The sequence below is a fragment of the Haemaphysalis longicornis genome, unplaced genomic scaffold, assembly GCF_048455015.1.
Source record: "Haemaphysalis longicornis isolate Haplotype H1 unplaced genomic scaffold, Haemaphysalis longicornis Haplotype H1 scaffold_6, whole genome shotgun sequence".
In the NCBI taxonomy this organism is placed as follows: domain Eukaryota; kingdom Metazoa; phylum Arthropoda; class Arachnida; order Ixodida; family Ixodidae; genus Haemaphysalis; species Haemaphysalis longicornis.
Genome location: NW_027526407.1, coordinates 191,477,916 through 191,550,004, shown reverse-complemented (window position 1 = coordinate 191,550,004; position 72,089 = coordinate 191,477,916).

The window sequence follows — 72,089 nt, the reverse complement described above, 5'->3', positions numbered from 1 at the left end:
TTACTTAATCAACCCTAACGTCTCTAGTTCGTCAATTCGACCGCCATCTCCAAAACTTAAACACCATCGCCCTGCCAGCCTCCTGCCAAATCAACCTGAGCCCGGGGGATTGGGTTCCTGGTCGACACTGGACTTCGGGGAAACGAACCACAACAATCTTTACTGGGATCATTACTTGCGCCGAAATCACAAACACAACGGCATTTTCGCTTTTCGCCGCCACATGAAAAGCCGCCGCAGCTACCGGGAAATGAACCCGCGTCCTCTGGCTTAGCAGCACAACACCATCACCGCTGACGGAAATCAGGGTACAAATTTAAGCTTCTCCGCGATTTGGCCATGAGTCTGCTGAATATAGTAAACAGGGTAGGAGATCCCGTTGTTCGGATGAAGGAACTTTATTGTTCTTATTCGGTGTCAGCATATGCCGGAGGCACCATCTGTGCATGATGGGTAAAGGGGTTTTGTTGATCCAGTACGTATAGCGGCAATTGGTTTAAGAAATACAAGGTGCCTGGTTTCACTTTTTATTCTTTATTAAACTTTGCAAGACATTTTTCGAGAGCCATTTTTCTGTTCATAAGAGTAATTGCTCGTTGGGTAATGTCGGCACTTAACCGCCAGGAAAGGGTTGACTCATCCCGTTCAGTGGAGTACACGTGCCATCACTACAGACGCATCTGTATGTTGGGCAAGTATTATTTTCGTCACACTGAAACATAAATTCCAAGGTTTGTTTATTTTTATAATAACAATAGCTAAAAACAGATTTAAATTGTGGCCAACATTTGGCGTATGTTAATTGTAAAAGAAAACATATACTTGAAAATGTTAATGGAATTACGTAGCCAAATACATTGTGTTCGGTATGTGCTATTTCTATTACTTCAGTACCCTTCTGTTTGATAATATATTCAAAACAGTAAAAACTTTGCTGATTATATTGGATCTGTAGTGTAATGATGAACTCTTTTATGAAGACATACGTAGGGAAGAGAACTGAAGCGCAAAACAACGAATCGAGTAAGCGTTCCTTACGTGAAACTCGGTTGAATCGAACTTACTGTTAGTTTGAACTTACGCTCTGGTTTCGGCACAGCCATGTAAATTTCTGGAGGGGGGGCGGGGGGTAAATCTAATAAATTCCGAACTCGTCAGTATTCAGAACGGGTATTTCGAACTACGATTCCCTGACTTTTTTCGCTCCTTGAAGGAGATGTCGGCAAAGAGTAAATACAACGTTTTGAAATACAAACTAAGCCAAATTTACTAGAGATAACAAACATTAAACGAAGAAACGACAGCGCTCTGTGGGCGCTACGCCGCTGCGACCGCTTACATGGCTTTCGCAGAGGCCGCCACGCTAGCGCCGCCAGTGCTACGCCTCATGCCATTGAAGATTTCTCTGGGGCCGCGGTTGCCGTTCTAGGCCATGCGATTATGTGGCGTTCGCAAGAAACCTGTAATAGCGCCTCATTCGCAATAACGGGTCCAGAAGTGGCCTTTTTTGTTATGCCCGCGCAGTGGGGCACAATATGCATTCATTCTAGCGCCCGCCCGTAATTAAGGCTCAATTTATTTCGAACAATTTTATGGTTACCTCAGAGTTCGAAATACCAAGGTTTTACTGTACTTAGGTTTTTTCCCTGAACTCTGTGGCATATAAATGGTTACGACGCAATCAATGGTTCTTATCCATTATTAGCGATTACTGCATACATTCATAGTCGAACTTCCGGGCTGAGGTTTATTTTTGTTACTTTTTTTCTCTTCTGTGCGGTTTTATCCACCTGTACGTTTACCCACAAGTGCATTTAGGTGCCAGATGCAGCCGACACCAAGTAAACAGTTGGTAAAGTGAAGGCTTGATTATCAATAAACAAGGCGCTTTAATTCTGCACATTATTTTAACGATGTTGTTTTTAGCCGCTTACCGAACCACCGGCCAGTTTCATATTCTTTATTAAGCCCCTCAAAGGCTACTGGTACAAATCTTGTTTCTTTTAAATTATTGTTAGTTTAGCGAACGAACAAATTTATTCTGGTTGAGCAAACTAATGCTATTGTTTGGCACTTAGCATTTATAGAGAATCACACTATAATAAAGGAACATTCAGCGAGCATGAACTGCTAGCGTGTAAATATGTTTTACGCTGATTTAAAAAACTATCTCGCAAAGAGAACAAAAAATTATGGGAAATTATTCTACAAAAAATTGCAACACGTAAGTTCATTTGTCCCATCACTTCTGTCTTTGTGCAATGCACATGTGGTTACGTACGCTTCTTTGTGGACATTTTCCTCAATAGGGAAACTGATGTATGTAAACATAGGAGTAAAAACGGCTGCACACTCAACTTTCTACGTAACTTTCACATATTCCATACGTAGTCTTGTTATAGGTTAAATTTTAGCGATTTCAGTTTTCTGTTGTGGCGATAAAGAGTAATGTTGCACATAAGCCGGAAATGTGTTTGCATAAAAGTATGATAATGTAGAACTGAGCCACATTTGAACGGATCGTTAAAATGTCCCCGACAAGACCATGTCAATTTACAACACGACGAAAATATCATTGGCTATGTCTTCCCAGCTCATCTAGTGGATGGTTCAAGTACCTGCCCTTTTGATCTAAAACATGCATATTTAGGAGGTGGAAGAAGTTGTAGGTACGCAATATTTATGCGGTATACGAATACATATTACGGAAGTGCTGGCCCCCAATGGTACTCTTTGGCCACGCTTTTTAGGCATAACGCCCTGACGCATTTCGAATGTTACTGGCGCTTTAGTTGTTAGCGCTATACCAACGTATACAACGATGCTTCCGTTGGGTATTTATATTTAGCGTTCCCCACAGGTTCCATAAATATACCTCGTAAACTGGGCAGTAAATTTCTCATTCATAAGTTTTGTTCCTCCCCATGATTATAATGTACTCAGATTACAGCTGCGACAATAAATTGCACCAATGCTTTTACTTCCGCGAAGTCGTGCGGCTACAAGCTGCACTTCTTTACATTTAGCGATATTTTATTGGTATCTGGAACCTGCCGTTGATAAATTGCGCTAGGCCTTTTCTTTTGCGTGGCCTGATTTTGAAGGCACTGTGGCTCTTTTGTCATACATATAAATTTTTAAATCCGTTGAAACACGAAGACATGCAAAGGCAAGCTCTCTGCATTTGGCCATAATTGGTGGGATAATTCGTGGCTTTTTCTCCGGCATTGTCACGTACTTGCGTATTTGAAGTCTACGCTAAACAATTACGGCCCATCCTACGCAGAGGCTCATTCCATCACATGTGCCGGAACTCCGTTGATCAGTCAAAATGTGAATGTTTGCGTTGGCCTTTATTTTTATTTTAGGCGGTGTAGAATTTAGGTGAATTTACTGCTCACGTGCTGGGGCTATTGTCTCACGCGGTACGCGGAGATTTCGCATTCAAACAGGCACTGTTCTTTCTGAAGTTTTGGTTTTGTTTTAGGAGCTTGCGATTTCAGAAATATCCGGTGGAAAACTCGCAGAGTTGTTCCACTCCTTGGTTATTCAATTCATTCGTAAAAGCAAGTGCTTTTATTAAAATAACATTGTTTGATGATATAGAGGACAACGGTGGGATCTGTGTCGACAAGGCTGCTAGGAAGAGGAAGTTTAGGAAAAGGCTGTGTCTAGATTACCGTCCGCGGTTTTATAAGCACTCTGCTATATCGACGTCTACCGGTGTTTTAGGACAAAATTGTCGCGTCTGCCAGTACGTCGCTCTAAATCACAGAAAGCCAGGCAACCTAACCTAAACATAACATCAGCTAACCTAATGCACACAAAGAAATTATTTAAAACACCCAAACTAACCTAAGGCACAAAAATTACACTTCAAAAAATAATGAAAAAAAAAACCACCTAGGCAAGAGCCGGTTTCGAACCAGCGGCTCGGGGATCAATAAGCTAAGACGGATCCTCTACACTACAACGACTTTTTTTTTACAGACTCTTTGGGCGGTGCTAGCCTAGTGTTAAATATTCCAAGGTCGTCGGACGGCACTCTAGCCATGCCTGCGACGATCAGCTAGAGTGCCGTCGGACGGCACTCTAGACACTGCGTTAAGAAAATGCGATTACGGACCATGGACAATTGGTATTAGTGGTTATGCGCCAGAGGAAGAAAGAATAGGGGGAGAGGGTATTTGGCCTCCGTAGTGGAAGGTTCGTTATCTCAAACCAATCTTATGACTTTAGATTCGCCGTATGATGGGCGTTTTATTTGCAAAAATATTACAATGAGAGTAATTGGAGTTTTAATTTAGCTATTGCATGTTCTAGGATAGCACATATTCGCTGCTAATCCCTTTATTCCCACTTGCAAAACAGAGAGTTATAATAAGGGAGCTAGATTGCAGCAATGTTTTGGGCAATGTGCAAGTCTGCTTCATTAAACTACGATATTAAAAAAAAGCGTAGAATGTGCGCAAGCGCGCTTCTGCAAAGCTTTTGTTTCGTGATATGTAACAGTTCAAAAAGTGAAGTTTAAGAATTTTCAAATTTCCCCAAGCATAAAAAACAACACCTTCTAGTCCATTATTTCTCAAGTTATCGGGTGTATACCCAATGACCTTCCACAAGCTCAGCGTCAGTGACCGCACCAACAAAATGCAAGGTATCCATGGCATTTCTGAACTTATCGTGACAAAAATTTCCCAATTTGCAAGTGCGGAACTGGCGGAATTCACGAATTGGCATTTTTTCTTGTGCTGCCTACGTCAGCTCTCCGCAATTATATGTGGCCTCAGAACATACCGCGCCGACTGCTAAACGGATGTTCTTAAATTCGCAAAATTTCTTGCTGATAATTTTGTATATATAGAATCCGCAGGCTCGTCTAGTTAGCACCTAGCCAAGCTGTTCAAGGCAAGACGGAAGATGGCAAGCTTGAGGTACATCTTTAGGTAACATTATGTTACCCTGTCAACAAAGATAGCACAACAATAGGTAGTTTTTGAAGCGTATCAGTTCACAACGTTACACCTGAAAGCGGGAATTCCCACCGATGTCCAACTCAAAGCGGGAATTCCCACAGATGTCCAAGGGTATACGACGCACATATTGCGATGGTGCAGTTGATCATAGCCTTATGGAAACAAAATTCATTCTGAATAAAATCAAGCGCCGAGCTTGTTTGTTGACAAACTAGAATTTCACCGCATGCCAGAAGGTCTTACTTCCAGGCATCGCATAGGCGCGCCATTTCTCTCCCAGCTACGAAACCAATTACCTCAGGGTAACGATAAACGGGTTGTCGGCAGATTGTAATAACCAGGCCAGAGTTCTTCAGAGTTCAGAATTCCTGCTTCTTTTTGGCCTATCATACTGCTATCCTAACTGATTGGCGAATGCTTTGTTATTAAAATGTTTTTCGAGAGTTACACCCGTTTTTAAAACAATATTGTCACGGGACGTGGCGGACAATCCCCGTGGCGCCATGGCCCACCGCCAAGGATGATGACGACGAAGAGCTGTGTGCGCGGCGCAGCCAAGCCGTGCTTGGTTATGGCTGCCTGTAAATAGTCTTGTAAATACATCGCTTCATCGCCTCATGGTTCATGTCATCTGCCACCACGTTACATTTGGTGGAGCGTGCGGGTTCGTCATCCCCATCCTGGTCCTAGCATTGCACCGCATCGGCATGGACGTTGCCTCCAGGGATAACGAAGCCGCGCCGGGCAGCCCCAGCCCAGCCGATCGAGACCACCGAACGACGATGTCCCCCGCCTCGTATCCCCAGCCCGAATGACCCAAGTGACGACCAGCCGAGATCAGAAGTGCCCAGACAAGCCGAAGATGGATTCCCCCGCCCTTCCGTCCGACGTGGCCTCAGGACCTTTGGCGCTTCGTCGCGGCTGAAGCCGTTGCTGTTGCTGGGCCAGGCGTCATCAACACCATCATCGTCATCCGTGGCGGCAAGCAATTCGTCTGCATTTCTCATCGCACACTCATCCGCATTCATTCTCCAAGTTGCGGCGGCGTCGACCGGGACGGTCGTCCTCGACCGACGGGGTGATGTAACGGGACGTGGCGGACAATCTCCGCGGCGCCATGGCCCACCGCCAAGGATGATGACGACGAAGAGCTGTGTGCGCGGCGCAGCCAAGCCGTGCTTGGTTATGGCTGCCTGTAAATAATCTTGTAAATACATCGCTTCATCGCCTCATGGTTCATGTCATCTGCCGCCACGTTACATTATTCTCACGGAATCTGTAAAGTAACGCTTTACTTCGCAAATGCGAAGACTGTTTCAAGTTACAATTTTGTGAAAAAAAAGCTAGAAGGTTTTTGGCTACAATTCCGCAGTCATTATGGGCTTTAGTACGTTTTACATCTATAATAAGAGAACCCGAAAGAGAGAGGGAAGAATAAAATAAATATTGTACTTAGGAGTTCCTCTTAAATGTTGCAGAGAGCGAGTATTTGGGCAACCCAATGGTACTTTTAATAAAATAAACAGGACAGTATAACACAGGTAATATTTCGAATAATGACTTTGAAATATTCAAGGTAAATATGCATATGGCAAGATTTGCTGAATAGATCTTGTGTAAACAATTGTACGATTTATTGCAATGACCTGACAAAACCATTTCAAACACGCCTACAAATGACGTTTACACAATAATTTTCAATAAAAATCGGTTGCCACTTTTTCTCGAAAACCGCTGCAGCCCGGCAGAGCGTCTGCGTATAATGTCAAATATCAATTATCTGCCCTTCACATGCTTATTTATCCCCGGGTCACACATTGTCATCTTTGAATTTACCCTTTTAAAAGCTCAATAACTTGAACCAAATTCTGTGGTTGACTTAACGCTCCCATAAAATCCTTTATTTTGCGTTCGATGGTTCATCCAGCTGCCCTACCAATTCGTGTTTTTGAGGTGTCAACATTTCCCAAGATTTACGTTGTCGCATCTGAGGGGTAGCTTGTGTATAATACCTACTTTGCATCCCGCGTACTTCATTGCGTGCTTTCCCACATAGCCGGACTACTTTTTTCCGCTGATACGGCTGCGCAAACAACCTACCTTTCGTTGTGTAGAAAACGCAAAATGCTCACGATATTTTGTAGCAAACTGCTCGAGGTTGTGAGACACTAATCGAGACACGAGGTCGAGACTTTTAATGGGAATACGGCAGTGCCTCAAGTCACGTCTATTTTGGGCCTTCACCTGAGGAATAACTCGCCTACATGTAAATGCTTGACGCGACGTTTTTCATACAGGCGGAAAGATCGAACGAGGGTACGCGGCTTTCAACAATGGGGAGACGTGGGCGTCCAAACAGGTTTTAATGAACTGGGGACACGACTATGTAATAGAGGAGTCTAAGCACGTCAATTCAATTTTGCGTTCTGAACTTTTTCAATGAGCAGAGTGAAAGGGGGGAGCCCTTTATTAACGTTGGGGCAAAACATGAAATACACATGTTACTGTTACTGTTACCGTAATACATCCTGTTACTTTTACGTGCATGTTACGTGCACGTTACGTGCATGTTATTTACATGTTACCTGCATGCCAGTCCAATCGCACGTTCCAAAGTTTTTGAATGAGCATAGTGAAAGAGAGAGAGCCCTTTATTCACGTTGGGGCAAAACAGAAAATTCATATGTCACTACTACGTAGAAGTCAATGTCTAAAATTCATAGGTACAGCCATTGGTGCACTTCGTGCAGAAACCTCAAGCTGGCGCCGAAATTCCTGAACGCCTCTAACACGCCCGAACGATTTCATGTTAGTTAGTACCTTCCAGCATTTTCAATAGAACAAAGTAGTTGTCTACGTTCAAATGATCTTGTGGAGGGCTTAGGGTTTCACTTCACTTTGTAAATCATAGTGTAACAGCGGAAAAATATTGTTGACAGAACTGGGGCTACCCATGAACCGGTAAAAATTCTTTTTTTTTTCTGAATATGAACATTGTGGCGAAAATTATTTTATTATCTGATTTTGTTTGTGAGCTGTGCATTGTTTCTTTTCCGTACATTGTGTCCAGTTAGCAGTATATGCTTTGGGGCATACATATATTTCATGACTTTCTGGTGAACCGAAATGAAACTTCAGCGCACAGAGTTTTTAAGAGAGTTATTTTGTGGTTGTGCGGTATTTATTTGTGCGCATTTTCTCTGTTCATATGAGCCTACGTTTCAGATAAATGTCAAATTATATATTCACTAGAAGAATACCAGTTTTTTCACGAAGATTTGAAGCGAATATTTCCGTCTCCTACTGAGCTTGGGAAGTTTTATTTGATCAAGCGCGAGTTGGCTGCTTTTTTGCAGAGTAGAAGCGGATTTTCATGTCACCGATTTGTGGATATTCGAGCTCGCGTTAAAGATCCCAAGGTGATGCAAACTAATTCGTAGCGCGCCACGATGCCCATCTCTTAGCATATTGTAACGTGGTCGTGTTAAAGACAACCATCAATCAAACATCACATTAATTAGACATCCTCACATTGAGTAAGGTTGCGGATATATTACTGTTTTTCTTTCTTTTAACCTTATTGTTGCACACTCTTTGCATGAGCAATTTGCGCTTCATATCTTAGGCTCAGCGGTGTCTTTTAAAATTCCAAGAGCTTTTGGTAGAAACTATCCTTCAAAATTGCGCCATATTGACACTCTAAGCTCTGGTTCCGTTGTGCATCCTCAAAGTAACTGTAGTTATTTTTTTAGGTCGTGCCCCGCCGCGCTGGCTCAGTGACTAAAGCGTTGTGCTGCTAAGCTTGAGGACGCGGGTTCTATTGCCGGCCACGGCGGTCTTTTCTTCTAACAGAGCCGAAAAGCGAAATTGCCCGTCTGTACGAGACTTCGGCGCACGTCAAAGATCCCCAGGTGATCAACATTATTCTGGAGCCCTCAACTACGGCGCGCCTAATCGCCTGCGTTGTGCCGGTGGGTTAAACCCCACGATAAATCAATCAAATCTTTAAAGTCTTATGTACTCAGTTGGTGATCAGCCACGAAAGCCTAGATTAAATAAGATAATATACCAACTTCACCAAATGCACAAAAATGATTAGAGCAAAAGAAAAAGCTGGTAATTATTGCGTGCGCGCTTTCCTTTGAACCGGATGAGCCGTTGCTAAAACAGTTCCAATAAACCGCACAATACCATTATTTTAAGGAAGGTGAAGCATGCGGCCATCGTTGTCGTGACGTTATTTCTGCGGTGAGACACAGACACTGAAAAGTAAGCTATTTGAAGTATTTTTCACTGAGAAATAAAAAAAGAAGCAAAGGAAAAAATGCAACATTGCCGTATAAATAACAAAAATATATTTTGGGATACCCTAGCAAGCAAGCACACTTGCGCGCTCGGAGACTTTTTTCGTTTTAATAACACCGAGAAAAATTGATACAACGTATACATGGTTCTCATCAGTGTTAAACTATTCAGGTGGGTAATGTTTTAGGTTTGACGCATATTCGATTGCGCAAAATGTTTTAAATTGGTGTACTCAATACTGCTCGGGCGTTCTGTAAGAGAGAACAACTTTTCTCCGCATTCTCCGTATTTCTCAATATTTACCCAATGTCGCCTCTATCTCCGATTCGCCAATGGGTCTATCTTGGTGAAGGTTTGAATCGCCCGAGTAGTCTAGGTCATCGTATGGCTGAGCTAGTGGGAAGTGCTGTTTTTGACGTATTTGGGGATACATTTCTCCGTGGGACCGGGGAACGTGTTCATGATGGGTGTAATTCGGTTAGTAGTTGCGTGTTTACTTTTCGAAGCGCCAATCAAATATCTGACTAGTCGTTAAGTGTTCTATGTAATGAGAGCAGCATAGAGGCTGTAGGAGATCATAAGCCAACTATGCTTACGAAGATTCGCGGCGTACTTGGCCGCGTCCTGAGTAAGTGCTGCAATACGCAATTTGGTTTTGCGCTTGTGTTTTTGTCATCTTCCACTTGCGTGTGAGTACACGACGGGCTTTCCGTATTTGTATTTATTTGGAGCCGATATGCGGAAATTGTGTTGTGGCCTACATCTCTCACGTTGTGGTTGTTAATCACAACGGACCGTCGGGGCCCAGGTGTTGTGTCTTCAATTCCAGGGCAAGGCAGATCACCACTGCGTCCAGAATTTGCGACAGTGGATGATGTGCAGTTCGTATAGGTGGGCTAGATTTTCTACTGATGAAAGATGGTTAAAATTATTGTGTGGTCAATAATGAGATTTTTTGTCTAGGTTTACCCATGTGGCGTTGTTGACGTTTTTCGTAAAAGTGGCATCAGGGTACTAGTAGGGAGTAAACGGTTGCGATTTGCGTATGCGTACAGCAGTCCGCAAGGAGTAACAAACCCTCTTTGCCCACGTAGATGAGTAGCTCACTGCTTCTCTAGTCGCGTATGGGTATGCCAATATAGGTCGGCCTTGCTGAAGTCCGCAAGGTTCATGAGTGGATTGGAGACTGCAGAAGCCTTCGCTTGTTACACTGCGGTGCAAACGCAGTGTTACAATTTTTGTGTCGGCACTAGACGTTTACGGAAAACAGGTTTTTAACGAAGAAGCTTTTTCGAAATTGTTATTTCTTGTGTTCACGGTAAAAAATAGCAAAAAAATGCCAGCGCACGTGTGTGGTTGCCTTGAAGCGGCCGCCCGGCTGTAAAAAACAAAGGAAAAACAAAGAACTTGCATGAGCGTGCCTCGCCGTGACAGCCCAACCTCCCCAGCGCAAGTTTTTAACGCCACATGCAATTAGAAGAATGACCCCAAATTACTGCCAACACTCGGCCGTTAAAAGTTAAGAAATTGCCGGGCGCTCGTGTTTGCGTGCCTCCCAATGACCACCCAGCATCGAGTGTGCACTTTCGTCGCACGAATGCTACCCGCCTAGGGAGATTGGTGAAACAAATATTTCCAGCGTTCGGCATAATCGCGGCGTCGCAACCTCTGGTGACCAGTCAACCCCGACTGCACAAGCACCGATACGACGGAGACATCGGGGACCAGAACCCACATACGACTGACCGCGTGCTTGTTCTGTTATCAGGACGTTTGCACAGGGACGTTCGCGGACCTTTCAATTGTGGGCAAACCTTAGGGCATTTCCTTTAGCTTAAGTATCGTCTAATGTTTGGAGTGCATAACCTTTTGTTTTTGGTTCAAAGCTGTGTCCTGTCACGTCATGTAATATTATGTCTGCTCGTTCATGCAAAGAAAATTTCGTTTCTGCAGCGTCATGCGGCCCAATCAATAAAGGAGTAAAGGTCACTGTGGCAGTGAAGAAGCAAATCGGCTCCAAATCGGCAGCGAAGAAGAAGCAATGGCAAAAAAAGAGATTCACATCCGTAAAATTGGTACCGGAAAGGTCCAGAAATCATTCACAACAGCGGCCACTGGGATTGCTCTTCTGAAGTGGGAATTAGTCGTTGTTTTGGAGAACATTTGCAGGAGCCTGTATGCTGCACGTCTATTCAAGTTGCCTCCCTTGTGTAGGAACAGCGCATCAATGTGGCCGCGCTGGAAGCAGAAATTGTGCTAACGTGCATCTTATTGTGTTTATACTGTTTGAAGGCAAAAGCGCCAGCGACATCCACTTACACTTAGCAAAATTTAAAACTACTTCATGTTTTCATGAACCTTTTCAAAAACTGCAGAATTTAAAACCTGCAAGATTGTTTCATCCTGCGGCGGTTTGACGTCATTAGTTTATATGCTGCTAAGTATCCACTCAGGAGACTGCTTTTTATATGTCCTCAATAGAATTTGAAAACAAATATTCCGAGATATTTTTTTGCTTTCGCACCTCCACGCCATCAAAAAGTAAACAATAAGCAAGGTAAAACCCGTTAAAAAGAACTATCACCTAAACTATTTTTACCTGGCCAATATTCAGAAGTGTATCTTTGTTGCATAGTTATTGGTTTTAGCGGCACTATTATAGGTCAACTTCCGAACGTGACTATATTCCTGAAGGCATGTATACTACTTGCTGTAAAGAAAGACTTTGCAGTATATTTCCGCTCTGCAAACAAAAACGCTGGTGAGCGGATTACGTCTGTTCAGGGTGCTTCTTTTGGACAACAAGAGGGAAACTTTTTACAAAAGAAACACACCAAGCCCCATTGCTACATAATATTACATTATACACATTCGTTTTCATGCAAGATCGAAAGTACCATTTTAGGGTACAACCGAATTTGATTCCAATAGTGAGTAGCATTCAAGTCACGCATTGTTATATACTACGTCTGTTTCAGAAAGGTACATTCCCAAACGAAGCGCTCAAACAAATGCAACTCCTTCCAATGCAGTCAGAGAGACGTCATCAGTCGCATAACATAATATTCCGTACGTTCACATTATATTTGCGCACAGACTTTGTACTTGTTTGTTTGAGTAAAATAAAATTAAACACACCACCTTCAGCACCATTGGCAACACTGTATATACGAGATCTATAATAGTTCTCCGTTTTGTATAGTTCTTCTCTGTCTTTGGTGATAGTTCATTGTGATGCTGAGAATGATCTGAGAAAGTACCACCTGAATGCACAGATTCTTGAGAGTGTCGCACTCTTACGTTTGTCCGACACAGTCGCCTTTTTTGACGGGGTGTGGTGATCAGTATAATGCAATATGCTTATGGATAATATGTAACAACCTATTTATTTAGTGTATACGTCTTGTTGCGTAGCAAAAATCAACCGGAATATCACATCGCAGAGTGCAAGGCCTCGGAGACCTCAAACCTAGCGGGCGTTGATTTGAACTACCCTACATTTTATGTAATATAAGCGCACAGGGGGTTCTAGGCGTTAGACTACGTATTGAAAGAAAAGCGCTCATCCTGCACCTTCAGCCGGCACATAGGTTGGGTGGATCGCTTTTTACGTCGGGTAATGTCGTTTTCAGTTCTTTAAGGAGATCGTCACTTTCCCAATTGTTTCTTTATTGACGTTTTAGAATCCATATCAAACCTTTGCATAAGTTTTGCACCGAGAGGTGCACGATGTGATGGTTTTCAGCTGAATCTTGCGTGCGGAAAAGTAATTGTACGTTTTCTCTTCATCGATGACTCGACTCATTCTGTTGATTTCTTTCGCTGTTTACTGTAGAGTTTTTGCGTTAGCCTAGTATATTACCGCTGGTGTGCCTCTGCTTGCTCCAAGCCATCTGAACACTTGCAAAAAATGTTGGTCAACACGTTTCGCGCTAACATGAAATGCGCATCTCTTAGGACGGTACAAGTGAAAATAAACACGTCTTTACTAACCCCGCATTTTTCGTGCGTGCAGTGCTCCCGCAAATTCGGCGCCACTGATTTCAAAGAGCAAAGGTTTATTACGTGCAATGTCCGTAACGATGGAATAGTATTCGTCAAAGGTTTCACGTTTTGTCTATTATAAAGAATGCATTTGTTTCATATATATATTAAAAACCAGATGGCAGTGGAGTACCCAAAATACTGTGAATAGTAGTGACAACTTGTCATAAAGACCTCAAAGCAACAGTACATGTGGGATGTGGTCTGACCAACATCTTCTTAAACAATAACCTTTAAGCAACAGAACGATATGACTATTGGTTAGCTTCCGTAGAGCAGCAGTCCTTTGCGCCAAAGCACCCCTTTAATATCAAAATATACCTCCAGTCTATACGGAAAAAACGTGTTTTCATTGCTCTTTGTCTTTCTTAGGCTTAGGTAACCAGATATTTTCTGGTGCTTACTTGATGCGGTTGGTAGCTCTTTTGCTTATCTCATGGTTAGCTTCCGTAGAGCAGCAGTCCTTTGCGCCAAAGCACCCCTTTATTATCGAAATATACCTCCAGTCTATACGGAAAAAACGTGTTTTCATTGCTCTTTGTTTTTCTTAGGCTTAGGTAACCAGATATTTTCTGGCGCTTACTTGATGCGGTTGATAGCTCTTTTGCTTATCTCAGTTGTTTTCAAAGACCACGTTGGCGGTTTTCTTTTTCAGACGATTTCTGAATACGAAACACCAAGCAGTGATCAGTAGTATGCGCAGTGCAAGTCTTACGTAGTTCAATTCTAATTGCATAAGGTGCTTTTTTCCATTTGTGAAGCAATGCTTAGTTTCACAATTTGCGGGTTGCCACGCCAGGGGCAGTTTTTAAGTCCGGACTTCTCCCCCATAGGTGTGATGGGATAACGCTCTGCGTGCTGATCCCGCATGCCGCAACATCTGCGGGTTTATTCTCTCCCTGCATAAAAGATCAGCAGTTGGGAATCGTCTTTTTTTAAGTTTCGACGCCGGATTCTCAACGTCGGGTCATGTTTACCCTTTTCTGAAATTCAGTGTAGGGCTCTTATTTGGTCTGTCCAAAATTACGATTTTTTCAGTAGTAATACGTAACGCCTGTGTATGAGGTCGACCATCTTCGTTGCCACTGCAGCCGCCATAAGCCATAATTTTGCTAACATTACGGGTTTTATGGGAGACACTCTGCTGTTTGCTCGCAGTTCTTTGACTTCTCTGGTCCAGGCAGTGTAAACCGGGACTATGTGCCACACCGTTTCGCATTCTTAAAGACGTCCTTAGCAAAACCGCGTAGAGTCCATTCGAGAAGTTGTTTTTCTTGTGGCAGCAGCAACGTGGTGCGTTTGCGTTTTAGATTATGTATGCCTATAATTGCAACTTTTCCATGTTTTTTTTAAGGTATACGTTCGTCCCACGTCTCTCCTACCTTGCATATCTTTCTAATGCAGTTTCGCTCAGGCGGTGAATGGCCATAAAAATCAAGGCAGGTAGTATATTTTAATTGGCGTAGCTTTCTGGACAGCTCTTATGTGAGACAACTGTGGTATGTTGGTGACGCTCATTGCTTTTGTGGGAAAAATGGCATGTCTTCTGAGTGTTCCTATACCGTTGCGAGGAAGTGGCAGATGTTTTTTAATCGATACATCTCATGTAGCTAAAACTTTCCTTGATCGTTGAACACCTGCTTCATTTATATATACATTTATATATATATATATATATATATATATATATATATATATATATATATATATATAACACAGAAATAAGGGTTGGCAGTCGAGAAAACCTCGGAAAGCAAAGGGGAGGATGTGGTAGATCATTGAAACAGATTAAGAATTTGGAAAGAAAGAAAGAAAGTGAAGAAAAAATGCCCGCCAGGTGGGATCCGAACCCACGACCTCCAGAATACCGGTCTGGTGCGATAACCACTACGCTACCGGCGGGGCGATTTTCCCATTCACTTTCTGGGGTATTTATGTTAGGTATGTTTGTTTCCTGTGCTTGGGGGTGGTAGCCAGCGCCATTCGGACTAATCGGGGAGAAGGGGACCTTCTTTTTAACCCCCGGGTCGTGACTCGAGTGTCTACGACATGTCCAGAGTGGTCGACCAGCTTTGAACCCTCTTAAGCTCCCTTTGGCAACAAGACTGCCAGAACAGAGGCCCTCGCTATGCATGTAGCGAATCAGAATAGGAAATGAGGGGCTCGTTGAAAATAACACAGAAATAAGGGTTGGCAGTCGAGAAAACCTCGGAAAGCAAAGGGGAGGATGTGGTAGATCATTGAAACAGATTAAGAATTTGGAAAGAAAGAAAGAAAGTGAAGAAAAAAGTGAAGAAAGTGAAGAAAAAGTGAAGAAAGTGAAGAAAAAAAAAAAATATATATATATATATAACACAGAAATAAGGATTGGCAGTCAAGAAGACCTCGGAAAGCAAAGGGGAGGTTGTGGTAGGCCATTGAAACAGATCAAGAATTTGGAAAGAAAGAAAGAAAGCGAAGAAAAAATGCCCGCCAGGTGGGATCCGAACCCACGACCTCCAGAATACCGGTCTGGTGCGATAACCACTACGCTACCGGCGGGGCGATTTTCTCCCCCGCTTTCTGGGGTATTTATGTCAATGTAATTTTGTTCCTGTGCTTGGGGGTGGTAGCCAGCGCCACTCTGACTTCTCGGGGTGAAGGGGACCTTCTTTTTAATCCCCGCGCCGTGACTCGAGTGTCTACGACATGTCGAGAGTGGTCAACCAGCGTTGAACCCTCTTAAGCTTCCTAAGGCAACAAGACTGCCAGAACAGAGGCCCTCGCTATGCATGTAGTGAATCAGAATAGGAAATGAGGGACTCGTAGAAATAACACAGAAATAAGGATTGGCAGTCAAGAAGACCTCGGAAAGCAAAGGGGAGGTTGTGGTAGGCCATTGAAACAGATCAAGAATTTGGAAAGAAAGAAAGAAAGCGAAGAAAAAATGCCCGCCAGGTGGGATCCGAACCCACGACCTCCAGAATACCGGTCTGGTGCGATAACCACTACGCTACCGGCGGGGCGATTTTCTCCCCCGCTTTCTGGGGTATTTATGTCAATGTAATTTTGTTCCTGTGCTTGGGGGTGGTAGCCAGCGCCACTCTGACTTCTCGGGGTGAAGGGGACCTTCTTTTTAATCCCCGCGCCGTGACTCGAGTGTCTACGACATGTCGAGAGTGGTCAACCAGCGTTGAACCCTCTTAAGCTTCCTAAGGCAACAAGACCCACCTAAGGCAACAAGACCTTCCTAAGGCAACAAGATCCCACCTGGCGGGCATTTTTTCTTCGCTTTCTTTCTTTCTTTCCAAATTCTTGATCTGTTTCAATGGCCTACCACAACCTCCCCTTTGCTTTCCGAGGTCTTCTTGACTGCCAATCCTTATTTCTGTGTTATTTCTACGAGTCCCTCATTTCCTATTCTGATTCACTACATGCATAGCGAGGGCCTCTGTTCTGGCAGTCTTGTTGCCTTAGGAAGCTTAAGAGGGTTCAACGCTGGTTGACCACTCTCGACATGTCGTAGACACTCGAGTCACGGCGCGGGGATTAAAAAGAAGGTCCCCTTCACCCCGAGAAGTCAGAGTGGCGCTGGCTACCACCCCCAAGCACAGGAACAAAATTACATTGACATAAATACCCCAGAAAGCGGGGGAGAAAATCGCCCCGCCGGTAGCGTAGTGGTTATCGCACCAGACCGGTATTCTGGAGGTCGTGGGTTCGGATCCCACCTGGCGGGCATTTTTTCTTCGCTTTCTTTCTTTCTTTCCAAATTCTTGATCTGTTTCAATGGCCTACCACAACCTCCCCTTTGCTTTCCGAGGTCTTCTTGACTGCCAATCCTTATTTCTGTGTTATTTCTACGAGTCCCTCATTTCCTATTCTGATTCACTACATGCATAGCGAGGGCCTCTGTTCTGGCAGTCTTGTTGCCTTAGGAAGCTTAAGAGGGTTCAACGCTGGTTGACCACTCTCGACATGTCGTAGACACTCGAGTCACGGCGCGGGGATTAAAAAGAAGGTCCCCTTCACCCCGAGAAGTCAGAGTGGCGCTGGCTACCACCCCCAAGCACAGGAACAAAATTACATTGACATAAATACCCCAGAAAGCGGGGGAGAAAATCGCCCCGCCGGTAGCGTAGTGGTTATCGCACCAGACCGGTATTCTGGAGGTCGTGGGTTCGGATCCCACCTGGCGGGCATTTTTTCTTCGCTTTCTTTCTTTCTTTCCAAATTCTTGATCTGTTTCAATGGCCTACCACAACCTCCCCTTTGCTTTCCGAGGTCTTCTTGACTGCCAATCCTTATTTCTGTGTTATTTCTACGAGTCCCTCATTTCCTATTCTGATTCACTACATGCATAGCGAGGGCCTCTGTTCTGGCAGTCTTGTTGCCTTAGGAAGCTTAAGAGGGTTCAACGCTGGTTGACCACTCTCGACATGTCGTAGACACTCGAGTCACGGCGCGGGGATTAAAAAGAAGGTCCCCTTCACCCCGAGAAGTCAGAGTGGCGCTGGCTACCACCCCCAAGCACAGGAACAAAATTACATTGACATAAATACCCCAGAAAGCGGGGGAGAAAATCGCCCCGCCGGTAGCGTAGTGGTTATCGCACCAGACCGGTATTCTGGAGGTCGTGGGTTCGGATCCCACCTGGCGGGCATTTTTTCTTCGCTTTCTTTCTTTCTTTCCAAATTCTTGATCTGTTTCAATGGCCTACCACAACCTCCCCTTTGCTTTCCGAGGTCTTCTTGACTGCCAATCCTTATTTCTGTGTTATTTCTACGAGTCCCTCATTTCCTATTCTGATTCACTACATGCATAGCGAGGGCCTCTGTTCTGGCAGTCTTGTTGCCTTAGGAAGCTTAAGAGGGTTCAACGCTGGTTGACCACTCTCGACATGTCGTAGACACTCGAGTCACGGCGCGGGGATTAAAAAGAAGGTCCCCTTCACCCCGAGAAGTCAGAGTGGCGCTGGCTACCACCCCCAAGCACAGGAACAAAATTACATTGACATAAATACCCCAGAAAGCGGGGGAGAAAATCGCCCCGCCGGTAGCGTAGTGGTTATCGCACCAGACCGGTATTCTGGAGGTCGTGGGTTCGGATCCCACCTGGCGGGCATTTTTTCTTCGCTTTCTTTCTTTCTTTCCAAATTCTTGATCTGTTTCAATGGCCTACCACAACCTCCCCTTTGCTTTCCGAGGTCTTCTTGACTGCCAATCCTTATTTCTGTGTTATTTCTACGAGTCCCTCATTTCCTATTCTGATTCACTACATGCATAGCGAGGGCCTCTGTTCTGGCAGTCTTGTTGCCTTAGGAAGCTTAAGAGGGTTCAACGCTGGTTGACCACTCTCGACATGTCGTAGACACTCGAGTCACGGCGCGGGGATTAAAAAGAAGGTCCCCTTCACCCCGAGAAGTCAGAGTGGCGCTGGCTACCACCCCCAAGCACAGGAACAAAATTACATTGACATAAATACCCCAGAAAGCGGGGGAGAAAATCGCCCCGCCGGTAGCGTAGTGGTTATCGCACCAGACCGGTATTCTGGAGGTCGTGGGTTCGGATCCCACCTGGCGGGCATTTTTTCTTCGCTTTCTTTCTTTCTTTCCAAATTCTTGATCTGTTTCAATGGCCTACCACAACCTCCCCTTTGCTTTCCGAGGTCTTCTTGACTGCCAATCCTTATTTCTGTGTTATTTCTACGAGTCCCTCATTTCCTATTCTGATTCACTACATGCATAGCGAGGGCCTCTGTTCTGGCAGTCTTGTTGCCTTAGGAAGCTTAAGAGGGTTCAACGCTGGTTGACCACTCTCGACATGTCGTAGACACTCGAGTCACGGCGCGGGGATTAAAAAGAAGGTCCCCTTCACCCCGAGAAGTCAGAGTGGCGCTGGCTACCACCCCCAAGCACAGGAACAAAATTACATTGACATAAATACCCCAGAAAGCGGGGGAGAAAATCGCCCCGCCGGTAGCGTAGTGGTTATCGCACCAGACCGGTATTCTGGAGGTCGTGGGTTCGGATCCCACCTGGCGGGCATTTTTTCTTCGCTTTCTTTCTTTCTTTCCAAATTCTTGATCTGTTTCAATGGCCTACCACAACCTCCCCTTTGCTTTCCGAGGTCTTCTTGACTGCCAATCCTTATTTCTGTGTTATTTCTACGAGTCCCTCATTTCCTATTCTGATTCACTACATGCATAGCGAGGGCCTCTGTTCTGGCAGTCTTGTTGCCTTAGGAAGCTTAAGAGGGTTCAACGCTGGTTGACCACTCTCGACATGTCGTAGACACTCGAGTCACGGCGCGGGGATTAAAAAGAAGGTCCCCTTCACCCCGAGAAGTCAGAGTGGCGCTGGCTACCACCCCCAAGCACAGGAACAAAATTACATTGACATAAATACCCCAGAAAGCGGGGGAGAAAATCGCCCCGCCGGTAGCGTAGTGGTTATCGCACCAGACCGGTATTCTGGAGGTCGTGGGTTCGGATCCCACCTGGCGGGCATTTTTTCTTCGCTTTCTTTCTTTCTTTCCAAATTCTTGATCTGTTTCAATGGCCTACCACAACCTCCCCTTTGCTTTCCGAGGTCTTCTTGACTGCCAATCCTTATTTCTGTGTTATTTCTACGAGTCCCTCATTTCCTATTCTGATTCACTACATGCATAGCGAGGGCCTCTGTTCTGGCAGTCTTGTTGCCTTAGGAAGCTTAAGAGGGTTCAACGCTGGTTGACCACTCTCGACATGTCGTAGACACTCGAGTCACGGCGCGGGGATTAAAAAGAAGGTCCCCTTCACCCCGAGAAGTCAGAGTGGCGCTGGCTACCACCCCCAAGCACAGGAACAAAATTACATTGACATAAATACCCCAGAAAGCGGGGGAGAAAATCGCCCCGCCGGTAGCGTAGTGGTTATCGCACCAGACCGGTATTCTGGAGGTCGTGGGTTCGGATCCCACCTGGCGGGCATTTTTTCTTCGCTTTCTTTCTTTCTTTCCAAATTCTTGATCTGTTTCAATGGCCTACCACAACCTCCCCTTTGCTTTCCGAGGTCTTCTTGACTGCCAATCCTTATTTCTGTGTTATTTCTACGAGTCCCTCATTTCCTATTCTGATTCACTACATGCATAGCGAGGGCCTCTGTTCTGGCAGTCTTGTTGCCTTAGGAAGCTTAAGAGGGTTCAACGCTGGTTGACCACTCTCGACATGTCGTAGACACTCGAGTCACGGCGCGGGGATTAAAAAGAAGGTCCCCTTCACCCCGAGAAGTCAGAGTGGCGCTGGCTACCACCCCCAAGCACAGGAACAAAATTACATTGACATAAATACCCCAGAAAGCGGGGGAGAAAATCGCCCCGCCGGTAGCGTAGTGGTTATCGCACCAGACCGGTATTCTGGAGGTCGTGGGTTCGGATCCCACCTGGCGGGCATTTTTTCTTCGCTTTCTTTCTTTCTTTCCAAATTCTTGATCTGTTTCAATGGCCTACCACAACCTCCCCTTTGCTTTCCGAGGTCTTCTTGACTGCCAATCCTTATTTCTGTGTTATTTCTACGAGTCCCTCATTTCCTATTCTGATTCACTACATGCATAGCGAGGGCCTCTGTTCTGGCAGTCTTGTTGCCTTAGGAAGCTTAAGAGGGTTCAACGCTGGTTGACCACTCTCGACATGTCGTAGACACTCGAGTCACGGCGCGGGGATTAAAAAGAAGGTCCCCTTCACCCCGAGAAGTCAGAGTGGCGCTGGCTACCACCCCCAAGCACAGGAACAAAAGTACATTGACATAAATACCCCAGAAAGCGGGGGAGAAAATCGCCCCGCCGGTAGCGTAGTGGTTATCGCACCAGACCGGTATTCTGGAGGTCGTGGGTTCGGATCCCACCTGGCGGGCATTTTTTCTTCGCTTTCTTTCTTTCTTTCCAAATTCTTGATCTGTTTCAATGGCCTACCACAACCTCCCCTTTGCTTTCCGAGGTCTTCTTGACTGCCAATCCTTATTTCTGTGTTATTTCTACGAGTCCCTCATTTCCTATTCTGATTCACTACATGCATAGCGAGGGCCTCTGTTCTGGCAGTCTTGTTGCCTTAGGAAGCTTAAGAGGGTTCAACGCTGGTTGACCACTCTCGACATGTCGTAGACACTCGAGTCACGGCGCGGGGATTAAAAAGAAGGTCCCCTTCACCCCGAGAAGTCAGAGTGGCGCTGGCTACCACCCCCAAGCACAGGAACAAAATTACATTGACATAAATACCCCAGAAAGCGGGGGAGAAAATCGCCCCGCCGGTAGCGTAGTGGTTATCGCACCAGACCGGTATTCTGGAGGTCGTGGGTTCGGATCCCACCTGGCGGGCATTTTTTCTTCGCTTTCTTTCTTTCTTTCCAAATTCTTGATCTGTTTCAATGGCCTACCACAACCTCCCCTTTGCTTTCCGAGGTCTTCTTGACTGCCAATCCTTATTTCTGTGTTATTTCTACGAGTCCCTCATTTCCTATTCTGATTCACTACATGCATAGCGAGGGCCTCTGTTCTGGCAGTCTTGTTGCCTTAGGAAGCTTAAGAGGGTTCAACGCTGGTTGACCACTCTCGACATGTCGTAGACACTCGAGTCACGGCGCGGGGATTAAAAAGAAGGTCCCCTTCACCCCGAGAAGTCAGAGTGGCGCTGGCTACCACCCCCAAGCACAGGAACAAAATTACATTGACATAAATACCCCAGAAAGCGGGGGAGAAAATCGCCCCTCCGGTAGCGTAGTGGTTATCGCACCAGACCGGTATTCTGGAGGTCGTGGGTTCGGATCCCACCTGGCGGGCATTTTTTCTTCGCTTTCTTTCTTTCTTTCCAAATTCTTGATCTGTTTCAATGGCCTACCACAACCTCCCCTTTGCTTTCCGAGGTCTTCTTGACTGCCAATCCTTATTTCTGTGTTATTTCTACGAGTCCCTCATTTCCTATTCTGATTCACTACATGCATAGCGAGGGCCTCTGTTCTGGCAGTCTTGTTGCCTTAGGAAGCTTAAGAGGGTTCAACGCTGGTTGACCACTCTCGACATGTCGTAGACACTCGAGTCACGGCGCGGGGATTAAAAAGAAGGTCCCCTTCACCCCGAGAAGTCAGAGTGGCGCTGGCTACCACCCCCAAGCACAGGAACAAAATTACATTGACATAAATACCCCAGAAAGCGGGGGAGAAAATCGCCCCGCCGGTAGCGTAGTGGTTATCGCACCAGACCGGTATTCTGGAGGTCGTGGGTTCGGATCCCACCTGGCGGGCATTTTTTCTTCGCTTTCTTTCTTTCTTTCCAAATTCTTGATCTGTTTCAATGGCCTACCACAACCTCCCCTTTGCTTTCCGAGGTCTTCTTGACTGCCAATCCTTATTTCTGTGTTATTTCTACGAGTCCCTCATTTCCTATTCTGATTCACTACATGCATAGCGAGGGCCTCTGTTCTGGCAGTCTTGTTGCCTTAGGAAGCTTAAGAGGGTTCAACGCTGGTTGACCACTCTCGACATGTCGTAGACACTCGAGTCACGGCGCGGGGATTAAAAAGAAGGTCCCCTTCACCCCGAGAAGTCAGAGTGGCGCTGGCTACCACCCCCAAGCACAGGAACAAAATTACATTGACATAAATACCCCAGAAAGCGGGGGAGAAAATCGCCCCGCCGGTAGCGTAGTGGTTATCGCACCAGACCGGTATTCTGGAGGTCGTGGGTTCGGATCCCACCTGGCGGGCATTTTTTCTTCGCTTTCTTTCTTTCTTTCCAAATTCTTGATCTGTTTCAATGGCCTACCACAACCTCCCCTTTGCTTTCCGAGGTCTTCTTGACTGCCAATCCTTATTTCTGTGTTATTTCTACGAGTCCCTCATTTCCTATTCTGATTCACTACATGCATAGCGAGGGCCTCTGTTCTGGCAGTCTTGTTGCCTTAGGAAGCTTAAGAGGGTTCAACGCTGGTTGACCACTCTCGACATGTCGTAGACACTCGAGTCACGGCGCGGGGATTAAAAAGAAGGTCCCCTTCACCCCGAGAAGTCAGAGTGGCGCTGGCTACCACCCCCAAGCACAGGAACAAAATTACATTGACATAAATACCCCAGAAAGCGGGGGAGAAAATCGCCCCGCCGGTAGCGTAGTGGTTATCGCACCAGACCGGTATTCTGGAGGTCGTGGGTTCGGATCCCACCTGGCGGGCATTTTTTCTTCGCTTTCTTTCTTTCTTTCCAAATTCTTGATCTGTTTCAATGGCCTACCACAACCTCCCCTTTGCTTTCCGAGGTCTTCTTGACTGCCAATCCTTATTTCTGTGTTATTTCTACGAGTCCCTCATTTCCTATTCTGATTCACTACATGCATAGCGAGGGCCTCTGTTCTGGCAGTCTTGTTGCCTTAGGAAGCTTAAGAGGGTTCAACGCTGGTTGACCACTCTCGACATGTCGTAGACACTCGAGTCACGGCGCGGGGATTAAAAAGAAGGTCCCCTTCACCCCGAGAAGTCAGAGTGGCGCTGGCTACCACCCCCAAGCACAGGAACAAAATTACATTGACATAAATACCCCAGAAAGCGGGGGAGAAAATCGCCCCGCCGGTAGCGTAGTGGTTATCGCACCAGACCGGTATTCTGGAGGTCGTGGGTTCGGATCCCACCTGGCGGGCATTTTTTCTTCGCTTTCTTTCTTTCTTTCCAAATTCTTGATCTGTTTCAATGGCCTACCACAACCTCCCCTTTGCTTTCCGAGGTCTTCTTGACTGCCAATCTTTATTTCTGTGTTATTTCTACGAGTCCCTCATTTCCTATTCTGATTCACTACATGCATAGCGAGGGCCTCTGTTCTGGCAGTCTTGTTGCCTTAGGAAGCTTAAGAGGGTTCAACGCTGGTTGACCACTCTCGACATGTCGTAGACACTCGAGTCACGGCGCGGGGATTAAAAAGAAGGTCCCCTTCACCCCGAGAAGTCAGAGTGGCGCTGGCTACCACCCCCAAGCACAGGAACAAAATTACATTGACATAAATACCCCAGAAAGCGGGGGAGAAAATCGCCCCGCCGGTAGCGTAGTGGTTATCGCACCAGACCGGTATTCTGGAGGTCATGGGTTCGGATCCCACCTGGCGGGCATTTTTTCTTCGCTTTCTTTCTTTCTTTCCAAATTCTTGATCTGTTTCAATGGCCTACCACAACCTCCCCTTTGCTTTCCGAGGTCTTCTTGACTGCCAATCCTTATTTCTGTGTTATTTCTACGAGTCCCTCATTTCCTATTCTGATTCACTACATGCATAGCGAGGGCCTCTGTTCTGGCAGTCTTGTTGCCTTAGGAAGCTTAAGAGGGTTCAACGCTGGTTGACCACTCTCGACATGTCGTAGACACTCGAGTCACGGCGCGGGGATTAAAAAGAAGGTCCCCTTCACCCCGAGAAGTCAGAGTGGCGCTGGCTACCACCCCCAAGCACAGGAACAAAATTACATTGACATAAATACCCCAGAAAGCGGGGGAGAAAATCGCCCCGCCGGTAGCGTAGTGGTTATCGCACCAGACCGGTATTCTGGAGGTCGTGGGTTCGGATCCCACCTGGCGGGCATTTTTTCTTCGCTTTCTTTCTTTCTTTCCAAATTCTTGATCTGTTTCAATGGCCTACCACAACCTCCCCTTTGCTTTCCGAGGTCTTCTTGACTGCCAATCCTTATTTCTGTGTTATTTCTACGAGTCCCTCATTTCCTATTCTGATTCACTATATATATATATATATATATATATATAATGTAAAAAAAAGAGTTAACGCTGCACAACAATATTAGATACCGAAGCGCCATTTGCCTAATCGGGTATGCTCCGAGGATTATCGCGAAGACGACGAAGTCCCGACTCGCACGTTCATGCTCACGAGCTCGTACCGGCTGGACCTGCGCTCGGCCCGTTACCTTACGCGACGCCTTGAATAAACCCCCACGTTCAACTACCGTCGTGACTGCTATTCCCCTTTACAAGTGGTGGAGGTCAAGGGTCTCGGTTCCACGCTGGAGCTTTGCAACCGGACACTGCCCGAGATGAACCACCGAGAGACCAGCCAGCACCCTGCGCCACCGGGCGCACCCGCGATCTGCTCTTGCGCGATGCGACAACGCGACCCAACCATTTTCACTGGCGAGGACGAGACTGACGTCGAAGACTGGCTGTCGTCCTATGAGCGTGTGAGTGCCTTCAACAAATGGGATGATCCGACTAAGCTGCATAACATATTTTACGCCCTTGATAAGCTCGCCCGGCGGTGGAACGCGAATAATGAGCCAGACATTGCTACCTGGTCTGCTTTCCGAACCCGCTTTGTGGCAGCATTCGGCCGCCCAGCTGTACGCAAGCTCCATGCCGAGCAGCAGTTGCGTGTACGCGGCCAACAAGCCGGGGAAACATTCACCAGTTCCATCGAGGACGTGGTTGACTTATGCAAGTGGGTCGACCAGTCGATGACGGAAACGGACAAGGTCCGGCACGGCCTTAAAGGAGTGGACGATGACGCGTTCCAGATGCTGCTGTCCAAGGATCCCCAAACGATAGCCGACGTCGTACGTTTGTGTCAGAACTTCGACGATCTTCGGAAGCAACGCGCCCTAACTCGGCAAGCTTGCGCTCAGGCCGAAACCCTGTCGAGCCCCTACACAAACGACCCGACGCTGTTCACTCGGATAAAAGATTTTATTCGGGAAGAGGTGGCTCGTGAGGTGTCCCTCCTGCCGTACACCGCGGAACCATCGACCCCTCTAGCTCCTGCACTGATGCACGTGATACAAGAAGAGGTCGCTGAGGCACTACCAACTGCCCACTACCAGGCACCGGTCGCCGGCCCCTTAACATACGTCGAAGCTGCAGGGAGGTCACATCTGCGGCCTGCTCCTTCGGTCAACTCTCGAGTGGTGCACCCGCCTGCTCCACCAGCCCAGCATGCCGTGCCACTGCGTCCGTTACAGACCAATGCGATTCCGAATGTCGTGCCGGCGAGCCGTCTTCCAACGGCTGTGGGTAGTCCTCTTACGCGCACGTGGCGTACGCAGGACAATCGCCCTATATGCTTTGTATGCGGAATAGCTGGACATATAGCTCGCTACTGCCGCCGTCGCATGCCGCCTCCGACCACCTTCCAACAGGTTCCGTACTACGACCCCACTTACGCCCAGCCGTATATTGTTCCGCAGCCAATGTACCCAGTCGCCTCTGATCCGCCGATGGCGTCGCTGGCGCCTGGCCACTCTACTACGTCCACCAACCGCCGATCTCCTTCTCCACGTCGTCGCTCGCTGTCGCCTATGCGACGCCGCTCTGCCAGCACTGGGGAGAAAAACTAACAGCCGCAGCTCCCGAGGCAAGAGCCTCGTCATCCTCGAAAGCTAAAAGTCCTCACGTCCCGCCTGAAAATGTTATTGATGTGTTTGTTGAAGGTATCCCCACTACTGCCCTAATCGACACTGGAGCTGCTGTTTCTGTCGTTCACGCCGACCTATGCCGCTCAATTCAAAAGGTTCTGACACCACTTTCCGGACTATCCTTGCGCACCGTCAATGCACAACAGATTAAGCCCATAGCAGCCTGCACGGCCCGTGTCGTTATTCAGCATATTATCTACACCGTTGAATTTGTTGTATTGCCGTCTTGCTCTCATGATGTAATCCTGGGTTGGGACTTTCTCTCGCGCCATCATGCTGTCATACGGTGTGCACCTGCCGAAGTCGAGTTTTCACCTCTCTTGGAATATTCTTTCTTGCTCCCAACGCCAAGGTGGTCATCGCCGAAGACACTGTCGTCCAACCCCGTTTTTTCGCTCTTGTTCCTCCTTCCTGCACATCTATTCCTGAGGCTACGGTGCTTTTTACGCCGTCCGACATTTTCTTCCGCCGCAGATGTCTTCCGCTACCCCTCGCCCTTTTGACAATTCGCAATTGCGCGAGTGCAATGATGATTATGAACCAGTCGACGACTTCGTGCGCCCTTTTACACGGCAAAACACTCGGCTTTGTAGAGCCGGTCGATCCCCGTCTTGTTACGGAGCTTCGTGATGATGCGCCCCATCTCCAAGTCGATGAGCTGAGCACTACTACGCCATGCACACGGGACGAAACATGTCCCGAGTTTTTCTCCCGCTCAATTGACGAAAGTTTGGACGCCACCCAACGAGCCCAGCTTACTGCACTTCTGAGCCAGTTTTCTTCGTCTTTCGATAGTGGGAAAAGTTCTCTCGGTCGCACGTTCGTTGTGAGCCACGCCATCGATACTGGCTCGCATTGCCCGCTTCGACAACGACCGTATCGTGCGTCACCGCCAGAGCGACGCACCATTGAAGACCACGTGAATGACATGCTTCAGCGTGACAATATTCGTCCCTCCAAGAGTCCCTGGGCGTCACAAGTGGTTCTTGTGAAAAAGAAGTATGGGTCCATTCGGTTTTGCGTCGACTACCGCCGTTTGAACACCATAACCCGCAAGGACGTGTATCCCCTCCCCCGTATTGACGACGCCCTCGACTGTTTGCAGGGAGCAGAATACTCCTCGTCGCTAGACCTTCGATCCGGGTACTGGCAGGTCCCGATGGCGGAAGCAGATTGAGAGAAAACTGCTTTTGTTACCCCTGACGGTCTTTATGAATTTAATGTATTGCCGTTCTGGCTTTGCAACGCTCCTGCCACCTTCGAGCGAATGATGGACAGTATTTTGAGCGGACTAAAGTGGAAGACGTGTCTTTGTTATCTGGACGACGTCGTTGTTTTCTCTTCGGATTTCAAAACGCACCTCGCCCGCATGCAGCAAAATTTGACGTGCCTTGCAAGAGCTGGGCTGCAGCTGAATCTCAAAAAGTGTCGTTTTGCTGCGCGCAAACTGACGATCCTGGGCCACGTCGTTTCGAAGGACGGGATCCTCCCAGATGATACGATGCTGAGAGCCGCAGCCGAATTTCCGAAGCCGACCACTATAAAGGCGCTTCGGAGCTTTATCGGTCTTTGCTCGTATTTTAGACGCTTCGTACGCAACTTCGCCAGCATAATTGCGCCTTTAACTCAGCTCCTCCGTGGCGCCAGCGACATATCTGCCTGGTCACCCTCCTGCGACGAAGCCTTTCTGACGCTACGGCGTCTACTCACATCCCCGCCGATACTGCGGCACTTCGACCCGTCCGCCCCAACTGAGGTCCACACTGATGCTAGTGGGATCGGCCTCGGTGCTGTGCTTGCCCAACGAAAGCCCGGTTTTGAGGAGTACGTCGTAGAATACGCGAGTCGTGTACTGACGAAAGCCGAGTCGAACTACTCTGTAACAGAGAAGGAGTGCTTGGCGATAATTTGGGCACTGAGCAAGTTCCGCCCGTACTTGTATGGTCGCCCATTCGATGTCGTCACCGATCATCATGCACTCTGTTGGCTCTCCCCCCTCAAGGATCCATCAGGTCGTCTTGGTCGGTGGGCTCTCCGACTGCAAGAATATGACATCCGGGTCATTTACCGTTCAGGTCGCAAGCACTCCGACGCTGATGCTCTTTCACGCTCACCCGTGCCTGCTGAAGTTTCCTGCCTTGCCTCAAGTGATAGTGACTTACGTCTGTCGCCTCTTGCAGTCAGCAACATTTCAACCGAGCAACAAAAGGACCCGTGGATTGCTTCTCTTATTGGGATGCTCTCCGGTACATCGCCTGCCGGGGGATCTCGGGCCCTACGCCGGCAGGTTTCTCACTTTGCGCTACGTGACGAGCTACTCTACCGCCACAACTACTGCTCCGACGGCCGAAAGTGGCTGCTGGTCATACCCCGTCATTTGCGCAGCGACATATGCACCAACTTTCACGCTGATCCATGTTGCGGTCATGCTGGCGTACTAAAGACCTATGAGCGTCTTCGCCTGCGATACTACTGGCGTGGTATGTATACCTTCGTGCGCAAGTATGTGCGCTCTTGCCTTGAATGTCAACGCCGAAAATCGCCGCCGCCCCGCCTTGCCGGTCCGTTGCAGCCACTACCATGCCCAGCAAAGCCATTCGAACATGTGGGAATCGACTTGTATGGCCCACTTCCGTCTACTGCCGCCGGAAACCGATGGATCATTGTCGCCGTGGATCACCTTACTCGGTACGCCGAAACCGATGCTCTTCCGGCAGCCACGGCTCGCGATGTAGCCTCCTTCCTGCTTCGCCGCTTTGTTCTTCGACACGGGGCACCTCAGGAGCTACTCAGCGACCGAGGGCGGGTTTTCTTGTCTGAGGTTATTGAAGCACTGCTCTCTGAGTGCCACGTCGTTCATCGGACAACCACATCATACCATCCACAAACGAACGGGATCACGGAACGCTTCAATCGCACCCTTGGTGACATGCTCTCCATGTACGTGTCTGCAACCAGTCGAAGTGGGACCTCGCACTCTCGTTTGTAACATTTGCTTACAATACGGCAACGCAGACGACCACGGGATTCTCGCCGTTTTTCTTGTTGTATGGGCGAGAGCCGTCCTGCACAATCGATACGATACTCCCCTACAAGCCCGACGCAAGCGAATTTACGCCGATTTCAGACCTTGCTCGTCGCGCCGAGGAATGCCGTCAACTGGCCCGTTCGTTTACATCGACCGATCAGCAGCGCCAGAAGCATCATCACGACGAATGCGTCAAAGATCGCAGTTTTGATCCCGGCCCCCTTGTGTGGCTTTGGGTGCCCTGCTCAACACCCGGTCTCTCCCCAAAACTGACCACCAAGTACCACGGCCCGTACAGAGTCGTTGAGCGGACTTCGCCCGTCAATTACCTTGTGGAGCCAGTTGAACGAACTACAGATCATCGCCGCCGAGGGCGTGAAATTAGTCACGTGGATCGGTTAAAGCCATAATACGACCCTCTAGTTTCGTCGTGCCCTTGAGTAGCCAGGATGGCTCCTTTGCACCGGGGGCAATTGTAACAAAAAGAGTTAACGCTGCACAACAATATTAGATACCGAAGCGCCATTTGCCCAATTGGGTATGCTCCGAGGATTATCGCGAAGACGACGAAGTCCCGACTCGCACGTTCATGCTCATGAGCTCGTACCGGCTGGACCTGCGCTCGGCCCGTTACCTTACGCGACGCCTTGATTAAACCCCCACGATCAACTACCGTCGTGACTGCTATTCCCCTTGACAATATATATATATTTATATATATATATATATATTTATATATATATATATTCAGGTTCATTTTCTGAGCCCCATTGACGTTGTTCTGTAAACTTTTTGGCCTCCCTGTACGACGTTTTGTGTTATTTATTGTTGATGCAGCAACACCACTTTGTTAATTTAAATGGGTATGTGCACTATCTTGAGCCTGTCAGGATAATTTACCTTTCATTGCTTTCAGGCAGTGCATGATGGTCGCGGCTAGCAGGGCCCTGCTCGGTGTTCTTATGAAGATTGTCCTGGTCTTTTTCCACACTCAATTTTATCGGGTATTTGTTTCTTCATCGTCATGCTTCCTTCACAGGAGCCTAGGGCGCCTCTATCGTCTTCGTGAGTTGCACTTTGCAGAAGCGTCTTTTATATATCTTGAAAACAGGCGCGGAAATACATTGACTAAGAACCGAAATACACATGACGACGCGCTTAAGTTTAGCAGGATAGCAAGTTGGGCGAGTTGGTGCTGATTCAACTTGAAAAGAGGAGTGTAAATACGTTGACTAAGAACGGAAATACACAGATCGACGCGATTTTAGGTTTAACAGTATGTCAAGTTGGGCGAATTGGTGTTGATTCATCTACAAAACAGGCGCGGAAATACGCTGACTATGAAGAGAAATATTGCATCGTCCTGTGTATATCTCTTAGTCGGTGTATTTCCGCACCTGTTTTCAAAATGAATCTTCACAAACTCACCTAACTCACCATCCCGTTAAACTTAAGCGCTTCGTCCTGCTTCGACCAGGCATGCTTTCTGTACTACCGACCTTAACACAAGTGTTGTGTTAAGGTCGGTAGTACAGAAAGCATGGCCGGTTCACGACCACCGCCATTTTATTTTCGTTAATCACTAAGCTTACGCAGCAATCCTCTGTCGATAATTTTTTCGTACAAATATGCCTACTGTGTCAGCTGAGCCAGAAAAACGGTCTGTCGTCTTACAGCGTTTTGCTCGTATCTTCGTACTTGCCAGTGTTCTTCTGCTTAATCTCTGAATTTCATTTGCTTACCGAAAAACACTATCGAGCGTATTTGTGTACGAGCGTTCTTTCCGCCGGTGTCACATCTCTGTCCTTGAGCATTGTTACTCTCCGGACTAGTCGTTGCGACTTTTTTCATCGTGAACTCATTACCACCCTCCGTAGGTAACACTCTCTTATTAACAGCCATTAGAATGTCGGACTCCTTAAACAGTGTGCTCATTTGGACTGTTTATAGAAGTAGGAAGGGTGTCAGTTTTCTTTGTAGATTCCATTTGCTGCTTCCTTATAAACTCGTTCAGTTGCAGATAAACTCATTGCTCTTACTTTCAATATTGTCTTTCAGTATTGACACAGATTGAATATAGTTTTGTTAGGAGTAATGAAGGTGCTGGATAGTGGCGGCCGCCTTTCCTGTCAGCAACGGCATCAAGTAAATGAGCTTGTGTCGTATGCTAATTCCAAACAACCGCACTCCCGTCAGACTTCATAAAGTCTAGCCTAGGTGGCTTTCAGGTGGCAGTCAGGTGGCTTTCAGTGCCGCCTCTTGCCTTGGCACCAAGACAGACTGCCATTAAACATTGGTTTTGTCAATGAACAATAAAACAAAACAAAAACAGAAAAACATATTGCTTAGGAATTGTATATATTTATGCCGTGTAGAAAAAGTGTCTTGCTTTTATGTGTTTTTCCGAGCCGTATTTTGCTATCTGATTTGTAAGTGATATGCACTTTCAATAATAAAATGTCTTAGACGGCTCATTCCCTCTTTTGCATGTTTCTAATACTTCGCTCGAAAACCAAGAAACCTTTGGTATTTGATCAAACCAAGAACATGGCTATGGACGTGAACAGTGAGTTAGGTTGAAAACATGGGTGCACAAAAATTGTTCAATTCAACCACTATTTTTAAAATGTGTATATTTATTACGAACAATATCGCCCTAAAAGAATGTTTTCGGTTGTGAGTTTTCCATTTTCAAACTTTGTACACGAATTGCCATTATTTTAGGTACGTTAACCCAATTAGTTCAGCGGCCGGTTCACCCAGAGGGAGGGCTGGTACAGAAGGTCGCCGAAGGTGTTGCTCTCAAAACACACATTCGGTGGCCTTTGATAATAGAACGAACATACCTTCACATAAAATTTCGGCTTTGGGGCCTGTGGTGTTGCATTACACCAGAAAACCTTTATGAACGTTTAATTCTGAAAATTCTTGTTACCACGCAGAAAAGCGAATGTATGCTCAATCTTTATCAAACATTCGAGGAGAACTAAGCACTATTCACGGCTTCCCAATGTATGAGCGTTACATCCGTTGGAATATGTCGGAAGGTTTGCTTCTGCACCACGTTCTAAAAGGCAATAGTCGTTCTAGCTGCCTAAGACAACTTTCTTCTCATTCCGCTTCCACTTGATGCTAATAAATGGCCTTGATCTGTATCATATGGGTGGTGCTGCTGGTTTTTTCTGCAGAATAAATTTTTATACTCTATGACAGCGACAAATTTTTATGCATCTCTGTCCATTTGCTTAATCTATACATTCGGATTGGGTCTTCTTCCGTGGTGGTTTGACTGCACACGTACATGGAGTGAATGGGTATACTTTGCTCTGCTTTGTTTAAGAGCGTCTTGTGGAATGTGTTGTCTTTGGCAGCGCCCTAATGTTTCCGGGATAGAATGCCATGCTCAGTAGAGACGCTCAAGCCGAAAACTGGCCAATACATACAGCAATTAACTTAACTTCCACCTAATGAGCCTAATAAAATTATTTATTGAACATTTTTTTCTGTCATTTCTACGTGGACCTTACGGCCTCCTTCGAGCTGTACAAAGGGCGGCAATCTTATGTCAAAATTGCGAAACAGTAGAACCAAACACCTTCTTTATTGACCGGCTGCAAGTAGCCACTGTATAGGCCCGCATAGAGCATACTTTAAGAAATTGTTAATCGTGGCAATTGTGCTGGTTTAATACGCGCGGTGAATGTAAGGTTAGCTGATGAAGAACCTGAGACGTGGTAGCTTAGGATGACTAAGGATAAAAACAAGTAGCTTAGGATGACTAAGTATGGTGAGGCGCAGTGCTTGAAGTGGGCACTAAAAACTGCCGATGTTGACGCTGTATATAAACGTGCAAAAAACCAGTGGCACTACTGCAACTGCCTATATTAGCAGACTAGCGCGTCCACATGTCTAGTCACAGTTCATAGGTTAGTGAAGAGAGTTAAGGGAAGGTGCGGCAAGTTGTGCACCTGGGCGTATTTTTGACTCGCAGCTCCTCAATTAGCAGAAACCGGAAGCGAAACATTCAGAAGAACACTAATTACTAGGAATTGTCACAGGAAATTGGATGAACTCGCCCTTAGTGCCCAAAGTAGAGAAACACGTCGGTATGGTTCTTGCGGGAATCCAGTTGGTGTTTTGTGGGGAGTGCGACAAAATCTAACGGGGGCGTGGTTAATGAACGCGGGATATGCCATCCACGTTGTTGGACAGTAAATGGCGTTTACGAAGTGGATTTTGTTACATACGTGGTAAAACCAATGGGTTGTATATATATTGCCTTAGACTCGGTGGGGGATTTTATAGGATTAGTGCAGGGACAGACTTTGCGCATTTGTTGTCGCTGAGTTTCACTCGTTGCAGTGTAGGTAATCGACATTGTAGAGAAGCCATATTCCAACACTTTAGACAGTTGTGAAGTTTGGAGATGGGTTGATTGCGCTGGAGTCATGTCACAATGCAGTGTGAAAGGAGTGAAGCGGGAGTCTAGAGTCATGATGGCGTGCCTTTGCGAGGATAGCGGTCGACAAACGAGGCTCCATGAGTATGACCAGAAATACAAATTGGCCACCAGGCGCACACTTTGTTGCTTGAAAAAAAAAGCTTCACTGTGGCAGCTGAAGTTTAAAGCGAACTTTAAATGAGACTTTTGGCAATGGGAAAAGCAGCCCGCACAATATAACCATGAACAGCTACACAAATACTTATGAAGTGCTCGGGCGTCGAGTAAATGTAATGCACAAATATCCACAAAGCAGCGCACCAGCCCAAAGGTTTTTGACAAAAACTAAATACGCAAAATAGGACCTTTATTATACATTCACTTATAAATTGTATTGTTACGCAGCGGCCTGATGAAGGCTAACTATATTTATGAATAATGTGCGATCTGCTTAAAACATTTAAAATGCGAGCGTTAGAGCGCACTCCAGGCTGCATGCTAGGCACTCTCTCGTTGTTGCTTATGGCAGATAGTTAAAACATGGGCCATTTATTTTCCACTCATCTAGAGTGACTTTCTTTCTTGTCCGAGGACTACCGTCTCGTAGAAGGCGTAAGAAATGAAGGGATACGGTGACCGGCATACAGTGAGAGTATATGCTAATACGGTCTTGATAGATGAAATGAGTTAATTTACAGCGGTAATGCGGAGGAAGAGCTGAGAGAGGAAATCGGCAAGCGGCCAGCAAGTAGCAACCTGAACCTCCTCTACTAGCCGTTAACATTGTACTTGGGCTATTGGTCACCTATTTTGGAGCGGGAATACATCACTCGTAGAAATTGCTGTGTAAGACTTGCCGGGGGTAAGACGAAGCTAACTGAGCCGGATAGTTTCCCTAAGTGGGAAAGCTTATGGTGGGGGAGGAGACCATCGATGTTTGCGGGAAAGAAGGTCTTCCGATGTTATACTAGCGTTTTTATATTTCAAGTCTTCGATATTTTATAATTTAAAAACTCACAAATTCCTATTTCTAGAGATCTCTACCGCAACGCAACTTCAAAAGGGCCAATATAAGCTGACAGAACATTCTGAGAAAAGCAGTTTTGCATAGCCGCGTCCAGACCCAGACGGTCATCGTCATTGTGCGAAGCTCCTGCGTGGCGTGCGTCATATGGTGCCTTGGTCTTCGTCCGACAAGTGAAGGTCAGTAGTTAGGCAAGTTTTCCGACCTCTGCAGCAGGACAGATAGTCTGCTAATTGCCGCGAACCATGTATACCTTTAATGTTTGTTTTTGCTGCCCAGCCATGCCCGGCTGTATTATCTGCATCCCATGCAAGCGCGTCTTCCTTTATTTTTATGCCGTACGGGCTATCACATTAAGATAAGCTGACTGTCTCACCCTAACGTCACTAGCTCTGAAGGATCTCCTTTGATCTACAATGTTCTGAATGTAAAGCGACGGTTCCAGAAACGCTCGCGGCAAGAGATAAAAGCCTCCAGAGCAACCGCCATTGTATTCCAATCGGCTACACCAGTTTAGGCACGTAACTTTGTTGATTGCTGTATCGCCGCCTTGTATTCTTTGAGTTGTTAGGGGAGCACAAGTTCGCTCCAGTCAACTTGTTTTTCTTGAAGACAAATGCGTCGTCTTTAGCAACGTGACATCTGATGGAGGTTCTGGGTACATGCACCCCCAACCCTCTTCAAGTCGTCAAGCGAGCCCAAAACTCGTGCCAGCCGCCGACAGCAAGGCGTAGAGCCGGAGTTTGGACTACTGCCAGATAAATTTAATGTGGAAGACGTCAGGGCCGTTGCCATGAACAACGCATTTATGATGACCACGAGGCATCCTGTAGTTCTGCAACAACCCCGGGAACCACCATTATTTCATGGATCACCCATGGAGGATCATAAGGACTGGTTGGAGAAAGGAGACCGCGTTCGAATCTCTAACAGGTTGGTTGACGAAGAAATGTTTAGGCATGTCTTCTTCTATTCGGAGGATGCAGCTCGAACTTGGTTCGAGAAACATGAAAGCTCTTTGACTGACTTGACTCTCTTGAAGAGCAAGTTTTTTAAAACGTTCGGCACCGTCGTGCGAAAGTAACGACCCGCACTTTTGCTAGAAACGCACACGCAACACCCCAACGAACAGGTAGTAATCTTGGTTGAGGAGATGAAGAGGTTGTTTCGACGTGCGGATCCGGAGATCTAAGAAGAAAAGAAAGTAAGGTTTCTCATGCGAGATGTAAAACAGGATCTTTTTGCTTGCCTTATCCGCAACCCTCCTAAGACGGTGGCTGAATTGGCGTCTGAGGCGGCTGCGATAGAGAAGACGCTGGTATTTCGAACGAGGCAGTACGATCGCCCAGTCAGCGTGCTGGTTTCCATGAGGATCAGTTCCGGGGCTACAAGCTCCGACACACGGCGGGAGACTATCCGAGCAGTGGGCAAGGAGGGGCTTCGGAAGCTTTTTCCGACGATGCCGCAACCTCAAGTGGCTTCCCTGACTGACGTCATCCGCGAAGAGGTTCAACACGCTTTGGGCACTTCTCTGGCATCCGAGGCACCTAGCGAGCCCCAGGCGATGACCTACTCTACAGCTGTTTGTCGACCCCCGCTGTTCCAAACCGTCTACAAGAAGCTCCACCGTACCGCCGTCCACTCTCGCCCCCGTACCCACTATCGGTGTTATCTACCGTGCCGCCGTCCACAGACCCAAACCAGACGCCGAGAAAGACATCTATCGCCATTGCCCATACAATAAACTCGGACTACATGGTGTCTCCATCAACGCACCTGGCCCTCTCCTTGGCCAACGACCACGTGAGATCGACGACTACCTTTCTCAAACCAGCCGTAGCACAGCCCGTTTGAACCGTTCACCTTCGCCCTACCTATACCAATCGCCGAGCCGCTGTAGCAATGCTGACTTTTCACGTGGAAGGTCCCCCAGCCCACGCCGGGGAAACTAAAAGCAGCAACTTCAGGAGGTAAAGTTGCACAACGGTGGAAAAATGAAAACCCTCCTACGAAGCAGCAACTCTTTAAAGGGAGTGATTCACGACATGCCCTCACCCCGACGACCCGACCTAACCCTGACGAGACTCCCGAACACGACGACAGCCACATGGCGCGACGCGTACCCGACATGACCGAATCTGCCGCTGAGAAGACGACGACAGCGACGACGCACACTGCGCGACCGTCAACACGCACAAGTCGTGATGCGACGCCCCGACACAACCGGAACTCGAGAAAGGTGGCGTCTGACACCAAGGTGTCCATTGACGGCTTTGATGCAGTCGCCCCCATAAACACGGGTGCCGCCTACTCTGTAATGAGCGCACCATTTGCGTCTCAGCTGATGAAAGTTATGACCATATTGGATGGTCCGCACATTCGCACAGCAAAAGACCACCTCGTGACGCCATGTGGAACATGCACATCACGCGTCACCGTTGATGGCACAACGTGCCCTCCGGCGTTCGTCATTTTGCATAACTGCTCCCGCGACGTCATACTTGTAATGGACTTTTTATGGACAACGGTGCAATAATTGATCTACAGGCCAAGTCCATAACGTTTTCAACCGATCACTCCATGACGCCGGAAGCGAACCCCGAATACCATGCTGCTGTAAAGATCGCCGATGATCATGTCCCCCTGCCAACCCGCGAAAGCTTGATGATAACGGTTTACTGTGAAGGTGCTGTTCCTGATGTCGACGCTATCGTAGAGAGTGATCAAATGTTGCTCCTCGGCCGCGGTGTCTCCGTCGCAAGAGGCATTGCGCGCTTTAGGCAACACCAATATCAAGTTTTGGTGACTAATTTTAGCGAGGTATATCAGCATTTAAACAGTGGCGCTGCAATTGCGTTCCTGGACGAATGGCAAGAAACAACTGACTTGATTGTGGTAGCCGACTTTGAACGCTCATTCGAAGATACCTTCAATCTCCCAAATTCCTTCGACGTTAATGCGGCGTTAGCGCAAAAAGAATGGAAGTAATTTTGGATTTGCTGCGTTGCTACAGTGAGTGTTTTTCGTCAAACTCAAAAAACATAACACAACACTGGAGAAGCAGGGGATAATAACCGAGGATGGAGCCCGACCTACCCGACAGTCACCGCGCCTCATCTCTTCACCCGAGCGCGAAGCCATCCGGACTCAAGCCGACAACATGGTCACCGACGACATTACGCGGCTTCGAAAATTTCGTTGGCCGCGCCGGTCATACTCGTGAAGAAGAAAGACGGCACTTTAAGGTTGTGCGTTGACGACAGGTGACTGAAAAAAATCACAAAAAGGACGTGTACCACCTGCGACGAATCGACGACGCCCTCGACCACCTCTGCCATGCGAAGTACTTGTCATCGATGGCTCTGAAGACCGGCTACTGGCAAATTTAGGTAGACGAGAGAGACCGAGAGAAGACTGCATTTATAACCCCGGATGGTCTATACGAGTTCAAGGTGTTGCCGCTGGGGCTGTGCACAGTGCCAGCAACGTTTCAAAGAGTCATGAACACTGTGTTAGCTGGCCTAAAGTGGCACACCTGTCTCGTATACCTCGACGACGTTGTGGTATTCGCCCGAAAGTTTGACGAACACATCGAAAGATTGGAGTCTGTACTCCAGGCTATTCGCATATTGGTGTTAACTCTGAAGCCTGAAAAGTGCCGCTTCGCTTACGAGGTACTCACGTTTTTGGGGCACGTCGTCAACGCCGCAGGAGTCCTGCCTGACCCGGCTAAAACATCAGCCATATCGAACTTCCCCAGACCAAAAGACGAAAAGGCCGTGCGAAGAGTTCTCGGACTACCGGTGCTTCGTCGCAAAATTCGCACGCATTGCAGAGCCACTCACGCGCCTGACAAAAGATAGCACTCCTTTCGCCTAGGAAAACGCCCAAGGAAAAGCTTTCTGCGAGCTGCAACTAAGCCTGAAAATTCTCCTGGGCTTGCTCATTTCGACTAAAACGCCGAAACGAAATTCACGAAAACTTCAGTGATATAGGCTTGGGAGCTGCTCTTGTCCGAAAGCAAAGCGCTTGCGAAAAAGTAATCGCATTTGCCAGCCGTGGTCTGTCGAAAAAGGAGAAAAATTACTAAGCATCTGAAAAGGAGTGCCTCGAAATTATATAGGCCATTTCAAAATTTTGCCCATACGTGTATTGTAGACAATCCAAGGTTGTGACAGAGCACTATGCGCTGTGTTGGCTAGCCATTTGGAAGGACCCCTCTGGTCGTCTTGGGCGGTGGAGCTTGCGCCTGCAAGAGTTCGACGTTACAATCGTCTACAAATCGGGCAGGAAACACTGCGACGCCGACTGCCTGTTGTTGCGCCTCGTAGCGACCGCAGTCTGCTGGTGGCGGGGCCAGTCGCCGTCGCTTTGTCGAGCCAGGACTAGGGGAAAGCTTAGAGCAAACTCAACGGGTTTATTTACATATATACAGTGAGTTGTCGAGATGAAGACATATCTTGGCGGGCCGCAGCATGCCCTTTTTGTTGACCCCCGCTCCCTAGTTCCATAGGTTAGGAATTCCCATACAAAACAATGCGGACCAATAGTGATGTGTAAGTTCCTCACTGTGAAGCACCGCCCTCGGGTAAAGACACGCCTTTCAGGTATGTCGGCAGATGCACAGCACACACACCTCACACCCTTGCCATTTGCCAGGAGCCTGTATTAGAGGGGAAGAACGGAAGACGCGCTGGCGCCGCGTATCCTTTTGGTGTCCGCCGCGCGCTGCGTTCATACGGTGGGATTCTTCTCCCACGTACTTCCCAGGGAGCCTAACAGCACAGATTATCAAGGTTCATGGAATTACTCCGGGAAGAGTTAATGGTTTGACCATTGCCACTGCCTTCTTCGCTGTCCTCCCGCCGCCACTGGGGTCCCATTGTCCGGTCGTCACCGTCTGGGCTTTCAGCCGCACACGCGTTCAGTTGCTTAGGCAGGGGGAAGAGCGGCGGCTCCTTAATCCCTTTGGGGCAACAACACTCAACACCGCTCAAAAGCCGCAGTCAATCAGTGGCCGCCGCCGCGTCTTGTCGGCCTCCTTTTGGTTCCGTCGACAAGCGGTGGGGTGGTCGAGCGGCGGGCGACTGACCCGCGCAAACATGGCGCCAGTGAGTCATAACACTGTCCCGCACCCCCGTCGACCAACCACCACAAGACTCCGATGAAGACAGTGCGTTCTTCAGAGTCGTGAGTGAGAGCGACCTAGCCGCCCAGCAGCGTGCCGACCCCGACTTGCGCGTCATAATAGACTACCTCGAAGGACACAATGTCGCCGTGCCTAGGGCATTGAAGCAGAACTTACCACAATTCAGCCTCAAAAACGCCGTCCTCGTCAAGAAAAATTTCAGCCCAGGAACGAGAGCGAATTATCTACTTGTCGTCCCCACAGACCTCCGTGATAAAATTTTGGAAGCATGCCAGGATGACCCGTCTTCCGGACATCTCGGCACAGCTCGAACTATAGAAAAAATCAAGGCGAAGTACTTCTGGCCCGCGTTACATCCGACTTCACGCATTACGTTTGGCGTCGCCGTGACTGCCAGCGACAAATAATGCCGCTGAGAAGACCCGCAGGACTTCCGCAACCGATCGTCGTCCCATCGAGGCCCTTTCTAGAGATTGGAATGGACCTTCTAGGTTCGTTCCATACGTCACTAACACAGAATAAGTGGATTGTTTTAGCAATAGACTAATTGACGCGCTACACAGAGACCACCGCTCTTCCGAGGGGGACTGCACAAGAAGTCACCAAGTTCTTCATAAACGAAGTTGTTCTGCGACTTGCTGCCACTAGAGTGTTTATCAAGTACCGCGGAATGGCCTTCATTGCGGAGCTTATGCAACAAATCCAACGTTACAACAATACGAATCACCGAAGACAGACGGCGTACCACCCCCAAACGAACAGACTAACAGAACGTGAGAACAATACGATCGCGGGTATGCTGTCAATATACGTCGACGTTGAACATAAGACTTCGGATAAAGTGGTCCCGTATGTCACGTTTGCGTACAACACGGCTTTCCAGGAAACTACGCAGACGACGCCGTTTGAGCTTGTCTACGCAAGATTGCCGACCACGATGCTTGATGCCATGCTTCCTCATGTAGAAAACGACGGCCTGAACGCTGACGTCCAAGGATACCTTTAGCTTGCGGAGGAGTCCCGCCAGCTAGCTCTAGTTCTTACAGCGAACCAGCAGCTGGTGGATGCCGGGCGCTACAAACTCCGGCGCCGAGACGTCGAGTACCACCCAGGTGATCGTGTTTGGGTTTGGGCTCCCATCTGATGACGCGGACAAATTGAGAAGCTTTGGCGACGGTATTTTGGACCCTACCAGATTCTACGGCTTGTCGCCAACTTACCTACGATGTGGTCCCCAGTGGTGATTCCTGAACATCACGACGACGCACTTGGCACGAAGTCATTCACGTGGTTCGCTTAAAACCTTACTATGCAAGATGACGGACTTTGTTGTTGTTCGGACTATCTTTTGTTTTAGCATCGGGTTGATGCACTCTTGCAGTGGGGTAATGCCGCGAACAATGTATAGGTTTATTGTTTGTTTTGGCTTCCCGGCCTTGTCCGGATGTGTTAGCTGCGTACCAAGCGAAGTGCGTCTTTCATTCTTTCTTTTTATGCCACACGGGCTATAAAATTCAGATAGGCAGACTCTCTCACCCTAACGTCCTTTGCCGAGAATGATCCTCTTTGATCTACAATGTTCTGGATGTAAATCGACGGTTCCAGAAACACTCGCGCCAAGGGATAAAAGTCTGCAGATCCGTCGCCATGGCATTCGAATCGCCGACACCAGTTTACGCAAGTCAATTTGTGATTGCTGTATTGCCGCCTTGTTTTCTCTGAGCTGTTAGGGGCGCACAAATTCGCACCAATCAACTTGTTTTTCTTGAAGACAACTGCGACGTCGTTGGCAACATGAAAGCATGGAAGCGTCTCGGAGGTGATGAAAGGGCAGGATACTGTGGAATAAGCTGCTCGGTAATAGTATGTGGAGACCACAAATATTTACAGAGGCTTGCACTCCCTCTCAAGACTTGAACGGTGGAGCGTTTGTAGGTGAGCATGGCTACCTTCATAGTTGAGATTCACTGTCATTGCTTATTTGCTTGGTTGTGGTGCTAGTAATCGCCGTCATATGCATCGAGATTGTCGTCTTCTTTGCGGCGAACGGTGAATGCAAAGGTCACCTTTACCATTTTAAACTTCCTTCCATGAGCTCTTCGTCGTCGACTCCAGGCACCGGTGGCGGGATCTGCAACTCATCTTGCAGGGATTGCATATTTGTACTGATAAAGCGTGGTAGTGGGGAATGTTGGTACATACTTGACAGAGAATAACAGTGCTTAATCTGGACGAAATCAATCTTTTCTTGCCAATCTTTCTTGCAACCCATTTAAGTGCTGTGTTTCTCCTTCAAGTATTGCATATCTGTACTTACGTCTCAAATTATCCGTAATTGCTTCAAGAATATGTGCCGGCAGCGGTGACCTCTCAAAGCAAATTGTCTTTTTATCCTGAGCATTAGCGCTGGAATATTTTTACATGCGTGCTAGCACTTGACGGCAGTGAAGGAGTTTTTTGCTAAAGCCACTGCGCGAGCTCGGCAGTCTCCGCAATGCAGGCGCTCAGAATAGCTGGCCGTTTTTTCGCACACTGGGGGTTTTGCCAGTTTTTGTGCTACAGCCTTGAGCGTGCCAAGGACGGCCAGTAGTCGCCGCGACGCACGCGTTTGCGAGCAGTCGGTATTGTCTTGGTATTTTTTTGCAACTGGTGTGTAATTTGTCGCGTCGTGCATAGCGGTATTCTATGCGTGTGTAACGAAAGACAACACAACGTTATAAGTTTTGTGGCCGGAGGGTACGTATATGGCATACATGTTTGTCAGTGTAGGATTTGTTCGCAAGTACAGCCATGCCTTTGCTTGGTGATATGGCGCCCTCTGTCAGCACTGAGATCCACAGAGACGAACTAGATCTTCGATGACATCTGCAGTAAATTGTCATCAGTGATCACTTATAACCCATCGTTGTTCACCATGGCGCAGTATAAAGAAGTACAGAAAAAAGTAGCGACCTCTGAAGCTGGAGCAGATGGGAGAACTCTGGTATCTACATCTATTGTGAATATTTGACTCAGAGAATAATCCGGCCATTGCAGGCTACCGAACTGGAAAACGGTCCAAGCAAGTCACACCTGAAGCATTTGAGCAACACCATGGTGCACTGATGTAACCTCGCAGTAGATAGCATGAACGACGACAGGATGAAGCCTATCGCGAACGACGAGTGGAAAACAAGCGCCATAGCAGAAATACTTCTGTCTCCAGAGCAAACCACCTTGTTCTAGAACTTCTGAAGCAAGTTACTGAGATAACGGTTGTGCTACAAAAGATGGTTGTAAGGTGGTATCCTTCAGTTGCCCTTCGTGCAAAGCGAGCGCATCGGGGAGCGTGTTCGTTTTTGAATTTAAGGAATCATCATAATGTTATTCGCCACAAAGTTGCGCTTGTTGAGGGCCACAAGGCAAACAGTAAGCGTCGGTGTGGTGGTGCCCGACCACAGCGAATTCGAATTCATGAATTCGTAGTAACCAGCAAGCGAGACTACCAGAGGGTTTGCACAGTTCAACAAGCCGGCACAGCTAGTTTTGGTCGGGTACTATAATAAATAGACGTACCATAAATTTATTTGCGGAACGTTTTATTTGAAAAAATATAGCAAGGCATTTTATTTTTTTTCAGTGTAAATACCCCCTGCCTTCATGAAAACACAACTTGCATAGGTGATAGCCTTTTGAGCACTTCCATGTGATTGGACTAGCGCGGCACACACTGCTATAACGCAGGCGTCTGAGTGGATGATAATGCAGGCCGTATGGTCGAATTCGCCTAAAACGGGACCGGATTTGAACAAACATTTTATCTCAGTAAAAGGCGAGTTAACTCAGGTGTCTTCATGAAGAAGTGCTGCGAGAGGACACGCGATCTTGGCGATGTCTTTCATGGACCAACGAAAGTAGGAGCTGAGTCCAAGAGAGCTCCGCCGCACCTACAGTGTATGCTCTTTGGAGTATCATAAACCGGAGCAATCTTCCTAAGAGGGTGCCTGATTCTGTTTCAGTTAGCAAGGAAGCATTGGCAGAAATGGCTGACTACAACAGCCAGTGAGATGCACTGGCGAACAACATTAGATGCTTGTTCACCTTTGCAAACATCGTGCCGGAAATATAACGTCATATATAAGGCATATCCGGATTTCCCACTTCAGGTTTCGCAGGTAAGTGACCATTATTCTCGGAAATATACTAGGCGCATTGCACAGGCCGAATAGTCACACTATTATTTCGAACAATCTTCTGGTGTAACAATGCTGTGTTCGATTTCACTTCCTTGTGCCTATTATTCTGCAAATAGCAGATTGATGGTGTACAAAGGAAAATTAGCTGGCATGAAGAGCGCAATAAAAGGCGTCATCAACTCAAAGAAGGGGGAGATGTCCTTCTTTGTCACGTGGTTAAGTCGACGATAGTCGGGAATAAATCGCTATGAGCTATCCTTTTTTCCGACCAGTATAACAAGGGGAGCTCTAGGAATGATGCCTGCTTAACTGGCTCATTCGTGAGAACTTCCTCATTTTGCTGGGGTATAGTGCTGCGCTATGACGAAGAGACGCGGTAAGGCTTCTGCCGGAACAGTCTCGCACCTCCAGAATAAATACGCGTTGCATTCGAGAGTTTGGTGACGGGGAAGGGTGTTTTGCATCTGCAAATTCGAACAGTTGTGTGCTGAGCAAGCATTCCTTCCAATGCTCTGTTATATAGAAGCTTGCGATTGGTTGTAATCAAAATTATTTACTTGTCTATATTTGAAAACTGCGATAATGAAGTTCTACTCACGGCTTGGTAGTTGCAGTAATCGTGGTCTCTGAAATTCAGCGTTAGGTTGTTATGGGTAACAACAAAAACTCGATTTCATCAGAAGTTTTTGTATTTAAAAAAACGTTTAGAGAATTTATAAAAAGCAAAATACACTTCACGGATTCAAATAGTCAAAGCGATATGAAATAAAGTCTATTTAACATTACTTCTTGGCGGGGGACTTACATCAAGTAAAGCCATTTTTTGTGCAAATGTTAATTAGTTCCTTTTAAATAATAGGGCCACACTTGTAATAAAAAAACAATTAACCTAACATCTCCAAATAATGCTGTAACGGAGCGTTTAAAAGGGACCAGAAATAAACTAAATGGTATAATTTCGTAGAATATTTACGTAGCCGTAGAATGAGCTGGCGTCGATGTATTTTGGTGCAAGTGGTGTTTAAATAAAAACCATTACGTTAAGAATTAGGACAATTTTCTACACAATTTTTAGAGAGTTGTCTCATGACTAAAAACGGGTTTGTTATTTTTCTGACCTTTGCAATATTAAAAATATAGAGGAAGGAATGTCGACCTTTGGTGCTGTACTGACAAAGATGCCGCACTGAGAGTTTTGATGTGTCATGATTTATTTTCAAATTGTTGAAGTGGGGAAACCTACACCCTCAAGTGCGCACACTTGTAACAGAAAAGCTGTTTAAGGTCTTCTTTGCTACATCTGGGAATAAACAAATACTAATAAAACACTGAGCGCACCAACACTTGCGTTTAGTGGGGAGCGCCAAGCCTTATCAAGAGTTTTACTTTGGTTCGCACAAATTGTGGTTCTCACAAAAAAGAAAACAATGAGGGCACGTTACCGCTTGGCTCAGGACGAGAGGGTACGCAACGTCTAAATTTACCTTGGAGAAAACTGCCAAGCGTTCGGAACGCAAGGTTTCGCATGCTATTCTTTTCGCAAGTTCACTTGCGTTCGGGCCTGAAGTGGGCCGCACGTGAGTGCTCGCGCTAGATACGCTGAGTTTTCCGACTCTTTGCCGCGCACATGTAAGATGGAGCGACCAAAAAAGATGCGTACACCCGAAGAAGTGGCCGCTTTCTGGCTTATCAGCTAGTGTGCCCCGTTGCCACGCGAGAAAATTATCGGCGGCAATGCACTGGGGTGTTCAACTGAGCGCACACAGCAGCGTCACCGAGAAACTACCCCTGCTACCGAGTAATGGCCAACTTCCTGCTCACATCCTTCGATCGCAAAGGGGTGGCAACGGCTGCTTTCAGTCATTAGGCCTGACTTAAACATGTACATTCTCAAGCGAAATTGGCTTTTAGGGCTTCTGCTTTTCAAGTTTGGAATGCCTTGTGTCTTGCTCAAAGGGGTGTGTCTGCATGGTACTGTTAGCATAATTCGAAGTATCTGGTGTTTGCAAAATTCGAATTTCTTAAGATTTTCAAGCCTCTCGGAGCAGATCGCAGCGCCATCTGGGAAGAAAAAGAGGAGCTTTCATTTTGTACTGTACAAGAACGTTTCCGGAATAATTTCAAAATTACCAGCTACGTTACAAAGGCCTCATATATCTTGTCTACTGCATGAACTATGATTCACCAATCACCTGATCGTAACCTCATTGCAGAAAGCCGGGAAGCCGAGTGCAAACTGTCAATGACGTGTTTAATCGGCGGAATTCAGTACACATGTTTTTTAAAGTGTTAATTGGAGATAACCAACACAAAACCTCCGCTATCCCTGTTTCTTACATGCCAGAATTGCCGGAGCCTCTTGGACTGAATGATTTTATTGTTTCAACCACACGAACATGAGTTTAATTGAGCTCTCAGAGAAACACTGGATACGGCTTCGGGCGAGTCCGTTTGCACCTCCGTTGATGATGATGTAAACCTTTCCTTCCTTGAAAAGTCCAACACTAATGGGTACTTATAAATGACGTTCAAAAAGGCATATCGGTCTTGTAGGGGCGGAGACTTTCTGATCATGCGGAATATCTGCAAGCCTCGCGTAAAGGGGGCGCCGGTGGATGAGCGGATGTTCTCGAAACAGCCGCACAACTTGTCGCGCATTCATCGTAGTGAGTGAGCTTCAACCCACATGATATAACTGCCAGCTGAGCTGAGTACTTCGTCGGCAACCGAGCAGAACGCCCTTGTTCTACCGGAACCAAGGCATGAGGACCAACAATGTTCTGATTTGCGCAATATAAGGCAACAGCATTCCAGTATCCTCTAATACGTTAGGAGGGTCATCTCGGTCCACTACTGGCACAAACGCTGCGCATAACTCTAAAATAGCCTCAACGTTTAATACGGTCAGTGTGTAGGACATTTCAATAAGGCAATCCTTCACAAGGGCTGACAGGAGGAATCCATTTATATATATTTACCATTTCTGCAATGGACTGTTCCCACACGCTGTTCCTAATATTGCATACCTAATATCACATGATATTGCCACAAAATATGCATCGGGTTTGTTTGTTTATATTTTTTACTGTGTTATCTGTGTTGTGTTATCTGTGTGCCAAGCAAAGCGATGTGTTCCATTCTTTATGTTTATGCCGCATGGGTTATAGCGACAGTTCGCCCTAACCTCACCAGCATCGAATAATCTTTTATGATCTAGAGTGTTCTGGATGCAGTTCGACTTTTCGAGAAGGCCTCGCGCCGAGGGATAAGTTACCGCAGAGGAGATGCCGCCGCAATCGATTCACCGACGCTCGCCGACGCAGGTCACTTTTTGAACTGCTGCTTCGCCGCCTGCCTATTCTTTGAGTTGTTAGGGGTGCACAAGTTCGCTCCAATGAACTTGTTTTCTTGACGAAAACAGCGTTGTCTTTCCGTTTTTGATATCTGGCGGTGGGGCGGGGTACGCACCTTTTACGCTCCCTACGAACTCTGGAAGCCGCATGGCTAGTCCAACAAAAGCCAGCCGCCGACTGCAAGGTTTGTCGCCTGAGTTTGTCCTCCTGCCAGAAAAACCCAAGAGAACGACCACTGCAACCACCACCACAGTGCAAGACGCAACGTCGAAAACCATGCTACAGCAGCCTCAGGAACCGTCAACGTTCCTGGGAGCCCGTGCGGAAGTCCCGGAGGAAGGGTTGGAAAAGCTAGACCACGTCCGGATCTTCAACAGGTGGACGAAGAATAAACTTTCCGGCATGTTTTCTTTTTCTTGGAAAATGCAGCTCGAATCTGGTTTTAGAACAGCGAGAGCTCCTTGACCAACTGGACTCAATTCAAAAGCGAGGTATTCAAGGGCTTCACGACCATGATCAGAAAAAAAACAGGCTGCCGTTTTGCTTGCAATTCGAAAGAAACACCCTAACGAAGGAGTAGTGATCTTCGTCCAGAAAATTACGCGACTTTTTTGTAGCGCGCACTAGGAAAAGACGAAATAAAAGAAACTGAGGTTTCTTGTGCGAGGGGTCAAGCAGTACTTTTTTGCTTGCTTTGTCGGCAATGCCCCTTAAGTGGTGGCCTAATTTGCGTCTGAGGCGGCCACCATGGAGAAGACGTTGGACATTCGTGTGAGGCAGTACGACCGTCCTATCAATGCGCTAGTTGCGGAAACAATCGATGCCGGGGCTATTAGCTCTGACATACCACGTGAGACAATCCCCGCTGTCGTTAGAGAAGAACTGCGGAAACTCTTCCCACCAACGCCACATCCCCAAGACACCTGCATGAGCGATGTCATCCGCGAAGAAATTCAACTCCCTTTGGGGACTTCTACACCATCCGAAGTACCACGCGAACCACACGGTATGACAAAGTCCGCGGGTGTTCGTCGACCCCAACCTGATATAACCCGCCGTCAAGAATTTCCGTCGAACCGACCTCCACTGTAGCATGCCCGACCACCTGCACCCCAAAACCAAGTGCCGAGGAACGCGGACGTATTGCGAACCCCCGATAATCGTCCGCTGCGCTAGCACTGCGGAGATGATGACCACATCTACTGTCACTGCCCCTAGAACAGGCTCGATTTTCGAGGGGTCTTGGTTAACGCACCACTCCCTCGTCCCGGCAAGGCCCCACCTGAGAGCGAAGAATACCTGTCCAACTGTCCAACACCAGCCGTGGACCAGCCCGATGAAACCGGTCGCTGTAGCCATACCCATAACAATCGCCGAACCTCCATAGCAATGCCGACTTCACAAGTGTGATGTCCCCCATCCCACGGAGGGAAAATTAAAAGCAGCAACCTCTGGAGGCGAAGTTGCTCTACTGCGAAAAACCGCAAGACTTCGAAGGACGCAAGGACGCTACGAAGACCGTGGTTCCCGACATGCCCCCATCCCGACGACCCGACCTAAATCTGTCGAGAATACCGAACATGACGACCACTACGCGGTGCGACGCGTACCCGACGTGACCGAGACAGCCACTGAGAAGAAGACGACAAGGTATGACGCATAATACTCGACCATGAACACGCACAAGCCGAGATGCGACCCCTCGGCGCACCGGGAGTCGAGGAAGCCGGCATCCGACGTCAAGTTTTTCATCGACGGTTATAGACACTGGGGCGACTACTCGGTAATGAGCGGATGATTCACGTCTAAGCTGCAAAAATTTAGGAAGAGATGTGATGGCACGTCATACGGGCAGCAGGAGGCCGTCTCGTAACACCAAGTTGAACGTTAACATCACGCTTCACCATAGGAGGCACCAAGTACCCAGCAGCGTTCGTAATTTGCCGATCTGATCCCACGACGTAATTCTCTGAATGGACGTTTTGATCGACAAAGGTGCAATATGTGATCTGCAGACCAACAGGATAACTTTTTCCTCCGATCCCTCCATGACGCAGAACCGAACTCCGAACACCATGCTGCTGTAAGGATCCCCGATATTAACGTCACTCTGCCACCCCATGCAAACTTCTTGATATCCGTCTACTGTGCATATACTGCCCTTGACGTCAATGCTATCATGAAGTGTGACCAAAGTTTGCTTCTCGACCGTGGTAGGTCCGTTGCAAGAGGAATTGCGCGTTTTAAGCAACGCGAATCCCACCTTTTGGCATAAATTTTATCCAGGGGTACCAGCACATAAACAAGGGCGCTGCAATAGCGTTCCTCGAAAAACCGCACAAAGCAAGTGACGTGATTGCAGTCGCTGACTTTTGACGCGCACCTGAAGATGCCCTCAAGCTTCCGCATTCATTTGGTGTGAATCCAGCGCTACCACAAGAAAAACGGAAAAAACGTATGGCTTTTTTTGCGTCGCTACAGCGAGTGTTCTTTTTTCAAACTCAAATATACGTCACACATTGCTAGCGAAGCACCGAACTATAACCGAAAATCCAGCCCGACATACCCGACAGTCACAGTACCGCGTGTCTTCCCTCGGGCGAGAAGCTTTCCCGATACAAGTAGACGACATGCGCAGTGAAGACATTATACTGCCATCAAAAAGCCCCTTGGCTGTGGCGGCCGTGCTCGTGAAGAAAAAAGATGGCACATAAATGTTCGGCGTTGACTGCAGGCAATTGAACAAAATGTCCATAAAAGGTCTCGCAGCCACGAATCGACGACGCCCTCGACTACCTCTGACACGGAAAGCAGTTCTATTTAATGGATTTGAAGACAGGCTATAGAGGGAAATTGAAGTGGATGAGAAAGACTGAAAGAAGACTGCATTCATAACTCTGGATGGCCTGTACGAGTTCAAGGTGATGCCGTTTGGGCTGTTCACGGCACCAGCAACGTTTCAAAGAGTCATAGACGCTGTGCTACATGGCCTGAAGTGGCACACCTGCCTCGTATACCTCGACGACGTTGCGGTATTCTCCTGGACTTTCGACGAACACCTCGAAAGGTTGGAGTCTGTACTCGAGGCTATTTGCCCATCGGGGTAAACGCTTAAGCCTCACAAGTGACGCTTCGCGTACGAGGAGCTTAACTTTTTGGGCAACATCGTCGACGCATCTGGAGTCTTCCCTGAGACGGCGAAATCTTCAGCCCTAGCGAAATTCCCAAGACCGAAAAAAAACCGGGGCAAGCAAATATTTTTAGGACAATGCGAGTATTACCGGCGCTTCATCGCAAACTTTGCGCGCATTGCAGAGCCACTCACTCTCTTCACTAAAGGTGGCACCCCATTCAGCTGTGAAAGCGCCCAAGGGGAAGCATTCTCCGAGCTACAACAACTCCTGCAAATCCCGGGTGTGGGTTCATTTTGATGAAAACGCCAAAACCGAAATGCATAGGGACACCAGTTATGTAGGCTCAGGGGCAGCCCTCGTCCAAAACCAGAGCGGTTCCAAAATATTTATCACCAATGCCAGCCATAGTCTGACAAAGGAAGAGAAAAACTACTGAGCCTCTGAGAAAGAGTGCCTGTCTATTGTATAGGCCATTTCGAAATCTCGCCCATACGTGTATGAAAGACCGTTCAATGTTGTGACAGACCACCATGCGCTGGGTCGGATCGACCATTTGAAGGACCCCTCTGGCTGTCTGGGCCGGTGGAGCTTGCGCTTGCAAGCACTCAACGCGACAATAGTCTCTAAATCCGGCATCAAACACACCGGCGTCGACTGCCTGCCTTTGCCGGCTCGTCGACCCACGACCGCAAGAGTCCGACGAAGACGGCACATTCTTCGGAGTCGCGACGGAAAGAGACCTAGCCCCCCAGCAGCGTGCTGACCTCGAGCTACGCGTCATGATTGACTATACGAAAGACACCACTTCGGCGTTCCAAGGGCCTTCAAACAGAAATTACCTGCATTCAGCCTCAAAACCTCCGCCCTCCGGAAGAAAACATTCGACCCTGGAATAGGCAAAAATTATATTCTTGTCATCCCAGCAGACCTTCGTGACGAAAATTTTGCAGCGTGCCACGACGACCCGTCTTCTTGACATCTCGGCACGGCACGCACTACTGGAAAAATCAAAGCGAAGTACTATGTCCTACTACCCATATGTCCCACTGCTTCTCCAGCTGCCGTGACTGCCAGCGACAAAAACACCAAAGAAAAGACCTCCCAGACTTCTGCAACCGGTCGCCGTCCCATCTAGGCCCTTCCAGCAGATTGCGATGGACCTTTTGCGCCCATTACCTAAGTCACGATCTGACAACAAGTCGAATGTCGTAGCGACAGAGTACATGACGCGCTACGCTGAGACCGCCACTCTTCCGAGGTGAACTATGCAATAAGTAAATAAGTTCTTCATCGACCAAGTTGTGCTGCGAAATGGAGCCCCCGAAGTCCTAATCACGGACCGCGCAACGGCCTTTACTGAGGAGCTTATGCAAGGAATCTTACGCTACAGCAACACGAATCACCGAAGAACGACGGCGTACAACCCCCAAACTAACAGACTAACGGAACGTGTGAACAAGACGATCGCAGATATGCTGTCTATGTACATCGACATCGAACGTAAGACCTGGGACGAAGTCCTCCCGCATGTCACCTTTCCGTAGAACACGGCTATCCAGAAAACTACGCAGATGACACCCTTCGAATTTGTCTACGGAAGACGGCCAACTACGATATATGAGGGCATGCTTTCGCAAGTAGAAGACGACGACCTCTACTCTGACGTTCAAGGATACATTCAGCTTCCGGAAGAGGCATGCCAGCTTGCTCGAAGTCGTACAACGGGCTAGCAGCAGGTGGATGAGGGACGCTACAACCTCCGATGCCGAGACACCGAGCACCACCCAGGGGATCGTGGGCTGGTTTGGACTCCCGTCCGATGACACAGACTCAGTAAGAAGCTTCTGTGACAGTATTTTGGACACTACCAGACTCTACGTCGTGTCGGAACACTAACTTACAAAGTGATCCCCCATGGTTATTTTAGCCCACCACGACTACGCACGCGACCAGACGTTGTCCGCGTGCTGCGCCTATTGGGTGCCGCTATTGGGTGCCCTATTGGCCCTTAGGGATTTTTTTGGTTTTGAGACTGGGGACTTTTTTGGTTTTTGTTGCTTGTTTGAACTGCCCTTTTGTTTTAGCATAGGGTCGATGCACTCATACAGCGGGAGTAATGCCCGATGTATGCATTGGGTTTGTTTATATTGTGTTTTTACTGCCCGGCCACGACGGTCTGTGTTATCTGTATCCCAAGTGAAGCTATCGTTCAATTATTCACTGTTATGCCTCACGGGTTATCTCATCCAGAAAGACGATCATTCGCCCTAACGTCGCCAGCCCAGAATAATCGACTGTGATCTACAGTGTTCTAGATGCAATAGCACTGTTCGATATGCCGTGGTGCAGACAGATAAATGACCGCAGAGCAGACGCCGCGGCATTTGATTCGCCGACACTCGCCTAAGCACGTCACTTCTTTGAGTGCTGCTTCGCCGCTTGTTTATTCATTGAGTTGTCAGAGGAGGACCAATTGGCTCCAATAAACTTGTTTTCCTTGGAGACAATGGCATCGTCATTGGCTTTCTGACAATATGAAGACAGCGGAAGTAAAATGAACCCAGCATTTTTGTGTGACCGCTGAATGGGCTTTTAAGAACCGAAACACCAAGCTGGCTCGAACATTAACCCATAAAGCCTCTAAGAGATTCCCGACTGTCTAAGTAAAACATCACATTCCGTCCCATTTCATGCTTGGTCAAAGTACCGCGCAGTGCAGCACACGCAAGGACTGCGCTGTAGCTTTAGTTGTTTAGAAAGAACTAGGTGAGAAAGTTACATTACGAAGCTGATCTTTGAAACTGAAAACCCATTATGGAAACAGAAACGAGGGTGTTCATTATGGTGGGTGTTCACCAATGTGGTCAACACCGACTTGAACTGTTTTCTAGAATAAGAACAGGTGTATGATGTTGTATAACCACGTACTGCCGACCCAGTTTTTTGCTTGCAGAGAACCGCCTTGTGTGGACGGACCGTGGTATGAACTGGCGTTGTTACCCTGCGCCGGATACCCGGCGACCTGTTTGGTGGAGCTTGGGGCACGGGGAGAAGGTTTCGCGTGGAACGACCGGAAGGCAAACGGATAATATTGTATTTTTCAGTAAATATTTGGAGTTGGTACAAGGAAACGGTGAGGGCACGTCATAGTGATTACCTGGTCGGCGAAGACGACAATATCTAGAAATGAACCCTATTACACCAGAGTGATAACAAACTCGGCGCCTGTGATCAATATCAAAAGAAGTATATCGGTCGCAGTTGTCAAATCTAGAGATTCTGTAGGCTTTGCAAAGCGCCCATTCGCATGTACGAACTGTCATGTCTTTGCGTGCACACCGATTTCGATTTCAAGAGTTGAAGTGTTTGAATTCACGGTAGGCAGGAAACTCTCGATGCTCCCAACACCATCTTACAAACGGGCGACGGTTATGGTGGTATTTTTTATGCACTTCACGTAAACGGAAGCAAGGTATTGTAGAGGTGCTACAAGTTTTCCCGCACTGTGACCCTGATCGTTGCAGCCATGTCTAGTTCTATATAAAATTCACAGCTTCAGATCGTGGTCGGATTTGGTAGTCGAACAAACTTTGCAGCAATGCGACTCATGTTCAAGGCTTCAAAATGCCGACAAAGTCAGATGGCCCATTAAGCTGAGTGCAAAATCTTTCGCCTAATCAACATGTCGTAGACACCTTCCGCAGTGCCTTTAAGGAAACGGACTACCTAAACAGACATCTGATCATCCACGATGCTGCGCAGCTTCAGTACTTCCTCAAAATACGTAGTCCATGTTGCCCCAAGATTTCAGCTCTCTGAAGTAGTGTTAGCCCTGCCTGCTTTATCGTCAAAACGGAGTATTCAAAACGGGCCTTGACCTGCTCAGAAAAGGGGTCCCCGCAGGTCACCACGTCTTCATAATTTTCAAACCAAAATGGTGCAGTGCCATCAAAGGAGAACGTGAACTATGCTAGCTTTGTTCAGTGTCCAAGCAATAAAAGCCATTCACGGCTTGGTATCGCGTAGGCCATTCAACGTCATTCAAATCGAACCTTTAGCGCTCTCACTAATTGTGTCTGTTACGTTTAACTGCCGGGTGGAGTGAAAAAAAAAGAAATAGCTCCAATCTACGATGTGAAGGTAATCTTAAAGCCAAGCTGTACTTGACACCCATAAACATTAACCCTTACGCCTTCATTTCAATTCACACACGTGACTCTACAAAGACTGACAACCAGTATTGTGCCAGCCGTTACCTGGGGTTCACGGGAGAGGCGTTCCGAACGCAGCATCGTCGGCCACGGCCTACCTAGACCGGCGGATACCGCTGCTATAACCCGGCGTGCATCGGCGCAAATAAAACGGAGAGGGGCGTCTTTTGATAGGCGAGCCAGTGGAACCTAGCCATCCTGATGTACTGTTTCGGGGCTACTCCACAGTGCGATGCAAGCGCTGACACCACAACAAATCGCCATGTGATCGTAGTCATTCCTAGTTATTTATTTTTTTTATTTATTTATTTATTTATTTATTTATTTATTTATTTATTTATTTATTTTTTTATTTATTTATTTATTTATTTAGAATACGGCAGGCCAATGCTTTGGCCCTGGCACTTTAAACTATGTAGTTTCAACTGCTTAGTTCAACTAGGTTTAGTGTAAACTAAGTTTAAATAAACATAGATAAACTTTGTTAAGGTAATTAAACTACCGATTTAAACTAGTTAGTTAAGTAAATTTCAGAATTGCGAAAAAGCTTAGACAACTTTGATAATCGCTATTTATAGGAACCGGTTGCTGCTTTCGCCTTTCGGTAATACCTGTTAGAGCACAACCGAATTAGTAATCACAAATTTAAGTGTCTCATTTGTGGCAAGCAGTGCGCAATATGTAGCGTTTGAATAGATGCCGGATGTGTCTATGTGGTTCCTGCATTTTTTGCAGCCCTGCAAAGCAATTCTAACGTACCTTAGCCATACGGACCCTTTATTCTGTCGTGTCTGCGTTGCCCAGGAGGAGCTGTCGAAGAAGTTAATCAAGCAGTTCTAAGGAAACGCTCCGTGGACGTGATGCTGCGCCACGAAATTCCCAAAACCACCATCTCTAAAAAGACTAAAAAGCCAGCGGAATCGGTCTCACCGTCGAGTCCGGAGGGGTGCGGAGGTTCAGGTGTGCGGGGAACATTGGGTAATAGCGCGCAATCACAACACTATCTACACTCTGCCCGGTGAGTGACGGACTTTAATGCGGCTGTCGGAGAGAGCGAATTCGGCGCTCCTTTTTATGTTACTGCATGGTCGCCTCCAAAAAGTGCCCTGCCCTCCCCAGCCGCTGAATGAAAACCAGCATCTGTCTCCCTGTCTCCACGTGTGCTTTCGTAGCATAATCGCAAAGACGAAGGTCTCTATCTCCGCGTGAAGTTGTTTTATTCAGCCTGGTTGGGAGTTTCTTGTGTCGCGCGCCAGAAACACGGCAGCTGGTAGAGGTAAAAAGCGTTGCTTTAAAAAGAGTTCTTGTGGCCGGAATCGAACCTTGGTCCCTCGCGTTCTGAAACTGGCGTCTCTCCGATTAGATCTGAATCAAATATGCTTCAGGTCGACGAAATCTAGTCTTGGTTTCTACCGTAATAAACGCAGCATATATCAGCTAGTCTTATGTCGATACGGTCGACACTCGGTGTAAACTAAGATAAGAACCATAGAGTCCATCACGAGAAATCTTCGCCTTGAACCAACGTTTTTGTTACACTGGAGCTACATGAATTTTTTCCGGCTCTACCATCAAACTATGGGGTACTTTGTGATGAGTCCAGTTGTCAGTAGGCGCCAGTTGCTGCGCTCCTGGTTCCCCTTCACATCAGCAAGCGATAGAGGCTATCCAGCACGCTGTCGGCGTCGACCCATGACTTGGGTATTCTTGGACATCCGCAGTGACATACCTCGCACCTCCAACAAACGTGTTCTGGGCAACGGAACAGTGGTGTTCATTTTTATTGGTAACCATTAGACAGCAGGGGAAGCAGCTGCTGCTCAGCGTTTATTTTTCCTATTTCTCTTTCTTTGACGATTGCTATCTTCGTAAGCGTAACTGTCATTATCACCATTCGAACAGTGAGAGGAAATCACAATGCAACATCTCGGGTAAACATGGATGCAAGAAAATGTGAAGCGGATAAGGGCGATAAGCCCACAAGTCAGCGTAGTTGAAACACAGTGTGAAAGGCTGCAAAAACACCAGAGCTGGTCGCCACTCCCTTCGTCTGAGATCGTGGTGTTACACCTCACATGAAGTTTGGAAATTGCCGCTGAAAGTGGCCCATAACCGGCAGGCCCGGTACGTTTTTCCTCAGGCTTTGTGGTCTCTCTGGAAGTAGACTGTATTATTATGTGCTAGAACCTGTGCAACCGGCTTCGTAAACTCCGCTTCTATAGCGCGAACATAGCGTCTTATCTCCGCACTTTCTATGCGAGCGAACGTAAACTGGGGAGGAGAACTTAATGCAAGAGGTCACACCACTAAGGCAATCACTTAAACGTTGGTTTAACAAAGCAAAGGAGCTGTGTTAGGTTGTGACCGTTAAAAAGTTTTTCTCCTGGCTCGTCATTTTGGTTTCATGTGGAGGCGCCATTTTGTTGTATTTTGTTACGCGGAATTTTAGGCGTTTTGCTAATCACGTTTTTGTGCTTTCATTATTTCCATCTTCCAAAACCTAAGTGTAAATGTTCCTTCCCATCTTGCCATGAGGGGGAAGGAAAAGCGATAGCCAACAATTAGCCGACCTGGGAAAGTGACCAAGTAATGATATTCCAGTCAATTGCAACGTTGCCTTTTGTGGGGGATAACGAGATAATGACGCAGATCGTAATGGAAAGATCTTTCTTTGACACTGACGTGTGTGTTATGTGGCAGCATATAGATGTATAGTTCGGAAGTCGCAGGCAATAGTAATTTTCTGGTATTGTTCCAACTGTCCTGCCATACCCAATCGGTGTAACCCTAAGGTCATGAGAACATCATTGAGTTAGCTTTGTCGCCTGGTATTGAGGCTCAGCGAGAGGTGCGATCTTATACAAGGTCGCAATTTTTTCTGTGCGAAATGCGTTTAAAATATTTTGAAGTATTTTTAAAATACTAAACACCCGAAAGTGTTCGTATTTTCGGCAGTCAGGGGTTCACTCCGACGACTGAGTTGCATATACCGTCCCTGTTGGACTACCATACTCAGCAGCTGTATCTTGACAAATGAAACACAGTTTTTGGAGAACCACGAGCATAATACAGAAGAAGGTAATGTTAAAGTATTTGTTTTGACGTCGGAAACACGTTTCGTATCTTCAACTAGTCCAAAATTAGGAAAAAAAACAGCAAACGAAATGAATAATTGAGGTGGGCTATACACTTGGTACACTTGGAACGTTGGTATCATTCCGAAGATGTGTATCTATCAAATGGCAACTTCAAAGTGCATTTGTAAACATTGTCCAGTGTTCTGGATGCGGCCTTTCAAGTAATAAAACAAGCTTTATTGACCGTGAGATGTGCTTTGTTTATTTTGAGGAAGAGGTTATCTCTTTTTGTCAGGACATATACATGTTACGCCTATTGTTTATATTTCTTTACGTCTTGCGTTAATCGAGTACATAGGCGATATTTGCACAATTTGGAGGTTTTATAACAAGGCTTTAAAAAAACGTTCTTGGTTCTTTCCTTGTAACCTACGTAAAATACTTGACAAAACATTTCTTGGGTATATAAACTTTATGCTAAGCGGACTGCTTTACAGTACCTCACGCAAGGTGCCAATATTTTCAATTGAAAGAAAAAGGAAATGTGCAGTAGCAATTTTACATACTTGGGAGAATGGCCTTGGACGACAAATATCTGCATGATTGTTGTCAAACTATTCATCTCGAGGTCTACATAATTATTTTCCTACATTTTTTGCATAAATAAAGGCACCAGGGCATTTAAATGGCACACACATTCTACACGTCAAGAATAAAATGTAAGGGCAATGTAAAATGCAACTGGCTTGTAATTAATGGAAAATGCAACTGATGCTTTGTTTTGGTATTTCGCATTTAGTTGTCATCACACCATTTGGGCAACGCACTCTTCCAGAGATTGTATGTTAATAATTTAGGCACTGTTAGCTTTATAGAAAAATACACTATGGTCGTGTGCATAAATAAATAAAAGTTCTTGTGCGGCTGATTTCCACAATATCATTCCAATCAAAATAAGAGTAAAGGACGCCTCAAGCTTTTTCGCACTTTGTATTTGCCCAGTCTCAAAGCTACATTCATCCCTAATTAAAAATTCCAGTTTTTGTGTTTCTATCGAGCGCAGCTACACCTGGCCTAGGGTGTGCGGTAGTGAATGTTTTTGAAACAGTTGTACCCACACAAGGCAATATTTACCATCCAATAAGCGTTACAATAGACGCGTTTTTGGTGTTTGTACTTGTTTACACCCATAGGGGACAAATTAAACTTCAGTTTTTTGTGCAAGTAAGCCTAACAAAATACCATAGAAAATGGAAAGTGGCGAGAATGGACACCTTGAAAAGAACCCAAATAACAAATCTCAGATTAAGATGCGACCAGGAATGTTTCTTCCCGTAGAGGTGATGGTTTAAATGTCACCACGTTGAAAATGGGTAGCGCATCATTTAGGCGGTGTTAAGATACATGCATTACCTGTAATAGTAGCTTGCAAACAACAATGATGACTTCATCTAGAAGAAGTATCCCAAAAGATGGCCATTGAGAGCTACAACGTTATTTCCAACGAAAGAATCACCCAATATACGAATCCGAATATAGCTCCTACAAAGCCTGCCGTTAATACAGTTAGTGCATTGCAGGTTCAACAAGAATGCACTTGATGCTAGAGGGATTTTTAAAGGTTTAGGAAAGCGCTTTTTGAGGACGCCAAAAATTCACAATCAAACTGTCGTAAAATATTGTCATGCATTTACGAAATAAGGGGTTTTGCTTTCTCTTCACATGGGTGTGGACCGAATGACCAATGTTGGTCGATGGAAAAATGTTTACACCCTATGACACGCTGATTCACAAATTTTCATTCTTGCTGTTATTGTGCGGCGAAGTATGACGCTCCCATAAATTGAGATATTGAGCTGCTAACAAAACGTTTTGTAAAAGGGAATAATTCCCACATAGCAAAATAAGAAAGCTGTATTACTCACCCTTTCTTGTTTGAACCTTCAGCGGCTAAAACAAGAGCCAACAAAAACATAACATTATAACACTTTATCTTCATTATAGCTCTGCAAGCACAGAGACACGAAGCAAGGGATGGTGTTGCTCTTTAATCCTAACTGTTCCGCTTAGACAAGTACTCTGGTATATATAGAAAACCTATAACTAAAAATACATCTGGGCGTGTCATAAATATTGCTTAAGCGCTTTCACGAGACATGCATCTCCCTGTGACATCTTCACGAGAAAATTAGGCCGGTATTACAATCTGGTGCCGCACATTTCCTTTTATTTTATTGAACCTGCTGTAATTTAAATTACTTTGACAGAAATGGCAGCTATTTATTGGAAATTTCTCCGCAGATCATCTGACTTCTGATTTTTGCCTATTTTAGTCGCCGTTTTTCCTTTTAAAGATATCACCATTTGTATCTACGGGCGGTTTTTATCTAGATGAATAGATTTTGCCCATATGCGGTTTTGTCTTCGAACTCAGTCAGTAGAAAAATGGTCGTACGCCTCACTTTATGGGAGAGTATTGTAGCCTCTTGTACAAAATACGTGACTAATAATGTGAAACGTTTGTTCAATTCTTCTGACTTCGTTTTGGTTTTTTTGTTGTAATACAGGTGATTTTTTTAATTTCAACCTTACCCAAGGGGAAGTCCAAATGCCTGAGATAAAATAACTGCACAATGGTAGAGATTGTATCGTGTATTACTATTCTAAATCACTATTACTAAATAAAATTAGAAAAATCTTATTTTCGGCTGCTTATAAATATCTGCTCATCAATCGTTGAGGAAAAAGATGCGAGCCAGCATATTTAAGGTATTTTTTGTACTTCCTCTAGTATACAGCTTGTAAAAATTTTTCGTAAAACTCAATATATATATATATATATATATATATATATATATAGAGAGAGAGAGAGAGAGATAGAGAGATAGAGAGAAAATAAGGGCTGGCAGTCAAGAAATTTCACGCATTTTTTCACCACTTTCTTTTCGACTCAAAAAATTCTTCATCTCTTTCTATGACCCACCACAACCTCTCCTTTGCTTTCCGAGGTTTTCTTGACTGCTAACCCTTATTTTCTGTCTTATTTCACGGAGCCCCTCATTTCCCATTTTCTGATTCGCTACGTACTTAGCGAGGGCCTCTGTTCTGGCAGTCTTGGTGCCAAATGGAGCCTAATAGGGTTCAACGCTAGTCGACCACTCTTGAGATGTCGTAGACACTCGAGTTATGGCCCGGAGGGTAAAAAGAAGGTCTCCTTCACCCCGAGTAGTCCGAGTGGCGCTGGCTACCACCCCCAAGTGCAGGAAACAAAAATACCTTAACATAAATATCCGCGAAAGTGCTGGAGAAACAGCCCCACCGGTAGCCTAGTGGTTACCGCACCAGACCGGTATTTTGGAGGTCGTGGCTTCGGATCCCACCCGGCGGGCATTTTTCACCACTTTCTTTTCGACTCAAAAAATTCTTCATCACTTTCTATGACCCACAAAACCTATCCTTTGCTTTCCGAGGTTGTCTTGACTCCCAACCCTTATTTTCTGTCTTAATTCACGGAGCCCCTCATTTCCCATTTTCTGATTCTCTCTCTCTCTCTCTCTCTCTCTCTCTCTCTCTCTATATATATATATATATATATATATATATATATATATATATATATATATAAATATATTTATATATATATATATATATATATATATATATATATATATATATATATATATATATGTATATATATATATATATATATATGTATATAGCTTTTAGAACTAAAATAAATAATATTTTTGTGAAAGGTAAAGTCTGCGATCCAAAGAACCAAAGATATAATGCTGACGGTGCAAGAGCTACTAAGTCAAACAACGCCAAAAAGGTAGGGGTGACTGGGGTAAGTTGCATGCGCCGTGGTTTTGGTTAAAAGGTGGTTATCTAAAACTGTACACAATCCAATATAATTTAGTAAAAAGTAAATTTGAAACGGTTTAAACCTCACAAAAGCATTTAGTAGTAAAATCAGAGTGCCTTCCGTGGCAACGTTTTCGCCCAGAAAACAATGAAGCTCATGTGTGTAAGAAAGGAGTCTGAAGCCGCCGGAAAAAATACCTATTTATATTAGACTGAATTGCATTATACTGCTAACATAGCATACCAAGGGTGCTCGTCTTCCTTTTTAAATGCAGAGCATTTCAGTAACTCACGATGTCACCCGCGTTGACGTCCGTAGTCGTAGTCCGCATCACTCCCCGTCGTTCTGTCATTGGATTGGATTCGATGGGATTGGCTTGGATTGTCTTGGCTTGGCTTGGCTTGGATTTGTTTGGATTTGGAATGGATTGGACTAAAGTGGATTGTGTTGAATTGTGTTGCGTCATAGCCGCGACACGTTGCGTCATAGCCGCTCCAGGTTGCTTCATAGCCGCGGCAAGGGGTTCACGGCACGTTTCACGTTTCGCCATCCACTTCATCGACAATGTCTACGCTTGAAGAGAAGGCGGCGCGGCGGCGTGCTGCGGATGGTGAGCGCAAGCGCCGCAAGCGAGCCGCCGACGCCGAACTTCGCCAGCGAGAAGCCGCAGCCATTCGTGAACGTTGGGGGGGCGATGCGGGAGGGAAAACAAGAACAAAAAGAACAGAACTCCTGCTGGCACAGTTTCAGGCAGGGGGCGCACCAGCATTGCGAAGTCGGGAAATTTGAAATGCGTCGGGTGGTAGCAGTGAGCGGATAACAGCGCTACAGCCCATTATGCCGAATCAATGCTCTGCATTTCCGACAGTTTTACCTTAAAGTGGAACGGCTGTAACTTTTCTGGGTTTAAGACGCCCAAGAAAGACTATCGTCTTTAATAGCCTCAGTCCCATGAAGCTTGCTAATCGAATTAAATACTACCGTTTTTATAGGGCGGAGATGTCAGCTCAAAGTAAGGAGCCTCACTGCTTGCAAGTTTTGAGAAATAACTGGAACATTTTTTCTTCTTCTGTCGGCTCGTACCATCTCTGTGATTCATCCCCTTCATAAATAGGTTATATCTAGCCCGCCCCCACAATAAGATGCAGTTGGCAAGCTCCGAACGTTCATCCGTCAGATAATTTCGCGTATAGCCTTTCAGCCGATTATTACTGTCCTAGTCCCTCCGGCACACTTTGCTGACCTAGGTCATCTCATGGGCGAAGTACGGTTTTCACAAATGTGACTTTACTCTGAGCACCCCGCCGCTCTTGAACTTCTTTCAGTGGCTTGTGGTTTTGTGAGGCCGAGGATACTCCATCATCTGACCTGCTTCGTGAAAGGGGTAAATATCGCTTCAGAGCGGCTGCTCTCTTTCTTTTTGGGTGTTCAGATGATAAAGGTCTTCATCGAGACACGGCAGTGCTCCAATCTCGGCGCAATCTTCGTGGGGAGTGGTTGCGCCTGGACCTCTCAGACTCCCCTTTTAAAGATGATGTACTTTGGCGCTGCCAAATTCTCGCAAGTTCTTCACATTTTGACCTAGGCCCTGTACACTTTGTTGGCTCTTCGTAGTGATCGCTATCAGCACAGTGTCGGAGTCTGTTAAAAGCTTGATGTCGTTTTCGCTTAACTTGATCCGCTTCTGCGCCGCCTGTCTAGTGTTTTTAAGATATGCTCATTTTTTTTGGCCATCTGGTGTATCTGCTTCAGAGATCCCTGCACTGTCAAGAGGTCACAATGGTTCAAGAACGTCGCCAGCAGCCTTGTACTCTGTGTTGACTCGCACCATGCACACATTCAGTACAACCAGCGATAAACTGAGTACAGACAAGAACCCGTGAAACATCCTACCAGATATTGAGTTAGTTGCGTCTAGACAGCTGTTACTGGGGTGACGATGGAATTCTGCTGTCATGATTTCTAGATTACGGCACTAATCAAAAGGGTAATCGCAGGTACAGAGTCCGTGCCTGGACGAAAGAGTTTGTCCGCAATAGGTTCTCCACTGGTTTCAATAGAAGTAACAAAGTCCATCTCAGTGGGTACTTTCACTGTCATTGCACCAGAAGGGAACTTGAATTGCCCATATAGGGAAGCCGTACTCGCTGTACTGACTATGTAAGAAGAGTTTTACTATACGACATTCTTTTTCCGATGTCTTATCGTTACCGAGCGCGTGAAAATGCAAACTTGTCTTGCTTAGCTCCTTAAGAAGAAGGGTACGGGAGAGAGAGAGAGAAAACCATTTATACTGTTGAGCCCCTTGCGGAAGGCCCTGCTGCCAAGGCGTTGGAGTCTCAGAGGTGGGCCCCAGCCGGTGCCTATATTGCTAATCTCCCTTACCTCAGCGACGAGTATGAGAACGGGCATGTACCCGGTACAAGTCCAGCACGCCCCAACAACCCGGTTCCCTCGTGAAGGCGGGCCAGCACTGCAGGCACGCTCAGAGGCAGCTGGACCAGCCGCCGTTGTATCTCTGGGTTGTTTCTGTGCAGAGCTGTCTCCCAGCCGTGATGACTCTTAATTAAATTCTGTGGTGCCTTCGGAGAAGCCCTGATTATGTGTGCGAGTGTAGCTTTATCAATCTTGCATCTTGGACATTTGTCTGTTTAAGTCTATGGGTATATGCGGCTGAACATTGTGGGGTTAGGATAACTATTCGTTTGTATGAATCTGAGTGTTGTAGTCTATTGTCGGGTAAACTGGGGGGAGGGGTTAAGATAATTTTGACGAGTTTCGCGGTAGTAGTGAAGACTGTCGCTGTATGTGAGCAACGGAGGACAGTGCAAGTTGAGAGAGACGGTTTGATCGACTGGGTCTTGATTCGTGCATTGACAAGCTCAATCGTGTTCTGCCACACTGGCCTCCAGCCCAGCATGTCCCGGTACCCATATGAGGTTCATTTTGGACGTTGGTACATATCGGGGATCGTTCGTAAAACTGGTAGCGTGTGAGGACTTCGCAGGCCGTTCGAAATAGTGCGATAGGCCTCCTGGTTGTCCGTGCTGATGGTTCCTGAGGTTTTGGGGGCCGTTATCAACACTATGGTTATGGCAATGACGCATTCCTCAGCAGCCGCTCTGTTCGGCACTGGAACGGTGCAGGCCGTGAAGCTTGTCCATGGATAGTTGCAGGGAACCCCGCAGCAGAGTCTCGTTGGGAATAAGGCGTAGCGTCAGTGTACCATACGTTTGACTGCTGCGGAGGTGTTTTTTCTCTGCCAAACTCGTGCTTGGCTTCTCTCTGAATGTAGACCTGGGTTCATGTTGCGAGCTGGTGGGGTCGCGTGTATGGTTGCTTGAACAGTCACAGTTAAGGAGCGAACGTCAGGGGTTTGTAGCGGTATGGTGATATCCAAAAGCGTGAGAAGCATGCGACCTCCAAGTGATTTCGCTAGAAGTTGAATGTGCACTGCACGCACTGCTTCTGTAATGTCAGCAATCGTGTTGTGAGCTCCAAGAGCTCCGAATAACGCCGGGAAAGTGCTGGGAGGGAGTACGAGGGCCAGCTTATAAGCTTTGCATAGCAGGGCATCGACTTTCTGCGTCTCCAACTTTGAGAGTTCATGGTATTGTAGTGTGTAAGCAAATTTTATTGCTATAAAAGTGCGTACAGTCGGATAAATGTCCACTCAGGCATTCCTGTCGCCGATTAGCCACCCGGGCAAGCATTCGCCTCTCCTTCTGGGAGAAGTGTGAGAGGGTCTAGATTGTAGTTGGCCATACGAAGTGTAGTCACTCTGGGAATGGGTTTCTCTTGGGGTGTATATACTTGGATGAGTTGTGATCCCGACGGTTCACGTCATCCAGGATGTAAGGTAAGCAACGCCGATTTCAGTGGTGAGCAGGTAAGTCCTTTAGCTTTTACCAGAGTTTCAATTGCGAGAATGCCTTGGATACGGCCATTCGAGCCCCTCCCCGTCCATAGAGTGATATCATCAGCATAGAGGCTGTGCCAGAGCTGCGGGATACGCCGGAATGGTGAAGGTATGTCTCGCAGTGCTAGGCTAAATAAGAAAGATGGTAGCATAGATCCTTGGAGCATTACCCTAGTACCCAGTAGCACAAAGTTAGACCTGATATCTCCCAAGGTTATGCACGCTGTGCGAAAAGTGAGAAACGCATGAACATAATAGAAGGTATGGAGGCCCACAATAATTTCAGTGAGTCCTTGGTAGATGGCGGCCTAGTGAGCATTTTCAAACGCCCCATTAAGGTCGAGGCTGAGTATAGCTCTTGTGTCTTATGGTGACACTCCGGTGCCTTTGACTGCATCATGATGGAGTTGAAACAGAACATGCTTAGTTGATTTGCCCTTCGTAAATCCTTACATGGTCTCTGGTATGAGGTGGGTGTCATGCACGTAGGTGGTAAGTTGATGAATTACCATATGTACAAAAAGTTTGCCCAGAGAAGAAGTAATTTAGAAAGGGCGGAGAATCTCTTGAATTATGGGTTTTCCAGGTTTAAAGACGAGATCGGTCTGAACCGTTTTCCATTCCTGTGGGAGCGTGCCTGTTTGCCGTGATAGATGAAAAGCTTAGTTAGTTGATAGATAGCGAGGTCGTCGAGGCTGCGCAGGAGTTTGTTGGTTATGCCGTTGGGACCGGGCGTCATGCTGTTTTTAAAGGCCATTAAGGCCCCCCGAGTCTCTGCCACTGATAAAACGCTCATCGAGCCGAAATTTGCGGGCTCCCTGATATGCAGGCGGATCAATTGGCGGGGACGTATTGAGGTATTGTTAAGGCAAAGATCGAAGACGATCTCGCAGATTTGTCTTGCTGTTGTGAATAAACTTCGCAATTTGATTGCGCTGCGCCGTCTTGGTGGTGTGTCCGTTGATTAGGGGTCGAATAATTTTCAACGCCTTCTGAGTTGTGAGCTGATTGCCTTGCTCTGGACAGAAGAAATACCACTGCTGATTTGAGAGTCGTGCGGCATGCTCTTTAAAAGATCGTTGCACTTGCGCAATCTTACGACGAAGCGAACGATTGCGAAGATGCGACTTCAATCGGGTACGAAGAAACCGGAGTTCTTCCCAGAGCCCAGCCAGGTGGGTATCCAACTCCGGTATATTGGCTTCCTCTGGAACCAGTATTGTGTGTTGCCGCACGTCGGGGTGTAGTTCACGCACCCATGTATCTAAGTCCCTCAATGATCGTGGTGATGCCTCGCGGGGCTGCTGGAAGGCGTACCAATTCTTAATGCGTTGATCCCGGCCACCCCAGGAAGTTCCAGGCATCACATCAAGTTTTGTCTGCAGTATGTTGTGGTCACTGTTTCTATTCACGGGCAAATGGGCCCAGCGATGCGTACGCTGTTGGATATCCTTGAGAAAGGGGAGATCCCTGGAAGACTCGGATGTGTAGTGTCGGTCAGTAGGGTGAACAGTTCTTGCTGCACCGCCACCCAAAGCTGTTGGTCTTTCGCCAATTTTTTACGGTAGCCCAAGGCTGCGTATGGAGCGTTAAAATCCCTCAATAAAACTAACGGGCTCTGTTTACCGGCCTTTGTTGCGGCAACTTTCAGGAGACGGGAGAAAGAGTGGTTCTCTCGAGGGCTGCTATAGAGAATGAGAATAAATACACTGCATAGCCGCTTACCCCCCAATACAATATTTTCTAATAGCTGGTGTTCTGGACCAGCAACGCCAGTATTATGTACTTCCATTGGGATGTTCCGGTGGACAAAAGAGTCAGCGGCGGGATGTCAATGGTTGCGGGTTGTACGTACGCGCTGTAACCAGGACGTTTAGCAATTCTATGCGGTTCCTGAAGGGCTAGGATATGCAGCGTTGGTTCTTAGTAACATTGAGTATGTTCTGATGAAATAAATACTGTTTATTAAAATAACTGCGACAACTTCGTTGCCATATTCGGAGGGGCTTTGAGGGTGTTCTGGTTTTGTTGGCCATTGCTAGTTCATATGAGCGATTGCCGCCATTGAATTTTTATTATGCATATTCCGTGTTGATTGCGCTGCCGGATGAGTGTAGGGTTTGTGTTTCAGTGGACCACCCCCCCCACTGAGGACGAAAAGGAGAGTCGTTGGTTAGTCTCCATATCACTCAGGCGATGTTCGTAATTCTCCAATTGTTTGGTTACAAAGTCTAGTAGTTTTTTTCATGGTATTCAAGTTGGCGAAGTCAGCGTTATTTTGGCCAGCAAGCTTTCTTTCAAGATTCTCCAGCTTGGAATCTACTGATTGATACAGTTTATTTTAAAGAATATGTGCTCTTTCATCAATGATAGTGCGGGTGCGGCTCCGCTGTCGGCGTTTCGTTTGAGAGGTATCTGTGTCGCTGTTTATTTCATGTATGTCTCTCGCTGAGGATGGGTTTCTCGGTATGTCGCCTTGCTCATCACGTTTGTGCGTCTGCTCTTTACTGAAGTCCAATATTTCAGTCTCTCACGTTTGGTTGGTTTAGGTGAAAGAGGCAATCTGGTGTCTCAATATCTCGTTTTCTTGCATTATTATTTTGTACATTTGTTTCATTGCAGGAATTTCCGTATGTTGTTTGTCTAGCATGTGTTGCCTGATATTGAACTGGCAGACAGTCTCTGCTCAGCTTACCTGAGGTGAGGTCACCGTTGTAGAGCTCGTGTCCAGGTACGAGCCTCCCGCCGCATTCTGGAACCGAGAAGGTGGGCTTCGACGTCTGACACCCTCTTCTCGAGACGTTTCACGGGGTCCCGGCATCTTGCCTGCATGATCTTGGCTCTTGCCACTGGTTTCGAGAACGGCCGTTCCGTGACCGAGATCTTCTGGGAAGGGCTGGTGAAACCGCAGTCTGTAGGAGTCCCTGGCCGGGTGGTGCCTTTTCCTGGAATAATCCCGTTGTCTAGTGATGGTGTTCACGTGACCGGGATTGACGATCTGACGATTGCAGGGAAGGAAGGTGCGGTTACAATTGCGATCAGTCTCTGCAACCAGTACGGAGGATGCTTCTCGAAGTCGTGGCACGTTTTTGGGACCGGCGGTGGTGACATAGTTCGCGATCCCATCTCTTCCGCTACACTAAGTAGGGAGTGCGATATTTTTGTTTGAACTCTGGGTCTCCTGTTTTGTGTCCTTGCCCACACATGACGCACCGAGGTTCACAGCGATGTCCCGGTCCAGGGTTACATGTACCACACGTGTAACGCGGTTCCGCCACGCAGCCACAGTGTTTGAGACACAAGTCGACCTGATGCCCATAATGTTCCCAACGCTCGCATATTTTTTGTTGTGCTCGCATAGTTGGATTGCGGGAGCTCACCAAGCTTGTAGGTATGGTCTCCTCGTCGTCCGTATCCGGAACGTTATGAATGACTGTTCTCACCCTGCCTTCGAGGGAAGCGATGTATGCACTCATTCCGTGAGCAGAGGTGCCGATCGTAATCTGCGTGATGCTGTCGTACAAATTCGCTCTGGCAATGCTTGGGGAGCTCACCACAAGCACGTTGCGGAAAGTGTTGATACGTAAAGGGTCTTCTGCCCTGGTCTCACGAAAGATGCCAGCGGTGGAACAGATGCTATCGAAGAGCGCCGCCAGGCTAGTCTTGTTCAATGAAGATTTTTCATGGTGCGCATAAATACTTTCATGTCAGTAGGATGGAGCTCTTGGGTCTTTTGAATTCGTTGGCGTCCTCATTTGAGTGATGAGGGAACGCAGCCTGGGCCCTTCCCGACAACAGCTGTGGTGCCAGCGCAATGTTTTCCTTTGTTCTCAGCTGCTAGGTTTAGCTCAAGAATAGCTTTTTGGCTTCTCTAGCGAAAGCAGGCCATCGAACTCACGCCATTGTGATACTCCTCGAGATAAATGAACTCACCGGAAACTTCAAGGGTACTCGTGTTGCTGGAGGTAGAAGTGGAGCTGCCAGCAGCCAGCAGCAACTCCTGCCGAGGTGTAGCGGCAGATTGCTGGCGCGTCCTAGAAGATAACTCGCCGGTGGCGTCTGGAGAGGCACATGAACATAAAACTGGTATTCCGTGAAAGCGCAAAAGTTCAAAGACTGGACAATGACGTAATATACCCCGGTGGAGCAGTTATAAAACCACACGGTCGATAAATTGCAGATCCGACGTAGAATGAATTTGCATCCCTAGAACCCCTAGCGGAGAATCGAAAGGTAGGGGACACATCTTTTCGTATGGAGCAGCGCTGACTCCATCTATCCACAACACCTCGGATGAAAGGGGAATACTCTGTTGCTATAACCGGTCGAGATGGGCGGAGTATGGCAGAGAATATTGCTGACATCCAGTCTCCGTATTCTGTATGTTCCGATGCGCTGCCAGCCAGGATAGTACTCCGATGTCCTATGTCTGCCAGTGCAGTTCCCGCATTTGACGTCAAGGATACAAAATCTAGAAAAATGCCCTGTCGTGCTGCAATGAAGACATCGCCGTTCGGCTGCCAACAATCTTAATTAATCCTGATGGCTGGTGCTTCCATCACCCAGTTCCGTAAGGTGATTGGTGCAATCACAAAATATAGAGTTGGACTTGTGCCAGGGGGTAGAAGTAAGCATGGCTGCGCTTCTGGGCATATCCAAACTTTTCATTGCATTGTCTACTATTATGCGAGCTCAGTTTTTTCTGAATCTCACCGTACTTCTCTCTCTATGCTCCACTTCAGTCTGAAAGTGCGCGAAAAGGGAATCACGCTCACCTTAAAAGACGTAGAAAATGCCATTGTTCCATCTCCGGGTTCATCTTCCCCAGATGCACTTAAACTCTGCACAGTATGGGCCATTTTTGCTGGTAAGCAGACAACAATATCTGACGTAAATGATCTCACAAGAATGTCCATCATCATACCTAATACACAGCTAAACAAATCTTCAACGTACCCAGTCTCCACACGTGACATTGCACGTGGTACAGGAGTCACCATAGTCCGCCGATATCTTTAGCCGACGCTACTGAATGAAACGAGCAAAGTTGTGCCAAATGTTCTTACACGGTATGCTGTGTGTCACCGAAGGGTCAAGAACGAATTTCCAAGGCATCGCCATAGCAGTCTTCCGTCGCTTGCAGCGTGGTGATAGAATCTGCCGCAGGACCACCCAGGAGAGACCGGAGATATTAAAACTTTTCTCATTGGTTTAGGCAACGGTTGGCATGCACTGATACCTTATGCTGCGTCCAGAGCCTGAACCACTTATATAACAAGCCGCTTAGCTTTTGCAGATGTAGGGGGGGGGGGCTTTACCGAGCTCTCATATTTGTAACCCCCGTTACAATGAGGATCTACCGGTAAAGGCGTTTGGACTGTCGACGTTGGCCGGCCTTGCACACTCCTCAGTGTGGCCTCCTGAGCCCATAGCTGCCCCAGCATTCCTTTAGCGGCACCCTCGTATTTTATCACCGTCATAAACTCTGCCGGAAACTCTTCCTGTTGTATTCATTCTTCAAGCTCTGCGTTCAGCTAGCACAATTCTTGATTGTTGAATGGCAGCCGTTCTGTGAGCGTGTTCAAAGCCTACAAATCGGAAGTGTTCAAAACAGCCTTGGCTTCATTGATAAGCCGCGTGCTCTTCTGCCGACATGCTGTTCTCTTTTCTTTTAGCCTGTGCCAGCTATACCGCAGGCTCGTTTACCTTGTCGCACCATTGCTGCTTTCCATCTGCTTGGTCCCTGATACCCCGGTTTGGTCTCTCCAACTTCGTTTCCGGGTTTTAATACAGTTTAAGGTATGAAGGAAAGAAATCTTAACCCGTTATTAAGAAAAATAACGTATTTGCATTATACTAATTGATTTTTACTACTAACATTATCTCCCAAGGTTCCTCGTCTTTCTTCTTCTTGTGTCGGGTAATGTGTTCCCCGTGATACCTCTTTATGAAAATGCAACACCATGCGTCTCTGAAAAGCCCTCAAAACTTTCC